Source organism: Coffea arabica, chromosome 4c, assembly GCF_036785885.1.
Source record: "Coffea arabica cultivar ET-39 chromosome 4c, Coffea Arabica ET-39 HiFi, whole genome shotgun sequence".
Classification (NCBI taxonomy): Eukaryota; Viridiplantae; Streptophyta; class Magnoliopsida; order Gentianales; family Rubiaceae; genus Coffea; species Coffea arabica.
The window spans coordinates 11,342,126-11,413,882 of NC_092316.1; the positions used below are offsets into that span (position 1 = coordinate 11,342,126).

The window sequence follows — 71,757 nt, forward strand, 5'->3', positions numbered from 1 at the left end:
CTCTACTCTCAACTTTTTCTTCACCATTTTTCTTCCGTATGAGGGAAAACTTGGCCTTAACCCTCAAGCCAAGGTCTCATTCCCTCTTTCTCCATTTTTCTTTTATATTTAATAAAGTCTCTTCTAAAATATTGTGGGGAGAGTTTTCTCTCTTCTAATGTTTACTAGTGAGAATTTTATTTTTTTTTTCATAGGCTATTTTTGTGAGAGTCTTCTTTTGTTTTTTGTTTTTTTTTTCAGATCTAAGAGTTTTTTAGATCTACGTGTTAGATCTAGAATTTCTTAGATCTTCTCATTAGATCTCAACATCAATTTTGAATTTGAACCACTTAGATAGCAGATTTAAGGGAATTGATATGCATAGATATTTATGGAGTGATTGGTGCAATTGGTCAAATATTATGATTTGTGATTCACATTATAATGTTTCTTATTTTATAACTCTGTTAAATCTATTGATTTTTCAGAGCAAATATATTTGTGATATGTTCTATGTGTTTTTTGCCATTAATGCAACTTTTTTGTTAAATAAATTGTGTTGGACGATTTTTAGCTAATTTATTAATGATATTGGCTTCTTTTTTATTAAAAAAATTTAGTATCATTCATGTATAAATTATACAACCTGTAAATTTGAGTTCAACATTTCACTCGTTCATTTTGTTAGCTAAACATTTTGAAATCTCAACCTACAAACTAGCTGGCCTTAGGTTGTCATTATAGGTTTTAATTAAAGTATGTGGCTGGAGTAATCCATTAGTAATTACAGATTAATGACTTGGAAGTTCCAAGAAATCCAATCAGTAGGATAGCCTATGAAATAAGTGAACAATGCAATTCTCAAAATTAAGGATATGCACCTACAGATTTCCACTGTATCAGCTAACTCCTTTTGTAGAGAAATAGTAGTTCTATTGAACTTTTCCCAATATTATGCTAGCATATGTACATAGAGTCTGCACGGATATATTCTCCACCTAGCATATATAGAAATTTAATGTGCCCCTCCATCTTATCTATAAATTTCTTGTTTTCCTAATCACCAGTAACAAATAAATTTCTTGATTTATCGAAAACATTTTGCTATCTCAACGTTATAAATTTCAAAGAAAATGGCCCGTTGAAGTTGAAAGAAATTAAAATCTCTTGTTTTTACCAATACCCTAGTAGCATAATTTTTTTTGAAAAAAATTATGGAACTTCAATGCATACTAATTAGTATACCTATTTCACATCTAATTTATTATCTGTATGCACACTCTATATTGCCTCCCTTGCATTTAGTAGATTTTTTGGATTTTTAAATTTTTTTAAAGTATAAGTAGGAGGTCTCAAACTTGAAACATCTCACTTATACTATATTTTTTGTCGTATCACCCAATCCATCCCTCCTCACAATTTTTTGGATTTAAGTCCACCTTTTTTTTTGTCAAAAGGATTTAAGTTCACCCTTTTCACCCAAACAAAAAAATTAACTGGACAGAGACCCTCTTAATCAGGCGTTGATTAGATATTTGTTAGGCAAATTATGGTTTGTTTGGATTGTGAATTATTAGAGATATTTTTAGTGTAGCACTTTTTGTGATGTGATGTATGTGAGATAAAAAGGTAATTGAAAAGGTAAAAAAATGTGTTAGAAATTGTAATGATGATGTAAGCAAATATATTTTGACAAATAAACCGCAATCCAAATGCATCTCATGGAAATTCAGGACATGACGCATGAGTACATGAACTTATTCGAAAAATTATACAAAAGTAGAAAAGAATATAACATACAAATCAAACTGACAATTTTATTTTCTCAAGCAAAGGTAAATTGCTTCCATCATTGCATGGCAGCAGATTGTTAATCTTGCTTGTATGACCCTCTATACACAACAGAAAAAACGAATATATAACACTGTAGACCTTTACATGTTAATCTTAACTTTCTGGTGTGTTGCACATGCAAGTGAATGTTGAGCAGGAAGCAGAGGTAGGACCATTGTTACTATTTGACAGATGGAAACTTTTCCTTTAGCAACTGATAGTTGTATTTCATGGTATTGAGACGACAAAACGAAAAGCTACAGAGGGTGAGGTTTGAGGCTGCACCCATCGGGACCAAAAATTTAAGGATCGATATCCGATCTAATGGGGCTCTTAGCTTTTCTTGATTTCTGGTCAGGACAGTTCGATTAATGTACTGTTCTTTCTGTCTTGTTCAGAGAAATGAAAGTGTGGCTTTTTCTGAGTTTTCTTTTGTTTGTGGGGTTTAACAGTTTGCACTACTGAACAAGAACACTATTCTATGGGATCACCAAATATTAATACTTATGTGAACAGCTGGTGCATTCATTAAAATTGACATCTTCCAAAATCATTAGAATGTATTGTGAGTACCAAAAAATCTTGGTTCCATGATGATTACAGGTGTAATAAAGCTACTACTGCATGGTACAAACATTCTGCTGCTTAAAACATTCTAATTTGTTGCAAATCATTAGAGAGTGTACCGAAATTTGAACCGTGTTTTTAATTGGGGGAAGGTTGGATTGAATTTGGTAATAAGGTAGGAAGATTATAAATAAGAGATTTTGAATTCAAATTCTTTTCTGAAAAAAAAAACCCATGTTTTTAACCGAAAATTATTTCCAAATCTTCATGAAATACCAGCCTAGGAAAATTCTACATTTTTCTCCACTTTTGTGAATCCCTCTTGATTCCACAATTCTATTACCTTGCGTTTTGTTTTTTATTAATAAGCTAAAGGGTTAAAGTTGATTGTTTTTCAATCGCAATAAAAGCTTATGCTTTATGCACCATACATACACTATTGCTAGCTTTATTCACTTGCAATTGTACTGGCAGTAGGTTAGGAATACTTTTGGAATTTCCAAATAGTGAGCTTTACAATTCCTCTAACTCAACCTGCTTGTAACAGTTCTGAGGATTCCAGAATATATCAACACATCAATCTTCTGTGGTTTTGTTCTGTAAGACGTGGAAAAGAAGCAAAGAGCTGGTGAAAACTGGCAGGTTGTGAAAGACAGAATTCAGAAAAATGATGTGGTTGTGGTTCTGTTCATGCCCCCACCAGAAATTCTTATGTTACCTCTTGGATTTTGGATTAAATGCTCAGAAGAAGTGACCGAGGATTTGTTTCTTTAGGTTGGATGTTTTCGATGTTCCTTCTACTTGTATCTCCCTTTTTCTGTGTCTTCATCCTCCATTTTTCTAGCTATAGTAGCAATGCCCGCATGAACTTTAATTCCTTTCTTCATCCTCCTTTCTTCTTTCTTTCTTCTTCTTATTATTTAATTCATAGGAATTAGAGGTCCTGCATGCCTTCTCCTCGACTCTTAAGTACCATCCCTCTCTTATTAGAAAAAAAAAATGTTTTTAATTCCTAAGAAGTTTTAAATACATAGGAATTAGAAGTTTTTGTGGACTTACTATGTGTGCTACTATATGCTTTCATATGAAAGGAAATTTTCTTTAGTATGTTTAAATTTGCTCTTAAATTCGGTTAGAGTAAGAAACCTTATGAAGGAACAATTTGGATCAAGAAATACTAGTTTAGATAGGGTATTATTTGAAATATTATTATTTAGAATAATTACTGTAGCACTTTTTGTGATGTGATGTATGTGAGATAAAAAGTTGAGTTGGAAAATATGTTCATGATGCAAGCGAAATATTATTTGAAATAAGTTTTGTATCCAAACACTCCCAGTAGTCTGATCCATTCAACTATTAGTCTAAATCAAATCAAAGTCTGTACATTGGTCGAATTGATCACTAACAATTGTTGTTAATCTGTCCTGTAATTTGACCGAAATCAAATTGGAAAATCAAAAAGTAACTACCTGACACCACAATTTACTATTTGAATAAATTTTTATTTGTTTTTTGTAAGCATTTGAATTGTCCCATCTGTACATTGATAGGTGTCTGAGATCTGGAAGGTTGATTAAAGCTATTTGAGTTTATGATATGTGAATCCTACTTGCAGAATTTGGGTATGGTCAATTCAGGTGGAAGTAGAGAAAAGAAATTTTACTTTCCATAGTCTCACATGAAACCAATCTACATTTCTGTGTTTAAATATTTCTAATTAGCCATTCACAAAAAGTAATCAAAGTGAGCAAGTTCTGTGGTTCTGCAAGAAAATATAGAAACACATTTGTTTAAACTTTTCTAGTTATTGTCAAGTAATAACTATTTGAGCCAATTAAGTTTGATGAGAGAATGCACATTACACAGTGCAATTTACAGTCCAATAAATTGACCTTAGTCACTTGCTACTGTTTCCACACTTGGACCATCAAGTGCAGCAATTGCTAATACTCATGTGTCCCCTCTCGTTTGGAAAGCCATTTTTCCCCAAAAAATTTCTATTTTTTTTGTTAATATATTTTTTAATTACTTTTTCACCTCGTATACATCAAATCGCTACAGTATATTTTTTTTACAAAACTCTAAAAAATAGCAATCCAAATAAAGCTTACCTCAAGAAAATAGGACTATATAGTTTCAATCAAAAGTTGCCTTGGAACAATTTAATTAAGAAATTAAAAGAGCAGCCTGTTAGATAAACCCATAAAAAACCGTCCAACATCGGAAAAAAAATCGATTATTTTTAACTTTTGACTTGTTTTTCTTTTCAATTGATCTGCATAGATTTACTTACTGAACCCTGTTTACCTATGGCTAATCAATAGAACAAGTGAGATACCATACCAAATTATTTCGTCACAAGAGTTTCTGGTTTATGTTTACCCAAGACAATTTTAGATTAGGATAGTCATAACAATTATTATTGTCTTAGTTGACTCTAATTGTGACATAAAACAAAACATCCTTAACATGGTAGATGTTCTCTCAATGGCACAAGAAAATTAATTACTCAACATCGTTGATTCAATTCTACAACTGAGATTGGAGGGAAATGTTTTTGTAGATGTTATATTGCTAGGCTTTTTTTTTTTCTGAGCACAAAATCAATTTTGAACTTTATACATGTGGATTTGGCCTCAAGAACATTAAATTGAAGTATTCAATATTCACATTTTAATTCCTGTCAGCATATGTCTTTTAAGAAGGGCCAAGGATTTTTGGTCTCATTCCAATCATTAAAATTTGCTTTTAAATCATGACTTTTGGTTTCATAACAAAAGATTGATTTTTTTTTTGAATAAATCTTATATACACTGATAGTGTATACGCTTTTACTATTGAATCCATGACACATATATAAAAGTTGGAGTTTAAATTCAAATTTTGTATAGTTATCATTTATCTAATGCTAACAGTGTAATTATTTCTTTTCTTTTCTGCAAAAACTACATCTTATATGAGAGTAAATTTTATATACACATATGTCATATATCTAATGGTGATAGTGTGTACACTGACAGTGTATATAAGATTAATCCCTTATATAATACTATGCAATAAAAAAAAGGTAAACTCCATAGCTGGGCCACTACATAAACAATTTGAAGAATAATCTTGTAGGGAATCGGCAGCCAACACCATTAAAATGATAAATGCTTCGAGAAGAAACTTAGTCAACAAGAAGATTGCTTCACCTTTTAATTCCTTTTCAACTTTCAAAAAAAAATATATTCTTGTTAACAGCAGAATTTTTTGAAGTTAAATGTTTTCTTTTTCTTCGTAGCATATTGGCCACGCTAAATATTCAGTACATATTAACATATCTATCTATATAAGACTTGAGGAATGTCGTATTTTACATCAAATGACATTGACATGTTTCTCCATGAAATACATGAATCACAAGCCATGAAAAGATTATTTTTGACAACACACATTCAAAGAGGTTGTCTAATTTTTATTCTTTTTATTGAACTGAAAAACTTGCATGGCATTGATGGTAAATCTTTTTAGTCAGTATTAGGCATGGATGATGGTAACCATGTTTTTGCTGATGGTTAAATTACAATATACAACAATGTTCTTCTCTTTTTTTTTTCTTTTTTCTTTTTGGGCTTAGATGGGTTTTGCAATAAAAAAGAGTAATTTTGATATCAAAATTGTTGTTTCCTAAGAGTAAAACAAATGTCTTAGGGTTTTAAATATATCAAAATTGTTGTTTCCTAAACGTAATTTTAACATAGGGTTTTTTTTTTCACTGGGAACCCATTAAGAAAAGTCTTAGGTTTAATTTTTTAAAAAACTCTATATTGATACATTTAAAGTGGGAGTCTCGGATTTGATGTAAATATTATTAGTCACTTTTTAAATTTTCATTTTTACCTCATAAAAACTACTTTTTCTTTTAACTAACTAAACACGAGCGAGTTTTCACCATATTCACTCATAATTGTTGTGACTATGAAAATAACTATCATTTTATAGGAATTAGAATTAAAAGAACAAAATATGCTTTAGTAATGAACAATTTATATGAAATTAATTCACATAAAACATAATTTATTTATAAATTACACATATATCAGGTGTACCCCTAGTACTAATTGAATAAAATGGTATAACTATCTAAATGCAAGAATGGACAATCAAGGCGAAATATCTGCATTTACACACTATTTTTAATATAAATTAAAGGATTAATCTTTCGTACGCTAACAGTGCACACACTAGCAGTATGGAACGAATAACAACTATACAAAATATGAATTTGAAATTCAACTTTTGTACATATATCATAAATATATATATTGTCGGTGTATACAAGATTTATTCACACTGACAAGATTTATTCTAAATTAAATGTACTATCTAGTGTCCATCAAGGAATCACTGAAAAGAAATTCTCTGTATGTATATGGTTTTAAAGTGTGTGTGTATCTATATATATAGCACTTAAATAATTGTTTTAACCAAAAATTGGAAAGATACGGCAAGAGACCAGTCGCCGCTAAGCACATGGTCAGATATACCAAAGAAGCCACCCACAGCTTTATCCGCAGACCTTATATGTATTGATGCTCTTCATTCATATGATGATGACCCTTCTTTATACCTTGTGATAGATATGTATGAGTCTATGTACAGAGATTCAGAGGGCACGTTTAATTAATTAGGAAGATCATATCACTTCTTTAATTCGGATGATTTCCAATGATGATGGTCAGCCTTAATGGGGATTTTTCTAAAGAAAAGCTAAAAAAGACAGTGGATGGGTTTGTATAGTACTACTACACTTTATGAATGTAATTTTATATTTTCTCTAAGATTTTGTCAGTTTGATACCGATTTCCTCTGAAGATTTGAGATTCTTATTTAGATGCCAATCAAAGAGTTTAAAAACGTCAAGGAAAAGGGGAAGGGAATAAAGGGTGGCGGGGGCTTGCGTTCGGATTAGATCATCTTATTGTACTGGAATTGTTCTTGGGAAGAATATACATATACAATAGTTTCATATATATAGTTTATAATGACCTGCAACTAATATGCATCCTTAAGCTGTCAATTTGCTACAAGGTATACATATTTGCTTCCATCTATGATCTGTCTAATAACCAGAGGCAAAAAAATGAGGGCATCCCACCAATTTCCACCTTCCACTGTTCATAATTTATCATCTAGATCATTTTGAATGCAGGAAAGTACTTAAATAGATCAATTTATATGGTTAAGATACAAAAAAAAATTAAAAAAAATCAATTTCGTCTACCAATTTCTTGATATTTCATGTTGAAATTGTTGGGCGAATTATAAAATCTGATCTGTTCAAGTCAGAGTTTGCATACAACAATTAATCAAGAAATGCTGTTTAATTAGTATGGAGAAAAATAGTGTGCTTCCTCTGATCATTCCTCTTCTCCCTAGCTTTGTAAGAATGTTTAAAATCAAAATTTTCTTTTGGCAATCATGTTTCTGAAAATCTTTGGCTTTTAGCAGAGCTAGCCATTCCTTTTTACCAAAGCATGAAGACTTTTACGGTAGTTTACTAACATTTAATCCACAAGAAACCACAAGAGCTAGCCATTCACATACACCTTAATTGTCCCATCAGATGTGGAAATTTCTTTTTTGAAAAGTTGTTTATGAGAGGCATGAAAATGAGTTATATGTTCAAAAGAAATTGCTCATTCAAGTGTAGTTAAAAATTTAGCTACCAAAGAGGCGCTATTCAAAATTGGTCAAAGGGTAGTTCAAGGCAGCAAAAATACAAATGCTAGTGATTCAAAACCTTTCCCTAGCAAAAAATTTTATGTCGATCCAAAGTAATTACTTGGAATGCCTAGTAGTTGGTTTGAAACCAGTGAGAAAGTTGTACGTGGATGTCTCTATCGAAGTATAGCATAGCCTTAACTTATACCAACATGCAAGTCACTAGGAGTCACTATGCTCGCCCTATTGTGGTTACCACTAATTAGAATTTAGAAGCATAAAAAAATATAAGATAAATATTAATATATTTAATAAGCATACATATAGCTTTAAAAATAATTACTAATAGAAGTATTGCATATTTAAAAGAATATATGTTGAGTTTTGGTCTGGCTCATGTTGGGCTGTTTTACTGTTGTTCCCGCTTGGACTATTTTACATCAGGCCTATTTATGCCCAGGCCTTAATTTATTGTGTCGGGCAGATGGAGGCTGCGGAACGAGCCTGGGCTCTTGACAATCCTATTATCCCAATTTTAAATCATATTCGCTTCTTTTATTTAAAAAAAAAAAATTAGACACGTAGCTTTCAAGAGTTTCGAGTTAATTTGCTATGATATTAGTTTTAGAGTCTCTTTAAAAAAAATAAACAGAAAAAGAAGTGAAATTTTGCTATAAATTTGTAGTTAGAATATTTTAAAATTATCTTAACACCAAATAATTCAATTCAAATGAAATGAGTCAAAGTAATTATATTTATTTAGCAACATTATTTTGACGATGACAAAGTTTGGGTGAGGATTCTATGTTTGAATTGAAATCTTTCTGGTGTCCAAGCTCCATAGACAAGCCTAGGCTTGGTAACCAAATTCTTGAAAAAAAAAAAAAAAAAAAAAAAAGTGCAGTGAACCAAGAATGGCATTAGGTTCTGTTGTCCCTTTAAAACTTGATATGCACGATCAACCTGCAAAACAAAAGTCAAAGGAAATGAAATAAAGTAATTTTGGCTAGATGAGACGCGGATTAGGTCGCTCTCTTAAGACGATTCGCGCCCCTCTCAGGATTATACCCGGTGTAGAAGGTTGATAGCATGTCGCCTCTGGGATACAATAGCCCAGTCTATGCTGTTGCTTCTACTAAATCTACACAATTTAGAGAAGCTTAAACTCTTCTCAACACCTAACTAATGCCCAATAGAAGTGAGAGGAAGATAGTTTTTGAAATAGCAAGAAAGGTGTATCAAACTTGGTTGATAATGACATCTATTTATAGGCTAAAATTTTAGGAGTATTGGAATACCACCATTAAATGGAATAAATGTGTCATATTTTTCAGTTACAAAATTTGAAAAGTCTAGGTCATTGTATAATAGTCAAAATTTAATAAATAAATTCTTAAAACCTAATCATTACATAGGTTACAAAAACAAGACATAAATCTCATAAGTTACATTTTTAATGGTGATCTTGTAACTGAAAATTCATTTCAAAATTTGTAACTCATTGCATTTGAATTCAAAATAAGCATGTGAATGAATTCAAAATAATAATGATATTTTTATTAAAATATCCAACAGGTTCTTCTATGAGGTCCATTGTGGCAGCATTTCTACTATTTGCCATTGTTCCCTCTCCCATGGTGATGTTGCCATCTGAGGCAGCAAGACCATCTCGTGGTGATTAAAGCCTGATAATTAAGAATTACTAGTAAAATTAAGATAGGGTCTTATTTTTTTTTTTAATCTCGAATTGTTTTTTCTATACCTTCCATTTGATAAATTTCCAAAGTATTAGGCCTATTTTTTTTTTTCACTTAGAGGGTGTCTTAGCCTTTGCCAGACTAATCCCCCTAAGGCCAGCAGAGCCTTACCCAAGGATGCCATCAATTTGATCACAGCGGGGGTCGAATACGGGACCTTACCGTAAAGACGGAGTATTAGGCCTATTTAGATTGCCACTTTTTGGAAAAAAAAATTTCGTTTTCCATAAATATTTCTTCTATATAGTTTTCAATCACTATTTTTCATCACATATACATCACATTCTAAAAAAGTGTTATAATAAATTTTCTCCAAAAACTTTCTAAAAAATGCCATCCGAGTGTACTCTTATTAATTTGCAATAGAGATATCTCGTATTATACTCTTGCATTATTTAATAATATGAAAAAATATACATATCGTACGATTTTAACTTTATTTGTGGCGATAATTGATCTCTTCTATATCATGTTTTTGTACACTAGATGGAGGCTTCTGCTGCCACTGGATTTGTGGTTCAGCCGGTGGTGATCCCGGTGGTAGAGTTAGGACCCCGTGGTAAGGAGTAAGGAGTATAACGGTCAATTTCAACGTAAATTATGCTCTTAGATTTATATAAGAAATATACTATGTATTGTGATCTAAAAAATCAGATCCTTTTCTTCCATTAGAGTTTCATTAATTTTTAATTTGGAATAGGTCCAAAATTTTTGTTAAAGGTAATCAATAAAACATCTTACTTTTTAAGGCGGTGAATGTAGAATAAGGGAGGGATGCACAAAACTTCAAAGGATAATCTACATACAGAAAAGAATTTTCTTAAATTTAAGAGGGACAAAACCACTAAAAGAGACAATTTCATGAAATTCAGGATATACAAATATGGCACAAACTTAAAAATCTTAAAAATTTTCAAGATCATTATATATTTTTATAAAATTTGAGGGTGCAATTGCCCACCCTCAATCTTATGTGGCTCCATTGGGTGGCCTATCTAAGGTGAAATACAAAGCAATTCGCCGTGAGGACACCAAGCATGCAGCCAGCTTCCTTGCCATGATATGTGCAAAAGTTCCTTGCCGTTAAAGTATATATATTATCACCATTAGATTCATGATATATATGTAAAAGTTTAATTTTAAATTTAAATTTTATATATTTATCATTCATCCAACATTGATAGTATATACACTACTGTTAATGTAAGAAAAATTAATCCTAAATATAATTTGGCCAAATGTCAGACGGATACTCTTGCTGGCAGCTCGTACTTAGTTTTGTGTGCCACTCATCCGTTTGAACCTACTATACATAATTAATGCGTTCTTGGCTCAAATTTCGTCTACAAGATAAATGTTCAAATTGTAAGGAAAGAAAATGCCATGTAAATTGGCACAATCAACAACATGTACAGACTTAGATGAATAATACTTAATTATAAATCCTTATCCAAAAAATGCATAATCAGTTTGCAATGAGTGACAAGGTATTCAGGAAGTCTTAAATCGTTCAAAAATAATTATACTGACAACTATTTCTGCTCCTCACTCGTTATAGGTTGGATTGTCCTAATACCAAACTTACAAGAGAAAAACATGATTATGTTCAACACTAACTCCTACTATAAGGCATTAAGTATAAGCCAAATTCAGTTAGCCAAATGTCAGAGAGATACTCTTGATGGCACCATGTATTGTTTTGTGTGCCGCGCAGTTGTTTGAACGGGTTATGTGTTTGGATTGTAAATTATTTGAAATATTTTTACTGTAGCACTTTTTGTGATGTGATGTGATGTATATGAGATAAAAAGTAATTGAGAAAATAAAAATGTGTATTAAAAATTATAATGATAATATAAGCAAATAAATTTGGACAAATAATCTTCTGTCCAAACACACTAGTACAATATGTAATGCTTGAACAATAATATTTTGTGTAAATACATTTTGTCTGGGGAAGGGGTGGGTTAGTGGTTTGAGGAAAAGGAGTGCAAACGAGAAATTTTGAATTTGAATTCTCTCATTTACAATTAAAAAAAACTCTTTTTCATCTTTTGAACTTTCAATTTTATCCCCATAAAAATTAATTTTTATTCTAATCACCTAATCAAATTTTGCCATATATAACTACTCATAGTCACTCTTAAGTATTGCAACTACCGAATTACTATAATCATATAAACCAAAGTTTTTTCATGAGAATTTTATATAATTTTTTTATACGTAACAAACAAAATCTATATAAAATTGATTCATTTTAATTATTCCCTAATTACACACATATTGAGTGTGCCGTTAACAATAGTTTAAATTATAAGGATAGAGAATGCCATGTACTTTGGCACAATTAACATGTAATGACTTATATGAATAACAGTTGATCATAATATCCTTACTCAAAAATGCACAATTAGTTTATTTCAAGAATTCTTACACTGTTTAGAAATAGTTGCACTAACAATTATTTTTACCCCTCACCGTAGTGTTTTGAAAATCGGATCGGACCGGTTGGTTCAACCGGTTGCACCGGAAACAGGCCATGGCACTGGTCCGGTTGTATGTTAGGGTTGACCATGCTAGAAAATCGGTCAAAAATCGGTCCAACCGTGAAACCGTCGAAACCGGATTGAACCATTTTTTCCCGGTTTTCGAGTTTTCCTTTTTTTTTTTTTTTTCGTTTTGCAAAATGTAGTTTTCAAGATTCGAACTCATGACATTTGTAATAGAAGACTAATATAGTAATATTGTTGCACTATCACATTTTATTAATTTTTTTAATAACTTATATATATAAAACAAACACTCATATTTCTTTTTTCCATTTTTCTTACAAAATCCCATCCTTTCACGGCTCTTTCTTTTTAATCTTCAAGTCTCTTTCTCTCTCTCTCTCTCTCTCTCTCTCTCTCTCTCTCTCTCTATATCCTCTTTTCTTTTGTCACTCCTTTTTTAGTCAAACATCTTTATTTTTAATTTATTGATGTTTTCTTACATCTTTTAATTTTATTTTTGTCCATTAAATTAAAAAAGTTAAAAAAGAATTATTTTTCTTTAACCCAAATTATTTAATGCCACAACCACTTACTTTTATCTCTTTTTTTGTTTCTTATCAAGTTTGCATTTCTATTTTCGATTCTCTTGACTTCTTTCGAACTCCAAACTTTCTTTTTTAAATTGCAATCTCTAAATCCCAAAACGTAAATTAAAATTTAAGTTCACAATGTCTAAATTCTCATAGACGTGAATTTTGTATAATTTCAAAATATTGTGATATTTTTGGGTTGGATTTAAGATTTTTTGGTAGATATAATTGAAATTGAAATGAAATTTATTTGTTTTAACTTATAATTCAAAAAATTTATTTTTAAAAATCCAAGTTATTCAAAAATAGTAAACTTTTCATCATGTAAAGTATTAAATTAGTCTATTACATGTCTTATTTTGTGCATATATATATTTATATAAATTATTTTTTAAAAATTTATTGAACCGAAGTTGAACTGATCCGACCGGTTGAATCTCGACCCTTTCACTTCACCGGTTCAATTAACAGTCCGGTTTTTAAAATATTCTTATAGACGGGACTGCCATGGTGCCAAACTTGTACTAGAGAAAAATATGATTTAAGTCCAACATGATTAATCCAAATTCAATTAGCCAATGGTTTCTTTAAATTAAGAAAAGTAACAAATGATTGAAAAAAAAAACCAATGGGTTAAGTTAAAGAACATAAGTGTCCATTAAATCCAATAAATATATAAACTAGAAAAGCATCATCAATAGATGCTAACAAAATTGTGAAGTCATCATCATTACCAAACACCAAATTTTCCATGCAAAACTACTCTCCCTTTCTCAAACATGTGTCACCACCTTAACTCTACGTGTCCATTCTCCCTTCCCTTTAAATCCAGCACCTCACCACGACCGCCACCGCGCCATTTTCACCATCTTTAGCACCTCAAAAAGGGAAAAGCAAAAAACTCCGATTTTTTTCCCATAAGCTACCGTCCACCGCCCTTCATGGCTGAGCACTACCAGCTGCAGCAACGCCCCACAGAGGCCGTCAAAAGCTTCCTTCCTCAGAAGGGTCCATCAACTTCACATGTGTTAGCAGTTGTCACGCTCCTCCCAGTTGCGGGAGTCCTGCTAGGCCTTTCCGGGCTGATTCTCGTCGGAACGGTCATCGGTCTGGCGGTGACAACCCCGCTTTTCGTTATCTTTAGCCCCATTTTGGTCCCAGCTGTATTTGCCCTAGGGCTGGCCCTGGCCGGGTTCTTGACCTCCGGTGCTTTCGGGATCACTGCACTTGCTTCATTGTCGTGGATGCTGAACTACATCCGACTCATGAAGGCGTCTTCCCAGGAGCAAATGGACCTCGCAAAGTGGCGCGTGCAGGACACTGCCGGCCAAGTTGGTCAGAAAGCGAGAGACGTGGGCCAGAGAACTCAAGATGTAGCCAGAGCATGAGCTCCTGAAGTGGGCTTTGTGTCACGAGCTCGGCCCAATTTTGTATTGGGTTTTGATGTTCGTTTTGTTTCTGATCCTTGTTAATCTTGCCTATGGCTTTTATATTTCTCCCTTTTTTTTTCTCTTTTTTTTTCTAGATTAACAAGGGTGAATAAATGCAACTCACATAATTTGGAATAATGTGATTGATTCTCAAATAGAGAGAAATAGCTGGGGTTCACGAGTAGTATGAAATAACTTCATTTTTGATAGAGTGGTTTGTAGGATGAGATTGCAAAATGAAAGTTATACCCTCATATATGCTAATGCTTTGGTGAAGTAGAAGAACTGGGGAGAAAGCAAAATAATTGTGAAAAATGTAATTAACTTTCTTCTTAATTTTGGAAATTTTAAAAATTCTCCACGAAAAGAAACAATTCAGGGCCTTTTTTTTAATTGATGGGAAAAAATTGGAAGAAAACCTAAAAATGAAAAAAAAAATTTGGTAGAAATTGGAAGTCACTTGCAACTGTTACTCATATCTAGGGCTCATATCTAGGGCTGCAAACGAGCTGAATCAAGTCGAGATTTGGCCTAATCCAACCGAGTCTCGACATAATTTCATTGAAATCGAGCTCGACGAGTTGACAATTTCAAATTTGAGTTCGAGATCTAAAAAAATAAAAAATAATTATTTTATTTTTTAAAAAATAAATAAAATAATATTTTTTCTTAATAAATAATAAAATATTAAGGATATATATGTAATTTTACTATTAAAATTAAAAAAATAAAAATATATATACTTAAAATAAAAAAATAAAAAAATATATACTTAAAATAAAAATATATATATATATATATATATATACACTCGAACTCGCGAGCTAACGAGCTTAATATTTTGAACTCGAGTTCGAGCTCGATTTCGACTCGACCAGTTCGAACTCGACTCAAGCTCGATATTGTGTCAGGAACAAGGAAATAGAATGGGACGTCGTTTAATGCAAAGGGTTGTGCGTTTAGGACCTTGGGAGCAATACTACGTCGTTCTAATAACAAGGGCGGTGCTGGTGTGATAGGCAGAGTTAGTTGAGGGCCAATTACATAAATAGCCTTCAGTAACAGATTTTTGGTTATGTTTTTTTAAATGAAAAGAATCTTACTGCCTTCTCTTTCCTGTCTGTTAATTCCCTATCTTTTTCTTCTTTCTCTTTTCTCTCTTCTCAATCTAGTTTCTTCCTTCAGATTCTTTCCCTGAACCAATACAATTCCAAAAATTAACTTACAGGCTTGACATTTGGTATCAGAGCGGTCGATTCTTGGCCGCGAAGGTATCAAAAATGGCAGAGAGCACTCGATTTAGGACGCTGGAGGAGCAACTCAAGAAGCAGGAAAATCGATTGCAAGAACTGGTGGAATCCATGGCTACGATGCAGAATACAAGTTCTGAGGAGTTGCGGCATAAGCTGCAGACGGAGTTGGAGCAGAATAACGCGAAATTGGAGACAGTAGTGGGAAATCTGGACCAGAGGTTCAACAAAATGGAACAGAGGCTCAGTACAGTGTTGAAGTTGCTGATGAAGGAGAAAGGTCTCCCTGACGTCGATGGAGGACTGTCTGATTCAATCCTGCCGACTCCCCCATCGCATCTGAGGTTAACACCCTCAGTTGAAGGGTTTGGGCACCAACAAGAGCACAGAGGTAGGCAATTCACTCCTAATGTGCCCCGGTTGGAGCTGCCCATGTTTAACTTTGGAAACCCTAGGGAGTGGACTCGAAAATGCCAGAAATATTTTTTGAATTATCAGGTAGCAAAGAGTCAAAAAGTAGAGGTCGCAGAGATGTTCTTGGAGGGTAGAGCTGACAATTGGTTTCAAGGAGTGAAACTGGTGAGGCAGGGGTTGTCTTGGGGGGAATTTTGTGAAATTCTGTGTGAAAGATTTTCTGGAAGTAACTCTCGTGACGTGATGGACGAATTTAACAAGCTACAGCAGAGGGGAACGGTTGAGAAATATGAGGAGAAGTTCGAAGAACTAAAAACTTTAATGCTGATGAAAAATCCTAGGCTGGACGAACTTTACTTTGTTTCCAGTTTTATTAGTGGCCTCAAGGAGAAGATTAGACCTATGGTAAAGATGTTTAAGCCCCAGACTTTGATGAAGGCTTTTGAAGTTGCTGAGTTGCAAGAGTGCTCTCTGGAAATCCAGTCGAAACAGAACAGAAATTCAAGGAGGATGGCAGTGGAACCCAAGTTTGGGATGTATAGAAACACTACGAATGATCAAGGTCGCCAAAGCTCATATAGATTGCCTGGCATCACTCCTGGCCCCAGGAAGACTGATGCAGCACACAGGGAATTTAGTAAGATATCAGCGGAGGAAATGCAGTATAGGCGTAAGCACAATCTATGCTACAGGTGTGGGGAGAAGTTTGGAATGGGGTACCAATGTAAGAAAGGGGGTCTAAACTGTGTGAGCATTGAAGAGGAGGAGGATACTGAATTTGAGGACGTGGAAGGGGAACAGGATGAGTTAACAGGAAGGGTTGGGGAACTTGCAGAAGTCTCCTTGAATGCATTATCTGGGGCTATAAGGAGGAAATCCATCCTACTGATAGGGAACCTAGGGAGGTTTCCAATCAAGATTTTAGTAGACACATGCAGTTCTGATAGTTTCATTCACTACAGGATTGTCAATCTTCTGCACCTACCACATCAGCAGTCAGTCCCTTCACTGTGACTCTCGCAGATGGAACTGATATTACCAATGGAGCCACCAGTCCCAGTGTGACATGGTTAATCCAAAACTATCAATTCAAGTTTGACTTGAAGGTAATAGAGTTAAGGGGATGGGATATAATCTTAGGGGTGGACTGGATGTGCCAGTACAGCCCCATTATGTTTGATTTCCATACTCTCAGCGTTGCCCTTAGTGATAGGGGTAGTTTGCTGCACCTCCAGGGATTTGTGAATCAACTTGCTATGGAATTGGTGAGGGGTAGGGATATCAAGACGTTTATACAGGAAACGCACAGAAACTGTGCAGCCATGCATACTGACGAGGCCAGGGAATCAGATGAACACCTTCCAGAGTCTATAGAAGGAATCCTGCAACAGCATTCCCAGGTCTTTTCCACCCCAACAGGCTTACCCCTAGAGAGAGAATTGGACCATCAGATCAACCTTAAACCAGGAGCTGAACCTTTTAAGCTCAAGCCCTACAGGTACCCTCACTCACATAAGGCAGAAATTGAAAAACAAGTTACTGAGATGCTCACCAATGGAATTGTTATACATAGCACCAGTCCATATGCTTCCCCTGTTTTGTTAGTAAAGAAAAAGGATAACTCCTGGAGACTATGCATAGACTACAGGAAGTTGAACGAGCTGACAATAAAAGACAAATTTCCTATTCCCAATATAGATGAGCTGCTGGATGAATTACATGGCACCAGATACATGTCCAAGCTGGATCTCAGAGCTGGTTACCATCAGCTGAGAGTAAAGGCTGTTGACACTCCTAAGACAGCTTTCTAGACACACTACGGCCATTTTGAATTCCTAGTGATGCCTTTTGGACTCACAAACGCCCCAGCTACATTTCAAGCATTGATGAACAGAATATTTCAACCATACCTCAGGAAGTTTGTCCTAGTCTTCTTTGACGACATACTAGTGTACAGCCCAACATTAGAGTTACATGGATAACATTTGCAAATGGTGCTCAGCATTTTAGAAGAACACCATTTGTATTGCAAGAGGTCGAAGTGCTCTTTTGCTCAGTCCTCAATTGAATACTTGGGGCATGTGATTTCAGAGGCAGGAGTGAGTATGGACACAGCTAAGGTGGAGTGTATCAAGTCCTGGCCTGTTCCTAGAACAGTCAAGGAACTGAGAGGTTTTTTGGGATTAACTGGTTACTACAAGAGATTCATTAAAGGCTATGGAATGATCAGCAAACCCCTGACTATGCTGTTGAAAAAGGAAGGCTTTGCATGGAACCATGGAGCTCAAATGGCTTTTGAGGACTTGAAAAGGGCTATGACCACAGCTCCAGTGCTGAGCATGCCTAATTTCGAACTTCTTTTTGTCATAGAGACTGATGCCTGTGGGATAGGCATTGGAGCAGTGTTAATGCAGCAAGGACATCCTATAGCCTTCCTTAGCAAGGCATTATCAGTTCAGAATCTGGGGTTATCAGTCTATGAAAAAGAGCTTTTTGCCTAAGTGCTAGCTGTAACTAAGTGGAGGCACTATCTGGTGGGTCATCATTTTATTATCAGGACAGATCACCAAGCTCTCAAACACTTGATAGAACAAAGGCTTACTCACCCACTCCAGCACAAGTGGCTAACTAAGTTACTTGGTTTAGACTATGAAATACAATATAAAAAGGGTGCAGACAATGGGGTAGCAGACGCCCTTTCCAGGAGAAGGATTGAGGGAAACACTGTTGACTGTGGAGAGGCTGAGCTTCAGACCTGTGCCATCACCTCAGCTCAGCCTAGTTGGATGCAGGAAGTGCTAGAAAGCTACCTGGGAGATGCAGAGGCTCAGCAGAAATTATCTGAGCTATTGCTGGATTCCAATGCAGATCCAGATTATCAGTTAGAGAATGGGGTGCTCAAGTTCAAAGGGCGGCTGTATATAGGATCTGCTAATAACATTAGGACCAAGGTGGTCAGAGCATTGCATGACTCAGCCATTGGGGGGCACTCAAGTCAAAGGGGGTGTCTGCATAGAGTGCAAGCCTTATTTTACTGGCCTGGAATCCGAAGGGATGTCCTCAAATATGTGAGATCTTGTGATGTGTGTCAGAGGAACAAACATGAAAATGTTCCTTATCTTGGGTTACTGCAACCAATTCCTGTACCTCAGCAGGCTTGGTCACACCTTACTATGGATTTTATTGAGCAACTACCTCCATCCCATGGATTTGATACCATTTTGGTGGTGGTGGATAGGTTAACCAAGTTCAGCCACTTCATTCGACTCACTCACCCTTTCTCTGCACAGCAAGTAGCATAACTTTTCCTTGACAACATATACAAGCTGCATGGGCTTCCTGAGACCATTATAACTGACAGGGACAGGATCTTTCTTAGCAAGTTTTGGCAAGAGCTATTTGGTATGGTCGGGGTAAAACTGCACTACAGTTCATCGTATCATCCTCAGTCAGATAGTAAAAGTGAAAGGGTCAATCAGTGTTTGGAAAACTATCTCAAGTGTATGTGCAGTGAGCACCCTTCTCACTAGAGCAGTTGGCTTCCTACAGCTGAGTTATGGTACAACACTAACTTCCATACTAGCTTGCAGGTGACACCATTCGAAGCATTATACGAGTATAAACCAAATCACCTCCCCTTAGGACCTTTTCATGATAGCCTTGTACCTGCTGCTGGTAACATGGTGCAGACTAGGCTCCAAATTCTGTCCCTCATCAAGGAGAACCTGGCCACTGCCCAGAATAGCATGAAGTTGTTTGCTGATAAGCACAGATCTGAACGTGTCTTCCAAGTGGGGGATTGGGTATTTCTCAAGTTGCAACCTTATAGGCAACAATCAGTGGCCTTACGAAGGAATTTGAAGTTGGCTGCCAAATATTTTGGACCTTTCCAGATCCTTGCGAGAGTAGGGGAAGTCGCCTACAGACTAAAGTTGCCAGAGGGAGCTCGAGTTCATCCCGTGTTCCATGTTTCTTTACTTAAAAGGAAAGTGGGAGTTACACAACAGGTGGAGTCCATCTTGCCAGAAGTAGATGCATCGGACCAGTGTTTGCTGAAGCCAGAGAAGATTCTCCAGAGGCGTGTTTTAATGCGAGCTGCCAAACCAATCATCCAGTACCTAGTGAAGTGGAACAACTTACCAGAATCCGAGGCCTCGTGGGAGAATAAAAGCTTCATTGACAGACAATTTCCGGAATTTCAAGTTTGAGGACAAGCTTTGTTTAAAGGGGAGAGATTATCAGGAACAAGGAAATAGAATGGGACGTCGTTTAATGCAAAGGGTTGTGCGTTTAGGACCTTGGGAGCAATACTACGTCGTTCTAATAACAAGGGCGGTGCTGGTGTGATAGGTAGAGTTAGTTGAGGGCCAATTACATAAATAGCCTTCAGTAACAGATTTTTGATTATGTTTTTTTGAATGAAAAGAATCTCGCTGCCTTCTCTCTCCTGTCTGTTAATTCCCTCTCTTTTTCTTCTTTCTCTTTTCTCTCTTCTCAATCTAGTTTCTTCCTTCTGATTCTTTCCCTGAACCAATACAATTCCAGAAATTAACTTGCAGGCCTAACATATTGATCGAGCTTAAGTTGAGTTTGACTCGAGCTGCTCGCGAGCGGCTCGATTCGTTTGCAGCCCTAGTCATATCCTCAATGGTTTTCAGGTTTTATTTATTCTCCCTACCAAAAAAAAAAAAAGAACAACCTTAAAAAAAATTGAAATTCCTACACATCCCAAACAAAACAACTAATTTTCCTTCATCTCCTCCCTAAAATTTCCTCTTATTCCTCAATTTTAACTAAACTCACAATTTATGACTTATATTTTATCCCAAATAAATAAATAAATGTATGGTTAATTCACAATTCCAACCGTGCATTGTAGTTTCAATCTGACCAAAATAGATATTCTATCCAACGAACATAAATAATCAATTCTATTGTTTTAGTATCCACATATTCAGTGTGGAATAAATTTAGTAATTAGTAATAATTCATAAGCAACTCAATATATTTATATACTATTGGGTTTGCTTGGAAGTGTGCTTTTTTGGGGTTTGCATTCGACAAATTTTTTAACAACTTTATCAACATTAACATCCAAAAATACCCAAAAATATTAAAAAAAACACACGCCATCTTCCTCTTCTACTACTATCCTCCCATCTCAACTCACTGGCCACTGCCATCACCGACCCCACCGTTGTCGGCTCTGGCATCGATCGTGCCAGCTAACTTTTCTTTCTTTTTATCCCCACTTTTTATCTTCTTTTCCTCTCTTTTCCCCCAATTCATCACCCCCCCTCTCGACTAGTGGGGGGAGACATGGGAGGTTGGTGAAGGGAGAAAGAAGGCAGTGGCAAGAAAAGGAGGAAAGAAAAGGAGAAGGGAGAGAGGAGGAAGGAAGAAAAGAGAAAGAGGGAGGGGGAGAGAGAAAAAGAAAAAAAAGGGGTGGCTGCAGACAGTAGCGGCGAGAGGCAATAGCCAGCTAGTCAGGAGGAAGAAGAAAGAGCTGATTTGATACAGGGATGTAGAGGAAGAAGAGGAAGGGAGGAGAGAAAGGGAAAAAAAAAAGAAAAGGAAAAAGGAAAAGGAAATGAAAAGTAATAAAAAATAAAATTTTTTATTTTTTTTAAATCCTAAATATACAAAAGTTTTTCTACTGATTCTATAATAAATTACAATAAAATTTTATACAAACACTTAAAAAACATACCTTTGAAGTTGACCCACTATTTCACACATTGCTACGATTTTCAAAATAATATAGAGTTGAAATTATTTTTTTAAGTAAAAATAAATTTTGAACTTTAAATAGGGTTGAAATCCCATAAATTAAAGATTGAGAGGATTCTAACTCCTTGTTCTCTTCTCATTTCGGTATTATTTCCTCATTTCTTAAATCCTATTTTCTCCTATAAAAAAAGTTAAACAAAAAATTCCAAACTTCAAACATCTAAACTTCAGATAGAGTGGTAAATTAGTCACTAGACAGTAAATTTTTTCCAAAAAGGAGAACTAACTTCCAAATTTCAAACCTCTAACAATAGCTTCAGATACAAAGGACAAATTTGTCAGTAATATTTTTTTTCAAGATAACTATGGCTAAATTAAAATAGATAGTCAACACCAAAATAAATAACTAAACAAATAAATTAAATAGATTCATTTTTTATTTTTTTAAGGATTATTTTTTCAAAAAATTGCAAGTTTTTTTAAGTCAAGTAACTTGCTCCAGTTTCTCTCCAAAGAAGTACCAGAAGAAGAAAGAAAGAACACCAACCCAAGACATTCAACAAAAACACAAGCAAAACAACTTTGTCAGATATCAAAAGATCCCATCTTCAATTACCGCCAGGCCACTCATTATTCAGCTGAGAGCTGATTGATCTACTACTCATTTTGTGGTACTGCAACTCAATTCCCTTTTTCTTGAAAAACCAAATTTTAACGAGCCCTTTTCACAGATTTAAGCGAATTTGAAGAAAGATTGAATTTTTATTGTTTTTGTTGCAGGAGGTTGTTGGTTCATCAGCAATGGTGGGCGCCACATCGGCGCTTTTCGTCTTGGACATCAAGGGTCGATGCTTGATCAGCCGGGATTATCGTGGGGACATCTCTGCTGTTCAAGCTGAAAAGTTTTTTGCTAAGCTTCTGGAGAAAGAGGTGATTTATGTGAGGATATTGATATTTTGAGAGGTGAAAATGTGGTAGGATTACTGAATTATGATGTGGCTTCTAATGAGAAAAGGAAGAGGATGATCAATTATGTGGATGCATTAGTATTTAATGATCTAAATGGCAGCTTTTGATTTTGAAACTTTTGGATTTGAAGCATGATTTCTGGAGAATGAACTGGCATTGCTTCTTTTCTGGCTTGAATTTGGATAAAGTAGCATACAGGGAAGTATTTGTACTTTAGTCATTGACTTTAAAACTGGAAAATGCTGCGTTTAATTTTTTAAAAGAGGCCATGATATCTTGATTTAATTAATCAAGTCTTTTCCGGTTTTGGATGGTGGAAAAAATATGGAGGAGTTGAAGGTGAAGGTGAAGTAAAGGTGAGGAAATTATGGAAATAGAATGAGCAAAATTTGAAGGAAAGTGATACGACAATGAGATGAAAATTTTTGAAGTAGCAACTTGAATTGTGAATACGCAATTCTTGAAGAGGCTGCCTTGCTTAAAGTTTAATTGCAAGTTATTTTTAGCTGTGGTTTTGTGTGCATCAGTAGTCAATAGGAGATAAGCCAAACTCTCAACTATTTGAGTTGAGTGGAACTTATCGTGTGACACCAGATGAATATATGAGTGTAATAAGGATGAAAGAAGGCTCAATATAATTGTGGCCATTGTTTGGATTGTTATCTGGTGCAACTGATTAACCAAAATATTTCGTTGTTTATGAAAACCTAATTTCTCCATACTGATTCTTTGCAACTGAACAGCATGTAGAAAATTCATCTGAGTCTCTTTTTTCCATGATCTGAAAGGACAAGAGCTCGGATTGAATCGGTATTGATCCCTGAAGAGGACTCGAACCTCCACGCTCTTTAGCACGATATTTTGAGTCTCGTGTGTCTACCATTTCACCACCAAGGCATGAATCGTATTCCATGAATATGATATCCATCTAGTGTGATGTATAGAATATATGACAAAGGTGGGGTATTTCTATTGATCAGTCATGTCCCGCAAGTAGTTTCCAGTTCATAAACTCTTGATTTGGTGTTATAATGTCATCAGTTAGTTAAACATGACTAAATTCTTTAAACATGGTTAGCCACATGCAATGAAGATGCTAAAATTACTAGAAACTGTAGTTCTACATTAGTAAAGGGAGCAATTCAAGAAGCTAATCAATCTTGTTAGGAACTTTTGCTCCTTTTTTTCCCTTAATCTTCTTGATCTCTCCTTGCCTGGAATGTGATTACTGGATACATATTTGTGGTTACAGCTTTGGCGTTCATTCATTCCTATCTGCTTCCTGGTTTAGTTTTTTGGATAATTAAAGTTGTACTGTATTCGACTGATTATTTGTATTTGTCTGCCCAATGTGGTCTTGATCTTTTATAGGGTGACATAGAGTCTCATGGTCCTGTATGTTATGATGATGGTGTGACCTATATGTTTATTCAACACAACAACGTTTTCTTGATGACGGCGTCAAGGCAAAACTCTAACGCTGCCAGCCTTCTCCTTTTCCTGCATCGTGTAGTTGATGTAAGCGGTCTAGCCGATCATAGTTTTATTTTGTTTTGGATACAATAGGAATCTTAAATGTCTATTTAAACATTTTTTTCTTTTTACCATGGTTGATTCTTGTTGCAGGTTTTCAAGCATTATTTTGAAGAGCTCGAGGAGGAGTCCTTGAGAGATAATTTTGTTGTTGTGGTGAGTGTGAAGAACAAATTTCTTTTTCCCCTACATGATGTTCTATGCCTCACATGAATATGGAACGCCCTAATTGCAGTACGAATTACTTGATGAGATGATGGACTTTGGTTACCCTCAATACACGGAAGCGAAGATTCTTAGTGAGTTTATCAAGACTGATGCATACAGAATGGAGGTCACTCAGCGCCCCCCTATGGCTGTGACAAATGCAGTTTCATGGCGCAGTGAAGGAATAGTGGATAAGAAAAATGAAGTATGCCAAGCTTCTTTTTTGTTTTTTCCTTGTTACTTTGAATTGAATTCCTTAGTGATGAAACTCCTGAATTTATCAGTAAAAGGGCAAAAAAAGAAGAAAAAAAACTAAGCTTCTATTATCATGTTGTATCAGGTATTCCTGGATGTGGTAGAAAGTGTAAATATACTGGTGAACAGCAATGGCCAGATAGTTCGTTCAGAAGTGATTGGGGCTCTGAAAATGAGAACCTATTTGAGGTGCTTGGCTTAACCTTATTTCCTGTTGATGAGTTGTACTTTTCCTTGCATATGGTTCTTTATGCATTACAATGTAGGGTTTCATGGCTAAGAAAACTCCTCATTTAAGTGCACAAAGAAGACTACAAATGACATGGTTTCTTTTTCCTTCTCTCAACAGCCCTGTGTCTGCTAAGTCACAAAAAGATTGGATTCCATGTTTGTTGAAATTAATGAATGATGCAAAAGAAATAAATTAAAGGCCAAAAAGAAGAGATTGAAGCAGATGGACTCTCTTCAGAATTTGATCAACGAAACTTGAAAGATGAAAATGGTTGTATATACTAGGTTTTTCCATGGTAAATAGAGAACTATGATACTGAAATAGGAATATTTATCCCAGGCCACTGTCCAAATAATGATACTTTTCATGATTGAGGTGGTACTTTTTTCTAATGTCATTGTAGCTTCTTTTTGGAAGGTGAAGGCATAGTCAAGTGTTCACTTGGGTTATTGATCTGTAAACTGGAAAAGTTGGTTTAGTTTTTATCATGCTATGGTTGTGGAAGTGAAACTTATCTGGTGACAAGAAAATCATCACTCTGAAGTCAAATATACCAAACCATGAATCAGAGTGTTGGCGGATTGAATCAGAAACTTAATTCTGGCTCTATCAATTAAAATATTTGATAATTTGTGGCATATTGTCGTTAGTCGACATGGATGATGCAGTAGTCATATCATGATACAGTTTTGTGTCAGCCTACCAAGTTTTATTGTAGAATTATCTGCAGAAAAATTAACTCATGCATTTTTGCATTTTGGCAGAGGTTTTTCTGAAAACTATAAGACAGTTATCCTTTGGGCTATTGTGCAATTGGTGATGTCTTTAGCTTTGTTTCTTGGGCTCTAGTTTCTTCTTGTGTCATAGTGATCATTCCATCTTTCTCAAAGTGCCTTGCCTTACTGTCTTTTGATAGTTTCTGACTTCTTTATCACAGTCTAGTTACGTCTAAACTGATTAATATGTAATGCCAGCAACATAAGAACATGATGGTTGAGCGAAAGAATGAATTATTGTGTCAGCTCATTTAGACTAACATGCTGTAGAAAATGTCTGCGTTGTCTGCATCTGGAGGATCTTTCCATATTCACTATTTCTGACATTCTTATGTCGCAAATATCCCATGTCAGTGACACAAATCTTGCACTTATAAGCATTTGGGTCACCTAAAATACATTGGTTCTTAGAGCATCAAATTGTGATATCTTTATACTAGATCCAGGTGGCGGGGGGGGGGGGAGAATAGTGATTGTTGCATCTATATAAGATCCAGTGTATGTGATGGTAGCTAGTTTAGAGTCACTTGGCCTCCATGAATAGGTCAATTAGGCCAGGTCTCATGTAATGCTCCAGAAAAAGGAACATCCTTTTTGAAGTTATGCTTCTTGTAACTGCAGTGCCAATCGAGTTAATTGCTTAGAGTAGAATTCGGCAGACTCTCTTTCTTTTTGAGACTTCAGATACTCTGTCAATATTTCTTGTTAATGAAGAATTGTTTCTTTATTGAGAACCCTAGGGTTAGCTAAATCACCAATATTTTGTAGTTTGGTTTGTTTTCACCTGATAAACAAAGCTTCAACAGGGACCCAAGTAATCATTGTTTTTCTTATGTTTTCACTAGGTTTGTATATATAAACATGTAAACACAGATCATAGGCCAAAAGACTGTATCTTGTGTTAGTTACTTTTTTACTGGAATTCCTTTCTGGTGGATGAAACATGTTCATGAAAGGGGTTTGTTAGCATTTTTATTGGTTGAGTTATCATTTTCTAGCAATGATTTCCTAATGCTGTTAGATTACAATTCATGATTTTTTTTTGCAGTGGCATGCCTGAGTGTAAGCTAGGCCTTAATGACAGAGTTCTTTTGGAAGCTCAGGGTCGTTCTACAAAAGGAAAAGCTATTGATTTAGATGATATCAAATTTCACCAGTAAGCTTCAGTTCCTTTCCCCTTCCCGCCCCCCATGTGAGTGCTTTATAAATGAGACACACTCATGCTATTCTCAGAATGAGAACTTCGTGTTCTCTCAGAATCTTGTGCTTGATCATTTCATGTTTACTGTTAGGTGTGTACGTTTGGCTCGGTTTGAAAATGACCGAACAATATCTTTCATACCACCTGATGGTACATTTGATCTCATGACATATAGACTTAGTACTCAGGTGCGCTTTATATCCTCCACTAGTCTTTTTGTCTCACTAGAATAATGCGTCTGCATAGGGTTTAGTTGGCTCATTGTAGGTGATGCCTAGTTAATTTGTATGGGATGAATACAAGGCATTGAGCATGTAGATTCTCTTGCTTTTGTTTTGGTTTTGGATATTGAGATCCTGAGCTAGCACTTCTGAAAATTTCAGGTAAAACCACTAATTTGGGTGGAAGCTCAAGTTGAAAGGCACTCAAGGAGTAGGGTTGAATTTACCGTAAAGGCCAGGAGCCAATTCAAAGAGCGCAGGTGAATGGTTGTTTGTTTCTGAACTGTGAAAATAGGTTTTGTCTTGCAAAAGTTGCTTTTCACAGATTATGTATTTATACTGGTATTTTTTGCCTTTATTGGTACTTGATTTGGTTCCTAGGCATGCTATTTTTGTATCCCTAAGTGTGAGTCCTTCAGCATTATGTAGTAGAGGTGTCACAGAGCTCAAGACCACATCCATATATTTTTTATAACATGTTGACATCATCATTTTTGTTGTTATAATTGGCTGACGTTGCATTTCAATTCATGAAGCGTTATCTATTTCATCTGTGGACCCTCCACATCATGAGAGCAATACAATTATTCAATCCTAGATACTGTTTGGTGAGGCCAAGAGGAAAAACCAGGCATGGCCGCCCTCATAAGGCCTTGGTGGGACTGAGTGTATTGTAGCCTTAGCCTTTTGCATGTACATAAGCAATTGTTGTCATTCTATAAGTCTGTCACAATATGGTTGAAGCACAGCTATCTTGACGTTCTCTATTGTTTGAGAAACCTATGCAAAATAAATTTATAGTTTTACTTTAAAATCTTTTCAAAGAAATTTTAAGTTTGACTTTCAGAAATCTGTGCAAAGACTTAATAGTTTTACTGTTACATCTCCATCATGGTTCAGCACTGCAACAAATGTGGAAATCGAGTTGCCTTTGCCATCTGATGCAATGAATCCCAATGTACGAACCTCAATGGGATCTGCTACTTATGCACCAGAGAAAGATGCGTTATTATGGAAAATTAAATCTTTTCCTGGTAATAAGGTATGAGTTTCATGGAAGAGCTCCGTACTTTGCTGTCATTCCTTGTCAAGCAATCTTTTACCTTCAATTTTGACGTTCATAGGAGTATCTCCTAAGGGCTGAGTTTCGGCTTCCTAGTATAAGTTCTGAAGATGCAGCTCCTGACAGAAAAGCTCCTATTCGTCTGAAGTTTGAGATTCCATATTTTACTGTCTCTGGTATTCAGGTATGAGAAGTTGGTTGGCATTTGTCTCAATGAAGTCAGAATTTAGTCTCATTTGGTGCAGGGATATTATATTAAGTGTTCCCTACATGCTTATGGCTAAAACATTTTTGTTGAGGATCATATGGTTTCTCTGTAAATGTTCAAAACCAGTCCTTCCATTTGACTAGATAAGAATGAATTTTAGTGTTATTCCTATGACTAACCAAAAAAATGTGAGAATATTGTACTTCTTTGTTACACGGCTCTAACCAAAATGTATCCAACGTTTAAAAAGAAAGGCATTAAAAGATCAGTTACATTATCCTTTGGTGCATGTGCACAATCAGTTATACATGTTAATAAATATCAGTGACACTTGTTGGTGGAAAGAGGCCATTTTCCAAGAGTAGCTCTGAGTAGAGTTTGACTAGAATGACTTTGGTCCTATTCCTCATTTTAATTACTTGAAGTTTATTTATTTTTATGCGTAGGTGTAAGTCCAGTCATGGGAAAACTATGGAAGGAAAAGTGGGGGGAAAAATTGCAGCTGTTGCTTAAGTGCCTCTCCCCTCTCTTCTCTGTAAAACCAACTATTGCTGTAAACCACCCAACTATTGTTTGAAATATTTGCCATGGAAGATTTCTGCTAGTGGAAGACAGAAGGCAGGGGAAAGGGGCTGCTGTAGCACATGAGAATGGAGATGGTGAGGTGTGTGCAGAGGGCAGGCTGAAAGGTCTGAGGAAGTTTGATGTGGGTGTGGGTAGTCCCTAGGCATAAAACGGTGCAATCGGCTAAGGCTAGCAGGGGCAAGTTTTTTGGGGAAAGAGACCTATTTTTGGTGTAGGGAGGTTGAGGTGGGTTTTAGTCTAGGCCCTCTAGGTTGTAGTAGTTAGCGATTTGGCAAAATGGGTTTAGTATGTGAGGAAGCTTCTGGGAGCTACTAGGTACCTGGAGATGAAGGATTTCAGGTCTGGGGTTGGGTTCTGGCAGACCCAAGTTTTTTCTGTCCGGTTGCCACAACTTTATGAACTGGATCCAACTGGCTAGCAGTGAAGTTATGCTCTTTTAGCTTTATTGGGTTATTGAGATTTAAAGTGATTTAGTGCCGAAACTTTAAGATGGTAATATAAGGTGGTCCTGCAGCTTTCTTGGTTGTGATGCTAATTGCTGCCAAGTTCTTTACAGTTTCAGATAGACCCTGGGTAGTAGATTTATCTCTTACAGTTATTTTGTTTGTTAGACTATGCAAGAGAAAATAGAAAAAAAAGAGGGGGGAGGGGTGGTTTGTTCTGGAATTCTTCATTTCATCACAATTCATATGTGAAATTTGGGATAGGGAGGAAGATTCTCTAATGGAACTAAAAACTCAAAACATGCATGCTTTCATGGTTTCTGTCTCATGGACAGGTTCCATGTTCCTGTCTCATGGACAGGATATATATTTTGCCTTTGCTGAATTAAGTTGAAAAGCTTCTATATGCCCCCTACCGTTTTTAGTATTTTTGTAATTTTGGATTTGTGATAACGATCAACCAAACTTGTTTGTGCATTGAACAGGTTCGATATCTTAAGATCATTGAGAAAAGTGGATATCAGGCACTTCCATGGGTTAGATACATAACAATGGCTGGTGAATATGAACTAAGGCTTATCTGAAAGCAGCCTGCAGTTGCTGTGGATTCTGATGACTTTGTAGCAAGCTATCAGTAAGTGTATTATCCAAAGTCATTACTCGATGCTTCATTCATGAGGGCCTTTGAGCATTTTTGTGAGTTCTTTTATGAAGTTGCGTATGGTAGAATCAGTACTGAACCTCTTATTAAGCTTGTTCATAGTTGCATCAGATTGCTTCTAGCAGGATGTTTTCATTAGGGGCTTATGCTTGTTCATTCTCAACATTGTCAAATTCTGCCATGCAAATTAACGCTACATCACTGGTTTTATATATTCAATTCTTCAGATTTCCTTCTCAGGGTTTGCATCTATAGCCTTTACCTATCTGGGATTGACTTTGCTGTTCCTGTTATAGTTTTGTTTTATTTTGTTCTGTACTTTTCTCCCCGCCTTGGCAACTGAGGACGACAACAAAGTCGGCAAAGCCATATTAGCACACAACCAGATCACAGAAATGAAAGTAAACATCACCAAAACCTAGTACTGCTCATCTTTTGGAATACGTTCTAATGTATGTAGTTCTACTTCCATATATGCTAATACATATATATTCAGAATACGCCCATGAGCTTGCATACATGCACACATTGACCTAAAAATTAAAAAACGATCCTTCCAAAATAAAATGACAATACCGAAAAGATTATATGATAGGTTAAATGAAGAAAATGACTAAGATCCTTATCATTCTAGTTCTTTACAAACACGTATGTCTAAAATACTAAACCCTTTTCCCTTCTATATGACAAAGTTACCCTACCTATGATGGTTCTCAAGAGTTGATCATAGATAATCTATCTGTAAACCGATCAAATATTTCATCTCGGGCCATCATGCTGATCCTCACATACTCTGGACCAACTCCAAAATGCTTGCCTCCCCTCGTCAAAATCTTGTGGCAACGTAGGAAGCTCTCACAATCCTCTATGTCCCTTTCACATTTTAACCATGCAAAAGCTGAAGGAGAGGGGGGAAAAGGAATAGTCGGAAGCATCAAGAGGATTAATTACGAGATGATAAACAGAAAAATCCAGTATGGCTATTATCATTATATTGAGATTACCTGGTTGTGGCTTGAAATGATGACCGCTGAAACGACAGGTACCAGAAGGAAAGCTGGGTAAACTGAAAAGATCACTTCTATGCACAGCAGCTCTAAGCTGTGCCCACCTCAGTGCCATGAGATTATACCCAAATTCAAAGAAATTATTGCTTCGTTTAGATTCAGGACCATGTTCAATGCTATCAGCCACATGATTTAGAATCTTTGCTGCACGTATCTGTGAATCCTTTGACACACCAATGGTGTTTAACTCTATATACTTAGTCATCCTTTTAGCAACTTCTTCATCTTTGACCAGAGCCCAACTGAAAATTAAGTGAAAATTGATAAAGCAGCTGATTTCCTCCTAGTATGCATCTATAAGGATGACAATGCAATAAATTGTCTGCTGCTCAATCATGTATCTGTGAATGCACTACTTCTTCAGGTAAATTAACTGATCATAATGCAGAATTATAGGATAATAGGCCTACAGAACGAAAGGTAGAAAAAAGAAGGGGGGTTGTGAGACTGCAATTGTCTCGTTATCAAAGGAATTTACCCTAGGCGTGTACCAGCATGGCCGGTGCTTTTGGAGAATGTGAACAGCATGATATCATGGTCCGCAGGGAAAGAAATAGGAGTGTATTGTGGCCAGTAGTAAGCCAGGTCATGGACTAAAATTCCTTGTTTGCGGTTAACAACGGCTACTCGTGATGCTCCATCTGGATTGTTAGGAGAGGTTACAAGCTCAATATAGGGTTCATCTTTGCTGAATTTGTAAGCATCACCAGCCCATTTGTAGAGTCCAGACTTCAAAAAATCGGTCATCAGCGGGTACGACTGCAATTCGGTGATAGATTGGACATATATGAGCTTCCACATACTGTTTTTTAGGGGAGACAGTTAAGTAATATTGACATAGATGAGCTTCCACAGACAATTTTTTATGAGATATGGTTAAATAATATCTCTATCCATAGACTAAGCCTGCAACTTGCTACAATAGTTTGACAAGCATCATTGTTAAGACTACATAATTCAAAGATTACCAAATTCCCTTTACCATGAACCTTTATTTTGCAGCCAGCAACTTGTTGACTAGGGATCATTATATCTGCTAAGGATTGTTGTTCCCATGGATAAACAAACTTTCATTCTTCCTGTGCTTATGTGTTCCATAATTTAGGAGAGTGGAAAGATATCTAGACAAAAAAGTTTTAGAATAAATCTTCCTCATCCTATAATGCATTTAACACTTTAAAAATTCTCAAATTGTTATCCAGGAGATTTATCAGAATGTGGATATTTGAAGGAGCAGATGATCATGTGAATTTCCTGAGGCAATTGAGCATGAATCCTGAAAGTTACCCTGGTTAATTGCAAATTGAGAGTTTTGCCCTTTGAAATTACAAATGGGATGTAGACCAAAAATTGTAAATTAGGAAAAGAATTGTGTCTGATGCAAGTTTATCTAAAAACAGAGTTGGGGAGAAGTTAAGCACAAGAAACCATCCTAACATACAAGTGACGAAAGACGAGAGCATGAAGCCAGAGGTGATCAATGGACAGAGGGCCGGCCATAAATCAAGAGGTCTGGAAATGAGTAATGACTAATTGAAGGTTTCCACTTTCCAAAAAAAGAAAAGAAGTATTAACAGATAATTGCTGTGAACATCTTGGCACCACATTAAAACATTTAATGGAAAAATAATGAAAAGTCAGATACAAATCAACTGAGATTATAGAATAAAGCAAGAAGATAGATTATCAAATTGTGAAGTTTTTGGGTTGAATTTGTTAGTTTGCTTTGGATTCAAGAACAAGAATGCCAGCTTTTGTCAATCACATAAACGTCCCTTACTTTGGCTTATTGAACAACAAATGAGTCAAACCTTAAAATCTACAAACTCACAGAATAAAATGGAGCAGCTGACACCACACTCATCGGTTCTGAAGCATTTTCCGGACAGAGAGCATATAATACAGCTTGATAGAGTTGCGTGGAACCTGTCCCAACCACAATATGACGCCCTTCTGTTACAGCATTCCCAACCTGCTTGTGCAACCTAACAATGGCATTCGCAAATGCAGACTCCAGAAACCAGCAAATGTTTCGGACATCAGAAAAATAACTTATCAGTTGCCAGCCCGAGATCACAACAGTGGTTCTGTCCCCCATCTGCTGCCAATACCTCTCATACATTGTCGGATCACCGCTGCATAGGATTACAAACATAATTAACAATTCCTGCATTATACCATTCATAGTTACCCCACATTGTTAGAACTTTCAAATGAGTCTGAATATTTAAAATTTTTAACCGATATTCTTGATTCCTGCACCGTCCTCAGTAGACCCAGACAACAGATGGTCCATCCAGGTTCTTGCCTACTAAAAGTATACAATGAGCATATTTGAGTACCATTATGCCTTGGAATCATATGCATGAGGCCGCCTATAAAATAAACAAAATGGGCTGTAGCAGGGATTTGAAACACATTTCAGTGGCTGAAATGAATGAAGGGTCAGGCTCTGCATGCAAAATTGCTACTTAAATAAACAAAATATACATGAATCAGACTCGTAATTGGAAAAAAAAGAAGGGAAAAAAAAATAGCAAGTTTTCACTGTGGTCCTCATCAATGCAACGATTCAAATATGGAATGGAAGGTGGGTATGGAAGCCAACTCCAGTGGGTCCAATCTCCACTTAAAGGATCAAAATCATTGATTGAATGAAAGGTTAGCATCAGGACCAAAATTCATTCTCCACATTGAATGTTGAGGACCGAATAATGGTCCAATCTTGACAAGCACTACACGTTTTAGGTTCCTAGTTCTCATGCATTAAACTTGCAATGGACCTAATTTGACTTTAAAATTTTCTTTAAATGCTAAGCTACACCCACCTAAACTCTTTAGATCCCAGCTTTGCTATGGTGTAAAAGGGGATTTTTTATAAAAAATAAATTTTATATACACTGACAGTGTATATACTGTCACCGTTGAATTCATGACACATGTGCAAAAATTAAATTTTAAATTCAAATTTTGCATAGTTATCATTCATCCAATGCTGACAGTGTATATAATGTCAAAATTAATCCTTTTATAAAGTGAAGTACAAACTATTTAGACCCCCAACTTTAGTCTTACAGACCCCTTCAAAAGACAAAAAGCATGCATGAAGCAAATGCACAAGGCCAAGAAAATGACCCACAAAAACAAAAAAATTGTACCTCCAATTTAATGTAGCCTAAATAAAGTGACTTTATGCTTAACATGGTGGCACTGGAATCCAAATCAACCCAAAAATGAAAGCTAATGAAGAGTTTTGAGTAGTTTGAGGTCCGCTAAGAAGTTAGTACTAGTGAGCACAAGATTGATGGTGCTGGTCAATGCAAGAAGCAAAGGACCACCACCACCACCACCATCCATGGTGGCATGCTTGTATCTTGATGCCAGTAGATTCTTTGGGAACAGAAAGCATAAGGGAAGGAAGAAGCAAAGCAAATTGTCGAAGTACAAAGACAGCAAGCTTTCTTACAACGTATCATAACACGCACCATTGGATTTCACATTTTTGATTTTACAGCCATCAAAGACTTGTCTTTGTCTCCCAAAGTGACAAAACGTGAATCACTGACTCTGGCAATTATGGCACCTGAGTGAATCCTAGCAAATATCGGACGCCTTTAATACTAGTAATAGAAAACTTCATGGGACATCTGCTAGAGCTACAAAAGTTGACCCACTCCAACAAAATGAAAATAAAAAAGTAGGAAAAAATAGTTAATAGTAGTAAAACTCAATTACAAAGCAGAACCGCCAAAATAATACTACTAGGAAATCTTGATGGGATATCTTTCTAGTGATGCTAGATGGTATGTAAAAAAACCAATTTCTCTTAGTAAAAGAAATCCGAAGGATCCTCTGAATGAAATTTTATGACTCCTCCCACTGACCTTTAAGATATTCTAATACTGAACTCGATCCCCAATGGAGAAGGGAAAAAAAAGGTGAAGAAGAATAGTAAGACTGAAGAGAGAGACCAGAGCCAGCACACTGAGCCATTGACCGACCAAAACTAAAAAGGCCAAACATACAGAGCTGGGCCTTGGTCAAATCTTTTCTTCTCGTCTCCTCCATTTACCCGCCCCCATCCCGCCCCACAAGCAAAAGAAAAATCAAATAAAGCACAGGAAAACAGCAAAACCAAATGAATTTTGCAGCAGAAGAGGTGCAGATGCATTGCAAAAAGGACGATGGATTGATGGATAAGTTGTACTCAAACAAAAGAAAAATGAAAACCAAGTTGGAATTTTGGGAAAATAATTGCTACCACTTACTGATCAAGATTGATAATACTCCCATCATCTTGAGCTGCTGGTGCTGCTGTACTAGTTGGTAAAAAGGATGAATACGACACCGTTTTAGAGCCTGCAGCATCCTTGACCTTCTTTACATGCTTTTCCTCTCTTGAAACCTCCATGACTCTCGAGATCAAACCAACATTTAAGGCCAAAGAGATCACCAGCAAATGCTTTAGTGACATCATTTTCAACATATTCTGCTGACCCGTCATCTTCTTAACGAAAAACTGCAATTCTTCCTTTCCAGACAAAAGTATAGCCTTCAAGATGTGATTGTGATGAGTGAATGAGCTAAAGCTGAGCTGGATCAAGAGCGTAAAGACTGAGACTTTAAAAGTAGACTTTCAAGATTCAAGTGACAAGTGTAGGGTGGAAAGAGAGATCCTTTTTGGTGCTTTGGTGCTTCACAGCTCTACTTTTCTCTGTTGCAGAAGTTCAATAACTCCCTGGAGACAAATTCCTGTCAAGTACTGATATTTTCTGCAAAAAGCAACAAAAAGGGAAAAATGCTAAAGATTCAGTCAGGCTGGAATATTCTTCACTCATGATTTCTTGCACTAGTACTTGGTTTTTACTCCATTTAGGCCTAAATTGGGTTCCAGGAATTTGAATATCGAACAAAACAAGAAATCAAAAAAATCCCAAAAATCATTTTTTGTTCTATATATCTTCTCTAGAAAGATAGAAAACAAGATGATAGGTGCAAACCTGAATAGAGAAAATGAGCTTGAGGTGTTCAGATCATCTGGAGAAAAGGGATGAATAAAAGTGCATTAAACAGAACGCTCAAAAGTGGGCTCAATAAACTTTGTCAAGATAGTAAAAAGAAATAGGATATTTTGCCTGAAAAATAGCTTCTCTCAGATTAGATACTTCTATCTATTTCGCCCGAAAGAAAGAAGATGTTCAGTTGAACTGCGCTTCCTTTCTCCCTTGATCTCTTCGCTTAGGTGTGCATTTATATACTACCACTACTCATCGCACTGAAGAGTAAGAGAACGGGTACTACTCCCTCTAATATACTACTAAAGTATTTATAGAAGTGCGAGAAAGAAAGGGGATGGCCTTGCTTTGGATTTGCTGATTCTTTGCTGGCGTAGCGTTGCGTCTTCGATGGAAGAGAAAAAAGCTGCTTCTTTTATTCTTTCGGTTCCTATTCCTCTCCAGTGTTGCATTTTTATATATCTGTGTGTGTATATATATATATATAGATTGGGATTAGAATTAAAGTTTGAATAGGAGATTATTTGAAATAATATTTTGAAAATATAATGTAACACTTTTACGATGTAATGTATGTAAGATAAAATGGTAATTAAAAAGATAAAAAATTGCTAAAAAATGTGTTTGTGATATAATAAAATATGTTTTACAAATAAAACCCAAGCCAAACACATTGTAAGGGGAAAAGAGAGATTTTTTTATATTCTTATTTATATGTTAAACAACATTAAAATAAATTCTGAATTGCTTTTGTTGGAGTAGTGACACTAAGTCCCTATAACTCCAAACATATTTTAATTCAAAAATTTCTTCAATATTTTGGAATTCTTTTAACATTAGTTTACATCTACACTTGTTGTAACACTGTTATGATGTGATAGTATATAAGATAAAATAGTAATCGGATAACATGTTTAAAAAACATTTCAAAAAGTTGTTTCGAAATGTTTTTCTTGTTAAACTAATTATGTACATGTGAATGTACAACACAACGGGAATCTAAATACACTTACCTCTAACCATTGTTATCAAGTATAAGTTGATCTTTTCTTGTTTCTTTGACTCCTTCTTATCTATTCTAACAAAAACAAAATATGTAGAAGAAATAAAAGTAGAAAGAGAATTTAGAGTAAGGATCTTCTAACCTATATCTAATCCAAAAGTGTACAATTGATGGAATACCATAGACTATTTATAGGTTAGACTAGGGACCCTTATTAGCAAATACAAAAATTCCTAAGGTTTTCTTCCATCAAGGAAATCTTGTCAAAATTCATAACTGAGGATAATATTTTCTGACTAATTGATTGATTTGATTGATTAATTGATTGAATAAAATATTAATTAACAAAAATATCAATCAATCATTAACAAATGAGAGATAATAATTAATTATTGACAAAATGTCAATCAATTAATCAGAATATCAATCACCAGTCATTGTCTAATGAGAGATGTTAATTAATTATGATATGAATTACTTTAAAATTAATCATGTGGGTCGTAATTGCCTCAAAAGAGGCAAGTCTTACATTCTCCCACTTGACCCACATGAAATAATCAGATAACTTATGAGTGACTAACTACCTAAAAAATGGCTATAAACCTTGTTTGTCACTCACCAAATTCAGCAGTTATGTAACAGTTGTTTAATTAAAAAATAATAATACACGAATCATGGCGGTTATGCTCTCGTGACAAACACTTTCATCCATGTATTATAATGTATTATACTTCCTAATCAAGTGCTTTAAAAAAACTTTATGAATAACTTCATATAAGTTATTCAGGGTCCAAGTTTATGGATCACATGATCCTTACTTTATACATGAACAACAATATGCACAAAATCATGTAAATATAAATATTTCGAGTGTCTAGACAATAACAATAGTTTGAAAATAATAACAAAATACTAAATGAATTACTGAGTTCCATGTGAGTTATTTGATCATTAACAATTCAGCCGGCAACCTTTAGTTGTTTGACCAACAATAATAATTCCTTACTATTCAATAGCTACCTTTTGCTTTTCAAATAACTATTGAATATCTTATGTCGACTTGCCTATTTTGACTCCTACTCTTTCATGTATTCATAATGAAAGGGTATAGTCAATTCAAATATCTATAATGGCCACAATACAATATCGACAAACTTTATGCCAAACAGTAGCTGCCTGTGGTATAACTTCATAGCATCTATACCTCATAGCATCCTTGGTGAATTTATATATTCATTCTAATGCATGATGTGAACATTATGCAATTTTTCACTATTATTACTCAAAAGTAATCAAAGAACTCTTGCATAAAGGTCTTAAGATAGATTAACTATCTTTTACATTCTATATTGTGAATATCAATGATAGTAGGGTTTCACAAATATCATGATTGAGAAAAACTCTCATAGTATTACTCCCACTAACCTTAATGTATATTAATTTACTAGAAAAAATTCTTCTAAGATCAAATAAAGAATACATTAATATATTATTAGGAAGAAATAATTTAAATTGCATTCTCTACAAATGTATTATGGTGACACATATGTACACTTAATTATCAAGAGTCACGTTAAGAACATTTGTTTTCATATTTAATGTAACTCTAATAGTGAGTTACTAGTGTCATAATTACCCTAAATAAAATATCTCAAATTTGGTAGAGATTTTGTGGTAATTTGTGACATTATTCCTGAATATGGAGATTTCTCCATTTGTTCCTTATGAAAACATTACCCAATTCATCCTTAAACTCTTGCAGGTATACAACATAATAATCAGAGAACTTCAAATTTCTATAGAGAACACTTTGTCTCCCACTGGATAACTCAATCAGTAGGTTCAAAGTGGATTTATCTTTATGCGTTTATTTGACAAGAAGTTTTTTAATTAATTGCCTATCTAAAATAATTAAATAATTATTTTGAGAAAAACTATCAATTTTTCATATACAAAAAAGTCAAATATGAATTCTTACCATTTCAAAACTCCATTCTAGAGTCAAAACACTCCCACTTACTTCATGTTCTTAAGAAATTTAAATCTCCAGTTCTAAAAATTCCTGAAGTGTAAAGGAATCTAAATTTCTTGAAGTAAGATAGCCTTGTTTCCTTTGTACAGCTTCTTTATGTGTAGGTTGATTACCCTCACAAAATCGAACATAATAATTTAAACTTAATTTCCATCCACGCCATAATCAAAGTGGTATTTAAATAACATTGAAAAAAATTGTTTAAGTATATATTTCAATTTCAAGGCATTACTCACAAGATATAAAGATTGTCAAAATGCTATATCGGCAATTATCTCATTATTTCCTTAATGTACATCTTTTGGATGTAACTGATCAAGCATTGTTTTTACTCATTAGCAATGCTTCATAATTAAGGAATTTATAAAAATGAGCACATATAGGATAGTCCCCTAATTTTGTATGCTTTCATTTTATTTTCTATTTCTCAAATTTCAAATTTTCTTTCTCGTTTGAACACTTACAAAGGTATCAAATATTGATCCTTTATCAAATAAAAAATGAACTTTATATTTGATGAATGGTTACCTAATAATGAGATAAATATCTCTCACCAATCAAAAAGAATAGAAAATAATTCACAAAAGTTTAGTGTTATAATGAAACTCTTATAGCATCCATAATGGTTGAATAATCTGCTTTACTTATGTAGTCTACCTGAAATATTATAGTCAATAAATCTAAATTCTTTAAAGATTTATGATTTGTCAACTCTTTATTTCCTTATAAAGATATATCTCAATCTCTTATGCCAAAATGTAAGGAGTTTCCCCAGTGATAAACATACTTGCTGCCAATATAATTATTGCGATCAAGTGAAGTATATTACTCAATTCAATGGATGGTATTGACAACTTTAGAATTAATAACTTCAAAATCTACTACTGGATAATGAGGTTCATAATCATACCTAATAGTAATTAATTTGAAAATAGAAATTTTAAAGTAATAAGAAAATAATGTTTTAGAAAAAAAAATAAATTTTCTTGAAATGAGCAATAATACATCACTTATCTTTATGTGAACATTTTTTAGTTTCTATAAAGAAACTTTTATTCATTTTTCATATAATTAGAAACTTATTCTACTGGCAACATAAATTGACAGTTTTAGCCAATTCACCAAATAAATTACAATTTATAACACTCAACAATTGAGATTTTTTTTGTTGAGTTACTTTCTTTCAAGGTAGAGTATCAAATATCATTCTCTTACAAACAACGCTGGTCTTTATTGTTGTTTGACTCAATGAGAACAAAGGACCTGTTTGGAAGTGTAGTTTTTTAGCAAGTTTGTATAAAACTAGTTTTTTAACAACTTTTGCTACAGGAACCCCAAAAAACTTCTCAAAATTTTTTACATACACACTTCAAAAATCTAATACACAAAAAATTTCCTTTCAATTTTTCTTCTTTTTCCTCTTTCACCCAACCCACCACGCCAGCCATCACCTCCACCACCTCTCCCGGCGCTGGCCACTAATTCCGGCTCCGGTCACCTCAAAATTTTTTTTTCTGTCCCTCTCCCTCAACTCCTCTCTTCCCCTCCCCTCTCCCTCTCCCGCCACCCTCTCCCTCCAGCTAGTTGCGATCTAGTCGCACGACCAGATTGCAAAGGGAGAGGGGGAGGGTGGCGGGGGAGGGGAGAAGGGGGAGAGAAAAAGCTTAAAAAAAAATCCATGACCGATCTTTCTCTGGCGTCGAAGTGCGAGGGGGAGAGGAGAGGGAGAAAGGAGGAAAGGGGTGGCGGTGGAGGAAGAGAGAGGGGTGGCGGGCAGAGGAGGGTGGCAGGGGAGGAAAGGGATGGTGGGTAGAGGGGGTTGGCGGGCCGAGGAAGGCGGCGGGCAGAGGGGGGAGGAAAGGGATGGTGGGCAAAGGGGGTGGCGGGGGAGAGGGGAGGAAAATGGTGGCGAGGGAGGGAGGGGGAGAGAGGAGAAAAGCAAAAAAAAAAAAAAAAAAGTTTGGGCAGGGGGAAAGGGAAAGAAGGAAGGAAAAAAAGAAAAAGAAAGAAAGAAAAAGAAAAAGAAAAAAAAGTTTTTTCATCTTACAAAAGTTTTTCTACAATTTCTACAGTGATCTACAGTAAAGTTTTATACAAACACCCAAAAAACTTACCTTCCAAATAGGCCCAAAATTACCTTTCTTTCCATTTCTTCTTTCATGAAGGTTAAGTTTCTCTTATTTCTTAACCTTTTTATCTTTTTTTAATACACATGGTTAAAACAAGTAATTAACCATATATCTTTATATGTATTATAAAAAGTTTGAATGGTTAAGAGATTCTGTATGAAAGAATCAAGAATGAAATGCTATAGAAATAACTCAATCTCAATTTGATGGAACTTTAATTGATGATACAGCAAAATTCTCAACTCTAAGAAATTAGCTAAAATACACTTCAATAGTTAAATGTTACAAAAGAAAGCCTTCTAATGGTGCTAGTTAAAACTTGCAACAACTTTTTTATGGATTTCATGCAAGATTTAACTATAAATAATTAGGGTTTGAAACCTATTTTATATGAATATGAGACAAAATGAGTAAATTATTAAATTGCACCCAATTCTCATACTCAACCTCTATATTAGCAAATATATACACACTATGAGAATGGTTTGTTCATTCTCATGAAAGTCATTCTCATGAAAGTGCTAATTTAAAACTTGCACCAAAAACAAAAAAGAATGAATTTAAAAATCAAGCTGATAAGAACCATAAAATCATTGGAATGAAACACTGAATTAACAATCAAGAACTATATCATAAAAAAGTTATAAAATTTGTACCTTGATTTTGAATCAACCTTATGTCAATTCAAATAGTAAATTCAAACTTTTCTATGGACAAATGTTGCAAACATGCATAGAATTTATTTTACTTAATCATAAAACTAGTAATCTAGAATAATGAATTAAAGAAATAATTCGTACCTATGGACATAGAAATATCTCTTAATTAACTGTTTAATTTACCATCTGATGTCAATTAATTTCATCAAAATAATTACCTCCCTATGGGACTGGATAACTATCTCAATGAATTAATTGCAACTTGATATAGATGTCATTTTTTAAATTTCTTTAATCACTCAACAATATGTGAAAAAGAAATGCAAAATTTCTCCAAACACCAATATACTTAAGATACTGTGGCTACTCCTAAGTATACAGCGTTATAAGAAAAAATGTCAACTAGTCAATATGTTGACTAAAAATTCACCATTTTAATCGCCAAACTGTATGTGATGAAAAACTTTTCTCATCAAATATTTGGGATGCTGTAGCTACTCTCAAATATATAATGTAAGAGTGAAATTCTTAACATGGCATCTTGTTCTTTGTCAATGGTAAAAAAACTTTATATTGACTGAATTTCATTGAATTCTCTTTTCCTTTTTTAATCACTTAATCTTATGTGATTAAAATTATTTACACCGTATATTTGAGATGATGTGGTTAGTCTCAAACATAAAGTGTGCTAGACTTTATAAAGATATCAAAATAGTAAAAAAATCTGTATTTTGATAAAGAATTTCATAATTTCCTTTTTTTTTAACCACCAGCCTTTATATGATTAAAATTCTTCATGCATCAAATAATTGAGATGCAAGACACACTTCATAAAGGAAATTCTCTGAAATTTAAATATAATCAACCACACTAATGTTGACATTATAATATGAGATAAATGAACATAAGTATAGTGCACAAAATACTACAAAATTCCAAATAACAACAAGAACGTGGAGACAAACTCATATTGAAATCATACCTTCAGATATTTATCTCATAATAAGGTAGCAGAAATTCAATAAACCTGCAGATCCATTCATATAAGTTAACCAATTATCTTGCATAGATTGATATGATATTGATCATTTGATTGTTGTATATAACAACTCTTTATATATTTCTTGAATTGTTATATTGTATTGATAACAACAATCAATACATGTAACCCTTACAATCACAAATATGTAAGTCCAAAAAACATTCAAATTACTTGTAGTCATACCAAATTATTGGAGGAAATTTGGATGAATTGTATAACCAAATAAGATATCATATGAATGATACATATACATAGGATTAGTCAATAAATCTCAATTATTGAGAAAATGGACCATAAATCCCATGGCAAATTAAATTCGATTCGTTCAAACTTGATACGAATCTCTAAAATTTTTATCAAATTGTCAATAAACCATGAAATTATAAGCTGAACAACATGGTTAGAGGTTGGCTCTAATACCACATGTTAAACTAACTGTGTACATGTGAATGTACTACGCAATGGAAATCTAAATACACTTATCTTTAACCATTGTTGTCAAGTACAAGTTGATCTCTTCTTGTGTCGTTGACTCCTTCCTGTCTATTCTAATAAAAATAAAATATGTAGAAAAAGGAAAAGCAGAATTTAGAGTAAGAATCTTCTAGCCTATGCCTAACCCAAAAGTGTATAATTGATGGAATACCACAGACTATTTAAAAGCTAGGCTAGGGACCCTTATTAGCAAATACAAAAATCCATAAGGTTTTCTTCCATCAAGGAAATCTTGTCAAAATTCATAATTGAAGATAATATCTTCTGACTAATTGATTGATTTGATTGATTAATTGATTGAATAAGATATCAATTAATAAAGATATTAATCAATCATTAACAAATGAGAGATACTAATTAATTATTGACAAAATGTCAATCAATTAATCAGAATATTAATCACCAATCATTATCTAATGGGAGATGCTAATTAATTATTGACAAAATATCAATCAATTAATTATGATATCAATCACTTTAGAATCAATCATGTGAGTCATAATTGCCTCAAAAGAGCCAAGTCTTACATTTCCGGCTATGATTTGTTAATACAATTGTGGATGTGATAAAAAGGAATAGTGATGCATAATTGAAATTCCATATGGCTGCAAATTAACGTGAACATAATGCTTGAAACATGGAAAAACATTAGGTACCAAAATACATCGTACCCAGTATATTTTAGTTAATTGGGCCTTGTTTGCATATATTGTTCTTAATGGAGTTTAGGAGTTCCGATTGTATATTTTCCACTAGTTTATTAATCATCTAATGTGTCTGCTTTAGTTCTCCTTTTGTTTTTCCCTTCTGATATATTGCCTTATTTCGTTTGTCCCATTTCTTTTTCCTTCCTTTTTTTCGAACACAATCAACGTTTTCACTTTTGCTTCTGAAATTTCACTATTTTAAATTAAATTTTATTCAAATAGGAATAGAAAAAAGTGATACATTTTCCATTCACAAAGGGGCATAATTTAGACCTAAAATGAACAAGATTCTATTAACTAATTTCTAGGTCTAATTGATATGGTTTTTACTAATGAGTAATATTAATGATATCTATTTTAATGTGCTATATATAATAATTTGAATTTCTTTACGACTCATAATTTTATTAATTTACATTAATTAATGTTTAGCTATGTAATGGAAAAAATAAGCACTTATTTTTATGTACTTGAAATTGTCCTTTATCTATTTCTTGTTGTAGTGTTTTGCTTTTTCCATCGTCTTTACTCTCCTTTCCAAATTTAGAGTGGGAGGCAGATCAATATTGTCAATTTGCTTTTGATTCTTAACATCCCACTGGGCTTGATTCCATTTGTGGGCACAAAAAGAATAAATAAAAATAAAAGGACACAGACGAATCTCACATTTCTTGTTTATCTAGAAAAAGAGCACTGGACTTGATTCCATTTGTGAGCACAAAAAGAATAAATAAAATTAAAAGGACACAAACGAATCTCACATTTCTTGTTTATCCAGAAAAAAAGCATTTTTTCTGTAAAAAGTCTGAGCAGGTTTCGTGTTAACAAAATATGTCATTTTAATTTTACCCTTATTATTAAGGGCAAAATGGTCACTGTATAGTTATAATTTGTGATTTTTTGCAGAAAAAATTTTACATTTTTTTATGAACATATTTTTCGATCACCTTTTTATCTCACATACATCAAATTGTTAGAGTTCATTTTTCTACAAAAATTCCTAAAAATAGCAATACAAACGTTAATGCAGTTGGTTTGATTTGATTTCTCCATGTTTATCTAAATCTTCATATTTATCTAATGGTATTTGAAACACTTTAAAACTACTATATATCTGCTACAACACTTCTCCCTTCACCATTGGTAAATAATCATGATTTCATTTTAGTTGAGTAATCCTAATTTTTTTTTTCATTTCACAAATTTTTATGATTTTTTCTCTTTTCATGTTTACACATTGTTCATATTTCTTAGAGTATCATATCTTTCTGAAAGTGCGCACACATCGAGTGTGCCCCGATCACTAATTTTGTTATAGTGCTTTTGCGTTTGCATTAACTTATAAAAATATTTTTAGTTTGATTTGTTCTCCTTTGTTTTTCGTAGAAGTTACTTTTATTCCATGCTGTTTTGCTTGTTTCGTCTTCTTTGCTTTCCCAATATAGCACTATAAGTGCCAATATAGTTGATTGACGCACATTGAATGTTGAATCCCACATTTTTTGAACTCTTAAAATTAAATTACAGAAAGGGTCTTCTTTTGTAGTGGTATTGTGTTAGCTTTAATATCCTTTCTTTTCTTGATTCTTTTGTTTGTCCTATCTTTCTTGTTGTATAAAGTGGTATTCCCACTACTTTCTTTTTTCTCTCTCAAAAGCCAAAATAGGAAAACCAAAAAAGTACTTTCATTTCATTGATTTATCAAGAACAGTGTTGTATCTGCACGTGCCGGAATCATACTTACATGGCTTTTTTTCCCCATACTTTATGACTTATTACTAAATAAAGGCTGTGAAAATATTCTTTCGTATTATTTGGTGGACGATTGCGTGATAGTCTATCTTGGAAAAGAAAGGCTGTGAAAATATTCTTTCGTATTATAAAGGCTGTTTTTTTTTAGTGAAAATTAGCGGTTTCGAACTCGAGACCTCTCATTTACGTTCTTTTTTATCTCTGTGTACCCGACCCAACCCATCTCTCCCTCAAGTAGACTATCTTAGTTACTCTGCAAAAGAAATATTACTCCACAAAATTTTATGAGGAGCAATACTCAATCGCATAAACTATTTATGTAGATATAATTTCCTGCCAATGCATGTATTTAGCTTGTGCTATATTCATGGGCAAAGCAAACCACCCCTTGCCACCCCTCAACTCCTAGAAAATTAACCTTTGCCCTCGGGAAAATCGGTAGAAACCTTTTTCTTTATAGTAAAGTTTAGATATGTATAAAGTTTGCCCCACAAAATATAAAGTTCTAATATTTTTTTATGGTTACAATATGCTTGAAGAAAATTTTGTGACAACTATCACTGTTCTATTAAGGGATCATGAACGAGAGGGAATACCAAATTCTTGATCCTAAGCGACAATTTTAATGGCAGTTAAATCTCAGGAGTATTTGTTAAATGCTTTGACATTCAAGGGGGTTGAATGTAGTTTGGTCAAATAGTGGAGTAGATTTTGCAATTTGTTCAAACTAAAAGTGGAGATAAGTTAGCTTGTGAACTAATACTACTTAATGATGACTAATCATGGGCTAAGTAGATAGATTAACACTCCCAGTAATAAGTAGAGGTTATTATATTCAAGTTGACCATTCAACCAAAATGAGATGTAACTTGCGATATAAAGGTATAGTTAGTGCACGAATGGTCAATATCATCTATATGGGATATTGGAGATTGACCAAAGCATGATTATGATTAGCACCACTTAATGTTAATCTGATAATTAATTTAATAATTAGAGCATGTTTTAAAGTCAACCTTTGTTTCTAATCTACTAAAGAGTGTATATTCTGCATCTAATCGCCCATAGTGTACTCCTATTTCATAAGAAAACATTAGTGAATCTCACAATTCAAAGATAACAGTAAAACTCCACATGGAATATTGTTGGTTGACTTCGACCACAATCGAAGTCTTAAAATGATTATACATTCTTGGTCAAACCTTGCTTTCGGTGTAAAGATTTTAAAAAAACCCTTAAATTTTCAATGCATGATACTACAACATCTCAATGTGTAACATATGACTAATTATCTCACCTAGTTATGATCTAAAAATTAAAATATTTTTTAAATTATTTTTTAATCTAACATACATTATATCGTTATAATATATTTTATTACGAAAACTCCCATTCTTAAGCAAGAGAAAGTGACTGCTGCATTTTTCAACATACGCAAGTATTTATAAATTGCTTACCAACGAGGGACTATTAACAGTGGAACTAAAGCTCGAACTTCTCTTAGACAAAGATGAATGAGCCTTGCTAGCTAAATCAACCCCCATTGTTGGGCTAATATGTTAAAACTCCCCAGGATCATTTTGGAACTTTGAAAGTGTTAAAACACTTCTTTCCGTTGTTATGGTTATAATATTACAAGAGTAAATCTTACATATACTGACAGTGTATACACTATCACGGTTGGATATATGACACGTATACAAAATTTGAATTTTTAATTCAAATTCGGATTATGTATCATGCATCTGGTGAAAGTGTATACGCTTTCAATGTATAAAAGATTAATCCATACTATTATAGACAAACCAACTCAAGGCTTCAAATAAGTTTGCAACAAGATATAAAGCTGTAGAGACAAAATGCAAATTCAGGGTAGTCTTGTGTTCAATGCAGTTGGGGTCCTCTATGCCACTATTTGATATCAAATTCAGTGTCAATTCCACTTATCACGTGATGGTAGAAGAAATTTAAATAAATAACACATGACAAATTAAGTAAATATGACACTTGACATAAATATAGAAGTAACACTGAATTGCCACTGGAAAAGTGGCACTGAGGATCCCGTGTACTGTTCAATATCTTTTTCTTTGGTGAATCATCCCCTTTTCGGGCGGTTAACAATTTCAATACTTTCATTTACCAATTGAGAAATTGGATGACATAATAGCAGCTGAGAAAAAAGGTAATTATCATCTAAGCCGCTTCAACCTTTAAAAACTTGGTAAAAAGTCTAGATGACCAAAAATGTTTCGTAAGATAATCTACCTAGGAAAAATGGAGCAGTAACATATTTTACAACGCATCTGAATTATGTTGGACAGAAAAGGATTAAACATAAACTTTTCTTGTCCATATAAGTCCATGCAAAATCAAATTGACATAGGGCCCACAAAATCAGCAACGCAAAAGCGTTGAAATGCTAATACTCTGAAGCATCTTGTATGGTTTTATATTCTTTAAATAATGGAAAGTCAATTGACAAGTAAAAAGGTCATTTTCGTAGAAATCTGGGGCAAAAAATGTCATGCCTCCACCTTACTTTAGTAGATTCACATGACAGGAAAATCATGCAGAAGATTTGCGAAATGGAAATAAGAATATTTATTATTCAAAAGAAGGGCAAAACTTTTGAGAAATTTGTGAAATGGAATATAAGTTACTATTCATCAATCGTAAATAACAGGCAAAAAACAAATTAACCTTTATGTATCCATACTAGCATACTTATATGCACATCGCACGTATAACCATATGGCCAAAACTTGGGTAGACCTGATTTTATAAAATTCAATGGCCCAAATTGTGATACATCTTTTGATAAGATGGTGCGGCATAATCTAAACCACTAGATTTTTAAAAACTTGATCTACCCAAATGTGAGCCAACCGATATATATATAAGAAGTGAATATTTGATCATACATATGTGCATATATAGCAATTCAAAAATACACATCAAATATATCGCATAATTTATCAATGCTCATATTTACATTTAGTACACTCGTTGATCCACATATGCTTATGTGTGCATATTTGTATTTATATATATAAATAAGAGGTTTCGAATTCGAATCCTTTCACTTATACTAAAAAAATACTCCATCCGTCCCACTTTGATAGAACTGTTTCTTTTTTCACACAGTTTAAGAAAAAGTAGTTAATTTTGTTGGAAAAGTAAATTTAAATTGCTATTTTCCTAAAATACCCTCACATTAAATATGGTACAACTTTATGGGAATTTGAATTGATGGTAAAAAAAGAATTAACTCTCATTAAATGGGGTAAGTTTATAGCAACAACTACTTACATATGTGAATGTATATTAGATTTTATCAAAGTGCACACATTTTTATCCTTTAAGGTGAACATTATTGTTCACCCAAGTGCACATTTGCTGTAACAGTAACCTACTAATTTAGTAATAAATTTATTAGTTATTTTGTTCCATGGCCTGTAACCCGGACGCCATTTACAATTTTTCCAAAGTTACACAAGGCTTATGAATATTGAATTTTCCTATTCCTAGTTTCCAAATTTGACCAAAATCTTTCATTGGAACTACATAATGAAACTTTAGAGCTCTGAGTAACTCCAAAACTGCCCTTTTAAGTTTCTAGAAATTTGTACTCATAATATTTTGCAAATGATAAAATTTTTTCACAGTCCATTCCTATAAGTTGATGTATTCTTTTGTCTTTCTTCAACATTCTTGTTATTTTATATTATACTTTGGATGTTTGATAGCTCAGTCATGTTTTTTCAATACTTTTTTAAGCGTTTGAGAAATTTGGATAATAAAACAATAGTTGAAAACAAATATTATCACGTAATTGTTTTCAACGCAGGACAAAGAAAACGTTAAAATATTTTACAACTCCAACATTTTGATGCAGATATGCCCAGTTAGATTTGGACCCATTTGAATTTATTTGGAACTTTCCATATTTCCACGGCCGATAAATTTAAACTGAAAGGGATTTAACACAAACTTGTTTTGTCCATATATTCTACACAGATCCAAATTGAAATCAGGTCCACAAAATCAGCAATGCAGAAGCATTAAAAGTTTGGAATATTTTCATGGTTTTGTACATTTTAAATTATCGAAAGTCAAGTGACAAGTGGGGAAAATTTTTCCAAGAAAAGTGAGGTCTCGTATCACTTTTACTTTAGTAGATTCATGTGGCTTGAAGATCTTTCATAGGCATTGCACAGTCAATCAATTCTGATGGTGAATGGTTTGTTTGGATGGGCATGGTTTTGGAAAATGTTTTTGTTAAAAAAATTTCTACATAATTTTTAGGGATAATTTCAGAAACCTCCCCTAATGTTTCTGACAATTTCACTTAGCTCTTCTAAGGTTTGAAAAATTACACTTATCTCCCTTGATTTGATAGTTTTAGTAACAAAATCTTAAAATAATATTGATTCGGTCAAATTTTTAAATGAATACCCTAAAATGCCTTTGTGTAATGAGTTTTAATTTATTCTTCTGTACAATTATAAGATTATCAAGTATAATTATAAGAAAAATGTGCCAAAATGTTCATGTCCATACCTGCTAGTATTTGATAAACAACAATATTAATAATAATTTATCACTATGATAGGATACTTTTGATGGTATTTATTATGGATTAAATTTATAAGATAGAAGAGAAGGTGTTGAAATAATTCATTTAAAGTTTATGAATTTTTCGAATAGTGGGATTATTATAATTTAGTAGTGATTTTGGACCATTTATTTTTGATTTATTGTTAATTTTAAAACCAAAAAAAAAAAAGATCAACAAAAACATTGGATTACATATAATTTAACTCATCAAAAAAATTACTAGTTTGACATTTGGTTACAATTAAAAATAGAGGTAATAGTGGCAGTTCTATAGTTTTATTGGTAAAAAATTTAAAAAAAAGGAATAAAAAGAAAAAAATAATTTTAAAAGTCATTCTAAATATAACAAGGAAATTTCATTAAAATATTTAAGGGTAGTATTGTCATTTTAAATGATAAGGGAGGTATGTGTAATTTTTAAAAGCTCAAGGGAGCTAAATGAAATTGTTAAAAACCTCAAGGGAGGTTTCTGAAATTATCCCTAATTTTTAGAATCCCAACGGGCTGAATATCTGGCGGTGTTTTGCAAGCCATAAAAATTTATCACATTTTATCTCTATATTACACACATGAAAGAAAATTTTGTTAAGTATTTTTGTCTTTTATGTTATTTGAATTATTACTTTTGATGTTTGATAGCTCAGTCATGTTAATCTATGGCAGAAGAATGCTACTGGTAACTGCTAAATAAATTGAAAACTTGCTATTTCTCCATTCAAGACTGGCGTCATTATCTGTGGCCTATGAGCCTAAAATCAAAGTGGTCCAATTTGGGAAAACATAACATTGCAAAGTCTTCTGCCAAGGGCGTTGAAGCTATGCATGTGTTGATTTATAGCAATTAAAAGGAAAGATGAGAAGGATATGGTCCTTCTGAAAATTGTCCACAACTTCATTAATCAATTACTCTCATTGGAGTTGGCTTGATCCCTATCAAATTGCCAAACTTCCACATAAATCCGTTTGAAAATGGTCATAAATCTTTTTTTTTTTTAATGGCAATCCAATTCACGGCAGAGGACACAACCCTTTTCAAAAGACTTTCCGAACGAAGAATTTAACTTCTCTCTGACTCTTCGGTTCTTCAACTTCTTTCTTCTTTTTTTCCCTCATTTAAAAGATCTTCCCTGAGGGAAGGAGACCATGGCCATGGATTTCGTTTTAATTTTCTAATAAAGTCTCTTCTAAATTTTTTTAGTCTACTGCTCCTATGGATTTTTAGTGAGAATTTTCTGTTCATCTAGGGATTTCTATGGAGCGGGTGGAGGGGGGGGGGAGGGGAGGACTAGGGGGTGGAATCCCTAGATGAACAGGGATTTCTATGGAGGGGATATACCAGATGTAGATGTACTATTTATACAGCATTGATCACCCTCCTGGCTCCTGGTCAATGTGATGTATTTGTAGCTTACTCCATTTGAATTATCCCCAAAACAAAACTGGATAACATTAAAAGAAAAAAATGAAAATACTACTCGATATGATATACGAGTGAATACGATACAAACAAAGATAAAGATAATTTAATTTCTTGATTTTAGAAATTTTTACATTTGTATCCATCACTTAAGTATAACGTGATTGTTAACTACCTTTTTTTGTAGGTGAACTCACAAAAGAATATGGTAACCTTTATAAAAAAAAAAAAATGACATATTTAAAGGGCAATATTCTTTGTTCCTCCCTCACTTTTTTTCAACAGCCTGAATCAGACTTTTGTTGTTTTATAAACCTAATCCCAGAATTAACCTCAAAAGCCGGCAACTCTTGAGGCAATTCCAGGGACTTATATCCCAACCCAAACCCAACCCCAACCCCGATGTGGGACAAATGTACCTATAGGGGGGACCTGCTGCTAAGTGGGATACTACCACCCAATACCCTTTCAACCCTGAGGCAATTTGTCTTTTTTCAACAGCCTGAATCAGACTTTTGTTGTTTTATAAACCTAATCCCAGAATTAACCTCAAAAGCCGGCAACTCTTGAGGCAATTCCAGGGACTTATATCCCAACCCAAACCCAACTTTGTTCCTCCCTCACTTGTACCTAAGATTTCTAGGGAGATTCAAACTCTCTGAACCATACTTCCCCAAAAAAATCTCTGAACATATGACAAATCAGCATGTACCACCATTGATATTTCCTTTTCTGCTTTTTACCTTTCATTTTCGTTTCTCCAGTAACAGCCTCCCTTTCTGATTTTGGGTTGAGGACAATTTGCTCAAGTCTCCCCACCCACCGCCGTACTCTTTATAGGTATACAGCATTTGAGTATATCTAGTCATTCAAAATTTGTCGCGCAATCTTATCAATTCAAATATTGAAGATATCACAAAATTTGAATTACTAAATTCACAAGATCGGATCTACCCAAGTTTTTGCCATACAACCGTATTTTCTAGCCAGTTTTTCTCTGAAATGCACCATTGCTACTCTTAAAATCCTAATTAATTTAGGCAAAATCTATAATTTTAGCTCCCTAACAATTTTAAGTCATGGTGGCTACGGACACTATTGCCGTGATTATAACCTCTTCACCAAATCTTTGGAGGGTTTTCTGGAAAATATGTCGAAGAAATATGGAGAATAGTAAAGGAAGAGGAAAGCCACAACTTAGAAAGCCCATTTAACGTAGCAGTCTAAGCTCATATGGGCTACATGATATGAGACCAAATCCATTGAATTTAGAATTCTAGACAGCATTGACTAAAGCCCATGTCGGCACAGCAGATCTAATCGTAATAGAAAGCAACTTCTTGGTGAATTTGAAAAAACACATTCGGATCCGGAGTACAACAAAGGCAGTCGATCAACTATCTGAATCTTAAACTATTAAAACTGGAGGAAAAACGACATGCTCATGTAAAGAAAGAAAAACACCGTTGGATCCATTGGGCATTGGTTTAATAGCTAGAAGAGTCCCTTTAAAACTCACCCGTGCACTAAGTTGAGGATTCAAATCCCATCTAGTGCATCACACAAGAAGTACAGTGCTTTTGTTTTTAAAAAATTCTGAGAGTGCAATAGTATACTCATCTATTAGTTCACCCCTCAACTCTCGTACAAGTCTCTTTAGACTTACATCTTTTAGACTAAGAGTAAGTGTAGGAGTAGGAATAGGAATAGATTAAATAGTTTTTTTTTTTTTTTTTGGTTAGCAACGATACATTTGTATAACCTACTCTATCCTAATCTAGGGGAAGGGGAGTCTAAAGAGGCTGTTGTAGGGGCTAGTAGGTATACAGATCCAACTAGATCAAGGGAGTGCTATGGCACAATTCTTAAATTTTTTTCGCTGCAGCCCAAGAAGGGACTTAAGTCCCTCCCTGGTGGCCACTGAGCCATTGGCCCAGTGGTTGATTAAATAGTTGCTATTACTGAAAAAAAAGATGTAAAGAAAGAAAAGATTTTGTGCACGTCTTTATTGACCTCTGTACTATTAGTGCATACATAATTACACGCATGTGTACACGGATTAATTCGACAAATTGATTTAAAGAATTGGCCAACCACCTAATCCAAAAATGGATTCAAGGAGTCACTTGACTTGGAAGGCCATAGCTAGATTAAAAATTACACTTTATTAATTTATTTGGGGTGTAAACTTTAATTTGTTAATTCATATAGTTAAATTAATGTAAAATTTACAATTATCCTGAAGTTGTAGAAGTTTACACTAATTTAATAAGAATTATACAAATCGATTTGAATTGAACAGAACTTGGTGAGGCCTCGGATCTGTGTGAAAAATAGGAGTAGCCTGACCTAAAGCGACTGGGGGGGGGGGGGGGCTGAAACCGAGGCTGTTAGGTGAGAAGCTACTAAAGATCAGGGAAATCGAATTGGGATAGGATACTGAAGCAAAGATGTGGCGGAGAATGATCAATGGAAGATGGAAGCTGGAGAGATGGCAAAATCCGTAGCCTGAAAGGTGAAATCTTCAAATTGAGTTAAAGGCAGCTAAAGCAAACCATATTTTATACAAAAGTAAGGGCCGTTATAAAAAATAGCCGAGGTTTTTTCTTTTTTTCTTTTCCAGTTCTAAAACAATCCCACTATGGATTTTTTTTTTTTTAATTAAAGTGGGAGATTTCAAATTCGAATCCCATTATAGACTTGGTTATCTTTTTTTTTTTTTCTTTTTTTTCCCGACAAATTGGAATATCTGATATGTTGCTAGACGAAACTCGCTAACATTTAGCTCTAAATGATTTTTCAAGTCTAACTTATAAAGTTGTCTAAGGTGAACCTTATTGAGTTTCCCTAAATTTTTGACAAAAGCCTCAAGTTTGTAGACGGTAGATACATATATATTTCTACTTTTATTAGAGAAGTAAGAAGTTCTGGAGGATATATTCGGATATAGTCTTCCTTTACTTGGGGTAGAAATACAATTTTAGGATTTTAGGGGTCCCATGAGGCCCATTAGGTATTCCTTCAAAGCAAGGACGGAGCTAGAAGGTTGACTAGAGCCGCTGTCCCTCAAGTCTTACAAATTGATGATTTTCTCCCCTAATCTTTTGAACTTTTAATAATATCCTTTATACGTAAAAAATTTAAAAACTTTCTAACTTACTCCAAAGTTTATATATGAATCATACAAAACCCGTGTCCAGCTACTCCTGTGCACCTAACATATATAGGCGGTGATTGCCTAGATCTTTCCCTCTAACAAACTGGTTTTGTCTGCATGCATGGGTAGTTATACCTTTAACCGCTTTCCCCGCCCCTATTCCAACTAACCTAAATGAATTACAGTATTAATCCTCAAACTCTTGACTGCTTACAATATTTCCCCCCAAACTCTTGCCTACTTACAATTTAGTCCCTGTGATCCATAACATCTTCCTCTTTTGCCTTCAATACCCAGAACATTTCTCTCTTGCCATATTAAATCTGATCTCAATCTTATTATTAGAATATTAATCCAATAGAGATCAAAGTAATTAAACACTGTTCATCTGAAGTATACCATATTTATTGTCAAGTAAGTGCCACTTGTTGTATTGATCTCACTGAACAAGGAGGACATACCGAATCTCAGAGCACCATCTGGTACTGAACCCTCAGGTTTTTTTTTTTTGGATAATCTTATGAAACGTTTTATTCTTTTGTCAGAGAATCAATTTTTGTGTATTAGGTCCTCACCCTAGTCTAACACTATTTGTGATACAATTTTTTTATTAAAAAAAGAAAATGTTGTACCCATCTAAAATAGTGAATAAAAAAAGGTTAAAAATTTGTACCAACACAATTAAAATGTAATATCTGTCTAACAATAGTTTGAAATATGATAGAATCTGTATATCATTCAAGAACTATCTTTTTTCGAAAGATAGATCCTTAAAAAATAATAGAAATTTATATTAGAAAATGAATAAAAATGAATGTAATTGAATGTTGTTAAAAAGAAATACTTACAAATATTATACATTCGATTTGATAATCTTGCATGGAGATGCGAACACTCTTCACACCAATCAACTTTTAGTACGAAAGCCAAAATTGGTGATTTAATTAATTCTGTTGAATTTTGTAGAGTGCATACTACAAATGAAAATGCACGATTTTTGCATGAATTGATTCGTTGATTGAACAACATAACACTATTTTCCTGAGAATTAAGTACGTACGAAATTCAAAATTAGTGTATTTTTTTACATAGTTTATAAATAGTATTATAAAAAATAAATATATATCAAGAAATTCTACCTTCCTTTGTAATTTTCTGAGATAAGAAGTATCACAACCAAATACGAATCGTACATATCTGTCTTATAGATTAAAATGCATGTTACCATTGGAATCTCTGATTTGTATGTTAACATTGTACCTGTTTGACAAATAAAATGTTATATACAATACAGAAAAATATGTTGAAATTAAAAGTACATGAAATTAATTATCTAACAATAGCGTCGATCACGTCATTACAATGCAGACCAAAGTGACAAAGAATCGGATAATGACAATCTTTTTGTGATAAGAAACATTAACTCTTTTGGCCTAAAGGTACGGAAACTGTCATTATGACAATATCAAATACTATACATAGTTATCGAACTCAAGGAATCCAAACTAAGTCGCAAACAACCTGAAGATGTAAATTTTCTATCGTAAGAAATTTCTCATATCAAATTCCATCATTTTTGTATCTGGAGGGAACTTGTTTCCATCAAAAATCAAATACCAATACTTGTGCCATAGAGAAAAAGATGACATAAAAACAGTGATGAACAACTATTGCTCTGACCATAAAATAATTTTTTATGCTTACTGTTGCGTAATAAGTTGTTATTGAATTACGAGAAAATAAGTCTAAAACGATGAACTATTACCTAACATTTCACTTCTGTTTAAAGACGAAAGACAATAATAGCAATAATCAATTGAAAATATTACATTATTGGGAATAATATTTAAAAACAATGAAAATGCAAATGTTTAAAGAATAAACAGTACCAGAATTTCTAATTTGATGCGAACGACGTTTTAATTGGTGTAGTTGGGATTTTGTCCTTCGAATTTGATATGAGATTCCTCTTTCGTCAGCGCAAAGTTGCTGAAACTCTTCGAACTGTTGTGTGGAATCGTTGCGGTGCATGTTTCGTTTTCTAACAAATGGTTCATCCTTTGTAATCTTGCGAGTTTGAAATTTAGTTGTTGTTGAAATGCTTATAGGTAGGCATGTTCCATAGTAAAATTAGGTTAAAGGTTAAGATGAATACCATAAAAAAGTTGAAGGAGATAAAAAGTTCTTGGGGAAAATGCAAGAAAGTTCTCTTAATTGGGGTGAGCACGCAAGAAAGTTGAATGAGCATGCTATGTTTTGGAGGACTTTTAATTGGAGTGGAATTCTTAAATTGAAAGACTCTTAATTGGAGTGAAAAAAGTGGGGGAAAGGTAGGGAAAACGTGAGCACGATTATAGGATTTTTAGGAGCGGTTATAGAATTAGTTAAGAGATAAATTTTTCTTAAATTAGAGTATTCTTAATTTAGATCATAACAATGGAGGAATCTTTGAAACATGATTGTAATTTGCAAAGCTCATTTGCAAGGGTGGTTATAGGATTAGTTTAGTGATAAATATTTCTTAATTATAAAAATGTAAAATTGTATTAAAATAGCATACGAATGAGCATTTGTCTTTAATTAAGGAGTAAAAAAGATTTAAAGTATAAATAACAAACTATAAACGGTTTATGAAGTAAATAGTGGGAAAGTTTTAAATTTTAAATTTGACTGGTGATAGGGTTAGTTATAACCCACTACTTTTTATGTATTAAAATAAATACAAAAATCTAGAAAAAAGAATGAGAAGTTTGGAAGCCATTGAGAGACTTTCTCCTAAAAACCCACTCTGCAATACATATAGATATAGATGTGTTGCATCCCGCGTTACACTGGTTAGTGTAAATGTTTCAATATGTGGTGTATCTTTCTATTCTTACACATTTATGCGATCTATTTTGTTATACCAAATATTGATTTACATCAATCTAATAGAAAAATAGATTAAATGGTGCAAGACTTGCACCAACTTGAGGAGTGTAACAAAAGTGTAACATTCACTTGTGTTCTGAAGGGTCTGGAGCCATAATTTGTCTATACAATCGGTCGTCACGAGCATGCCATCATGGGTTAGTTACTATTTGAACGGCCAAAAGCTCTTCAATGTTTAATTTTTACCCTAAAAAGGGGGCATATAACTGCATAGATAAATCATAGTTGCATTTCTCAATTTTACCCAAAAAAAAAAAATCATAGTTGCACTTAAAGGTCAAACGTGCAAAGGTAGCATTGTGCCACTATGCATGGCGCATGTGTGTGGATACGGACTCAATATAATTGTGTTTGGTACGGTTTCGTCCTGTCATTATATGTGTTTAAATTTTTGATACATAAATATATCATAATATCGTACTGAATATATGTTAAATATTTTATTTATGTACACTACTTTTATGTCGAATACAATAATATAATGTAATTATAAAATACAGTAATTAGACTGAGCCATACCTGACCTCAGCTACACTAGCCCTCTCCCAGTGCGTGGCACACGAGAAACCTTAAGGAATGAAAATTCCATATGTTGGCATCAAAGATCAATAAAATTCATGCCACTAATGGATGGAGGCAGCATGACGAGGTGAAACAGTAGCGTTTGGCATGCCGCATGTCTCGAAGTGACGATTCTCCATGTGACCTGAAAACACAATTCAAATCTTACACGAAACAGTAGCGTTAGGCATGCCGCATGTCTCGGAGTGACAATTCTCCACGTGACCTGAAAATACAATTCAAATTTAACACGAAATTAGCGAGTATGTATTTACTTTTTACGTGTTCAGATTAAAATCATATTAGACTCAAATAATCCGCCAAGCAAATAGGTCCAAATTAGGTCAAACACCGTTGATCCATTTGACTCATCTGACGTGTCTAACGTGTAAGTTTGTAATTTAATTTGATAAATTGAAGGCATAAGGTAAATAAAAAGAAAACTAACCAAGATTATAAATTAGTATTATGAGAATTGGATCATGAATATTATGCAAAAGTTAGATATTTTATTTGTGAAAGTGTCATGGTTTTGTTTTTGTTCATGATTTTTTTTTTGTTCAAAAGGGAAAACCAAAAAATTACTACAAGTATCATATACGAAATCTAGGTTTGAGTTGTAATTTTCTATATTCTTATGGAAACTCCATCATAGAAAAATCCACCATACTACCAAGGTAAGAATAAAAAAAGAAAATAAAATAAAAGAAAGTTAAGCAAATACGTTATTCAGATTTGATTCGAATAACCTGTGAAATTAGAGAGTCGTTTTCAGGTAAAAAATTTAAGGACGAATTAGATACATCTCAAAATTATTACTCTATGTTGTTACAATATTGTTGCAACAATACCGAAGCTATAAATTATAAGTAAAACTTGTGCTATGTAGATTGAAGAGATACCTTCGCACATCGGCCAACTATTTACTAGAACTTAATTTTCCTAATTAAAAACTAGAAGTTATTGCATTAATTTCCCCTAAAAAGTGAGTCATAATTATATGGACCTCCCCAAGTCATTATGATGGGGACCTCTATTTTCTGCCAAAGCCAAGATCACATTTTAAAAACTAATCCAAATGCTCGATTAGCAAGAAATCTGTTGGAGTTGGAAGTCATTAACATGAAATTAAATAGGAAAAATTGGATAAAATCACTTAAAAAGCATTAGGGCCGTCCTTGTAATTCTGCCAAACCTGATGGGTTGTCAATGGAATTGATTACCCCTTTATTATTATTTTTTTTAAGAACAAATGCTCGCCGCAACAAGCGGCATACGCCTATTTTTGGAGGGTGCTTTCATTCAAAAAAGCCCCTACAATTTTCAGTTTAAGATTTTTTTTTTAAGGAATCTGAGATTAATTTGTCATAATAATGTGTTGGGGAGAATGGGTTGATCCCCGCCGCTTAGCCTGCTAGACTAACGTGGACAATTACCCCTTTATTTTAATGGAAGGCGGCTAAAGAAAGCCATATTTTAATTTAAGTAAGGTAAAGGTGGTTAAAAGAAACAATTTCTAAGTTGACTCTTCAAATTAAGTCCCACATTATGAGCCAAGATCTTAGGAAAATCATTAGAAACAGAGAATTCAAGCAGTAAAGTAGCAATTGTTGTTTTTTTTTTTTTTTTTTTACCTTTTGACAAAATCTATGTGAAAAAGTCAATGTAAGATACCCTCATCCCAAAAAACAGATATGCAATCTGGAAAATTTTAGTGGTTAGAGAAGAATAGGCTCAAAGGGAGGGTAAATTACTGGAAAGGCTGCTAGGCTTGTTTCTTGGCAATCTAGAACTCACAAATATGTGAATTTAATAATATTCAACAATATTCTTTTGATGAAACACAAATATCCCTATTTAAATATCCTAAACTACTCACAAAAATGTAGAAAATTCAAACTTTATTTTAAAATCTTTTCATAGCACTACTGCCTTTTTTTTTTTTTTTTTTTTGGGGTCAAAGTAGTACTTGCTTGTTTGAATGGTAGAAGAAGTGTACAATTTGGTTTCCTAAAGGGAAAATAACCATTTTAATCCTTTAACTTTTTATTTATATTGATTTAGTCCCTTAACTTTGTTTTAGCCTAATTTGGTCCTTTAGCTTAAATTTTGTATCCAATTAAATCCTTTTCCTGTGGCACCACCAATTAAAACATTTTTTGTCCAAATGTTTAAGGGTAACATAGGAAGTACAAGTGAAGCTCAATATTAAAATGAAAAAAAAATAGTTTTTCCATAACTTTGGAGAAGAAAAAGTAAATTTACTATTGAATCAAGGAGAAAAGTAGAAAGTTCTTGCAAAAACAAAACCTAGCAACAATTCGGTCATCTTCTTCGTAAGCTCACAAAAAAACTTAGACAGATGAACTCAGAAGCACCTCCCCTTTACATTCTTCATCAAACTCCCATTAATCATTCATCACTCAAGAATAATTACACATTCTTTTTCTGTTTCTAAACCTAATGGAGTCTCACAAACTCTCCAGCTCCACCACCATTCTTGGGCTTCTATAGTTGTAAAGGTTCACCACCACCTCCTCCATCACAGCCGCTCGCCTCAACCACCTCCATCTCCAGTGAAGCCGTTGGAGATGCTGCAAATTCTATAACTATCCCTTGTTACCTGCAAGTTCTACTACATTTTCATTAAAGTAACTTGATTAAAATAAAAATGTATTAGATAAAGGAAAAATAACCGGGGAAAAGAAAAACTACTTAAATAAGAGAGAGAGAGAGAGAGAGAGAGATTCTAATAAGAAATGAAAGTGACAAACAACAATGATCTAGAATTGGGATTCGAATAATTTTGGGTTCTTCCAATGACTTAATCCCTGTTGTTGTCGCTGCATTTGGCTTTGTATGAGTAGTTATTGTGCTCTTTGGAGTTTGGAAACATCACATGGTGGGGATTGGCACTGATGGTAGGAGTGTCCCAGTATTAGTGCTTCAAGAGGACCATGAATGATGTACTTGGAGTTATTACAAAAAAGGATGCCATTATATGCAAATTCAATAGAGCTGATATCACCACAATTGTAGTAGAAGATGTGACAGTGAGCTAGTAGAAGTCGAGGAAGAAGTATAGGAGGCTTGAATAGTCAAATAGGGGGCTTGCATTGAAGGTTTTAGAGCAAGGATAGGGAAGAGCTGAGGCGATGGTGGTCGACTAGGAGTGGATGCTGCTTTAGACTGGTACTCAATATTAGATCTTCCTCCATAATTAAACGAAAAGCTTGTTTTTCTCCTTTAACTGACTAAAACATTATTATTTTCTTCATTTCAATATTGGCCTTGACTTGTAGTCCCAATATCACCCCAAGTGGACAGTGACTTTAGTGTTGGAAATGTTTCAATTGGTGGTGCCACCATAAAAAGGATTTAATTGGATACAAAATTTAAATTAAAGGACTAAAGTAGGCTACAACAAAGTTAAGGGATTAGATTGACATAAGTATAAAGTTGAAGGATTAAAATGGCCATTTTCCCTTTCCTAAATTGAAAGCCTAAGAGTACTATAAAGACTAGAGACGTTTGAACCATGAAAAGTGAGTTCCACCTGAAATCAGTTTATTGGTTTATCTGAATCACTTCCAACTCTCTTCATAGCAGTTCTTATTTGAATAGTACAAGAAGTAGACAATTTTGAGTTCCTAAATTCAAACTTGATTACGACTATAAAGATAAAGCTTAGTAGTTGTTAGTTACTGTAGTCATACGAGGGTGCAGAAAACCATGATGTCGCCGCCGCGGCCACCGCCAATTGAATTGACAAAGGAACAGCTCTTGGATGGTCCGCTTAAAGCATTTGGATTTGAGCTTGATCTCATCTCGCCGGAAAAAGTTACTGGGCACCTTGTGGTCACTCCCAATTGCTGTCAGGTTAATTAACTTTGTGTTCTCTCATGTTTTAGTCTAATGATTTCTTGGTTTGTGGGTTTTTTTTAGTGGAAAAGAATGTGTAAATTGAAATGGGCTTGTACTAATTTTCTCAACAACTAATGGGAAATGAATGAGCAGCCATTTAAGGTGTTGCATGGAGGGGTGTCAGCATTAATAGCGGAGGGGTTGGGAAGCATCGGAGCTTATACGGCCTCCGGCAGGCGGAGGGTGGCCGGAATACAACTGAGTATTAACCACCACAAGAGTGCTCAAGTAGGTGATCTTTTGTTTGCTGAGGCAACTCCTCTCAGTACTGGCAAAATTATTCAGGTACTACTATTACTAGTCCTCAACTACTTTTCTTGCCACAAGATCGATAGTGATTTCCAATGTGGTCTCTTGTTTTTTCTTTCTATTTTACCACTTGAAAAACAAAGCCAGTAATTAGGCTTGGCTTTCTTGTGTTTTCATTATATGTTTGTTTGTTCCCTTTTATTAACCACAAATCAGAATTATAAGTTTGTTTCAAGAGAAGTCATTATCATCTGGACCTTGCTGATAAGTCCTACTCATATTGTCACAACTCTCCTTTTCCGGTCAACTTGTAGAGTATTTTAAGGTTAATCTTATTTTTTCCAGATTTTTATTGAAGAATTTCAAGTTTTGCAGCAGATAGTAGTGTACTTTTTGGTAGATTTTTTTAATTTTGTTAGAGAAATTTCTCTAAAAAATAAAGTAAATCTATAGTGAAATGTTGGGGGAGCGCATATTGAACTTGTAGAGGATGTATTTAAACATGGTCTTGCACTCTTGCTATATGTAAACTACAAAAATCGTAGTCTTTTTGGGTGCCCATGAGGCCCATTTGGGACCCATTGTAGGTCCAAATCCCCCTTAAGGACTACAATGTGTGTTCTGCAAAGGAAGGCCAAGGTTAGAGGGGAAGAAAATAAGTGGCTAAGTGAATTGACTTCAGCCAAGTAAGTACTTAGTAAGTAATTAATCTTATTTAATGATTAGTCATAGACCAAATTTGCCACTTAAAATTCAGTTTAAAACTCTAGCTTGAACTTCTTTTGCAAAGTGAAACATACGATGTCTAATGGAAGTTGTGCTGGACTATTACAAAGGTAGGTGCTACTTTAAGGATGATATTACACTTTCAGAGCTCTTAACTATTCTCTGTTCTTCAGTAAATGTAGCCTTGCGATAACCAGTAACTCCAGCAAATTTCTCTCCATCTAAAGCTTACTCTTGATTCTTGCAAGCAGCGGCTTCAAATTTATGCATAGTTGTAATCGACAATGATGAAGGATGGTATTAAGTTGTACCATTTCTGCTAATACTTTGATGTATTAGTAGTTTTACCCTGAGATATGTCTATGAACAAAAACTGTTGTGCATGTGAGCGTGCGCATGTCTGTGATGATTGTTTCATTAAAATTACCTAGTGGGAGAGTAATATCTGATGAGAATTAAGTACGGATGAACATTGAAAGGGAAAGATATATTGTTCTTGCTTCTGTTTGCATTATATAGGCTTATAGTATTTTACTCCAGTGGCTGTACAATCCATGACAGATTCTATGTAAACTTTTTACATTGCTTCAAAGTAACTTCTTAAAGACTCCACTTCTCGCGGAAAAAAAAAAACTTAAAGACTGTACATCATCTCTCCTTCCCTGTTATATCTTTCCTGTTCCTCTTGCTTTGTTGAATCTTGTGATTGTACTCGGTGGTAACAGAAATTGACAGGATTTAGAGGCCTTTAGTAGACATATAAAGACTGCTACAGAGGCTACGTCTTTTGCCCCTTTCAGATAATTGAAACTTGAAAGATTGTGTGAAGTTTTAGACATCATCATGTCACCTCTTTACAGGAATCAATCCGACAAGTTAGTCTCTTATTTTGACCAAAGTAATGCATACAGCTTGCCTTGTAGTACTAATGATGGTTCCTCTTATCATCCATTTTTTGTTGATTAAATTTGTGAGCTTCCATAGATCTTCTGATCGCAATAAGCTGCTTACAAGTACCTGGTATTTTTGAAGAACATCTTGATTAACTCCTCTAAGTGTAGTTTGTTTGTTTGGCATTAGGTGGTAATCTACATGAGTTCTCACCTGCTAGAATGCAAATCACTTTTGAGTGTTCTGTTACTTTAGGATAAGATTTGAGCAGAATTTGACTTAATCAGTTAACAAACTACATCCTGTTACATCTAAACATTCATACTATAACAGTTCACAAATAGATATCAATGCAACATCTTAGAAACTCGACCTCTCCCTCCCCACTAAACCTCAATCCTCTTCCTTTTGCTTTATTGAATCTTGCAACTCTTCTTTTTGGTAACAGAAACTGACATGATTTAAATGCCTTTACTAAATAGATACATGCATGGGACTGCCAGCGCAATGTCTTCCTCCTTTCAGATAGTTGAAAGATAGCATCTGAAATGTTCTGCAATCGTCAAATTACCTCTCTGTAGGAATCAATTGTGCATCTCTGTGTCTTGTTTACAAAGGAGTAATGCTTAGAACTTGCCTTGCGGCGCTAATGAATGGCTCATGTTGTCTGCAACATTTTATGAATTGTTTTTGTGTGTTGCCGTAGAAAATTCAAAATCCTGCGGATAAGTACCTTATTATGTCTGAAGAACTCCTTGATTGTCTCTTAACCATAGTTTGTCAGTAGGTAATAATCTGCATGAGTTCTCACTTGCTAGAACGAATTACTTTAGTGTTCTGTTATTCTAGGATGAGACTTGAGCAGGATTGAATCACACACTTAACAAGATTCACCCTATACTCTCTAAACATGCATACTGCAACAAATATGAAAAGCAAAACCTTATTGTGGTATTGGGTGCAGGTCTGGGAAGTGCATTTGTGGAAAACTAGTTCCTCAAGCTCAGAGAATAGGTCCTTGATGGCATCATCCAAGCTTACACTTGTATGCAACCTTGCAGAAAATACCAAAGATGCTCAAAAGTATGTCAAGCATGCCAAGTTGTGACTCTTTTGTGGTCATACTTTCTAGAATCAATTATCAACAATGCATAAGTATTGGAATTATGTAGAGTTATGCAAAACCTTTTCTCTTTTTTTTCGGGTATTTTGCATAATACAAAGTGATGGTCCTTTACACGTAGTTCAGTTTGTCCCGAAATATTTGTCAAATAAGTACCACTAAATGTATGGTATTGAGCTCTCTCATTTATTGGATAATTTTACGAGAAATTATGCTTTTACACTAGCATTGCTTCTTATTTTATTAAAACAAGTCTACTTTTTGACCATGTAAATACTGTTTCCAGACTGGACGATGCATCATCTTCTAAGGAACTTGATTTCTAAGTATCCCAATCCCCTTATCAAACTAGAAGAAGTGGTGATGCTGTAACCTGCCAGGACTAGGAAAGATTGTGTGCCTCGGTGGAACTTAAAATTAAAAGGTACATGTGTGTAGCTTTAGAGGTAAAATAATGAGGTGCATAGCTTAAATTAAATTAATGGTGTATGACAAGATATACACAAAAATCTAGTCAAACCTGCTTTGATCGTCCTGAATGATAGGAAATATATGTATTTGGATACAAGATTATTTAAAATATTATTCAAAATAATGATAGTGGTAATATTATGATATAAGATATCTGAGATAAGAAGTTGATCGAAAAACATGATACAAACAAAATAGTGTTTAGAAGAATTTGGTGTCTTGTTTAAAGGCAATGGTACTAGCAATTGCCAAGGATAATAATTTACATTTAGACTTATTTGTCTCTTGTAAACATGGTTCAAAGTCGCGGTCGCGACCTGGACCGTTCCACATCGGTCTCAGCATATCGGTTGTGGTCTCAGTGAGACGCAAATTTTTGAAATATTTAATATTCTAAAAATTATAAAAAATATGATAAACAAAAATAATTAAAAATTAGTAAAAATAATAAAAATTTGAATTGACTTTGGATGATTCGGAGTGATTCGATCGTTTCAACCCTTCATGGTGACGTCTCAGCGAGTCGAGTATCTCGAAATCGTATCATTCCAGTATCGTATCGAAAGGGTCCGAGACAGTGACGACTCTGCCGAGACTTTGAACTATGCTTGAAAATGGCTCATCAGTTGAAAGCGCAAGGTATTGCCGGCCTTTGAATTAGATACAACTCTTTCTTGTTCTGTTTGCCATTGGACTCTTAACTAGAATTATACATTTGACTGAATAATCCTAGAATTTCATTCCATGCTAATAGCTCAAAGCCATATATGATGGCACATTTCATTTGATTGCATTAGCTAGAAGGAGAACCATTTGATTGCATTAGTATCAGAGAGATTTTAAATGATCCTGCAGCACCATTTGGCTTTGAGATTGAACATGTGTCGCCTCATAAAATCTTTGGCCGCCTTCAAGCCACGCCCATTTGTTGTTAGGTTCACTGCAAATTCAGTTAAATTTGATGTTAGCCATTTTTCTTGATGCAAAACAGGATCATGATTAGAACTGTTGAATCTGTGCTTCTTGTCTTTTGCTTCATTGGGATAATATTCATCAGGAATCTAGACTGTGATAGAAAAGGTAAGGAAAATGTTTCTAAAAACAATCAAAAAATTAGTGGGCGGTTGACTATTTTGTTCCCTTTACTTTTCTTGTTTTTTTTTGTTGGGGGGGGGGGGGAGGTTAACATTTTTTTTTGTACGCTCCATACTTTTATTGATAAACTATTGAGTTTACACAAAGAGTGGGGGCTCCCCATACCAATTTACATCATAAATTGAACGGTAATCCAACTCTATTGTTATTTACAAAAGAATGGGATCCAATGCAACAAGGGAAACTCCTAATTCCAAGCATAGCTCCAGATTTTGCTGAAGCCTAGGCATAGGTCTCCATCCTAGCACAATGCTGCAAGTCTCTCTAATTACTGGAAATGGATCAGTATGACCGTCTCTGAGCAGTTAATGGCCATGATTTGGCCAAAAATTTTGTGCGGTTCAGATAATAAGTTGTACATCGATTTTCACATCGTGTGTGGAACCCACAAAATTTTATACTAAAGTTACACGTTGTGCAAATAAAATTACACCGTGTGTAACTAAAGTTACACGCGGTTAAAAATGACCAAAATAATGACCAAAATCGTTGGGGACGATTTGTCCCTAATTACTTGATTGCTGACAACAGAGGGAGAAATTTGAAGGCCACTAAATATCTTCTTTGTTCCTACCTCTCCAGACAGCATAAAGTGTAGCAACAGAAGCTACACGTTTCACACAAGAAGCAAACATCCCTTGAGAGCCATAGTTGACCATCCATTGTATCTCCTCACTCTAGCCTTAGGATCTCTATTTATCTGGCATTTCCTCAGAACACACGACCAAACAGAGGCTGTAAAAGGACAGAGAAAGAACAAGTGTTCAATGGATTCATAGTAGCAGAACTATATGATTTTAAACTCGGACTAGATCGGCTGGTCTGACCAGTCAAATTGGGAGCCAATCAAGTGTTCAGTCCGAGTTATTCTAAAAAATTGGATAGATAAAAACTCGGTCAAACTAAGCCAAAAATCAGATTTGACTAGGTTTGACCGGAAAAACCGGAGAACCGGTTTGGTGTTAAAGTTTTTTTTTAAGGTCAAAGTATTTTCAATATTATGTTTTGACCTCTAGATTGTTAAAAATTATTAATATATCTCAAATATTTTATATTTTATAAATGATGTCCTAAAGTTTGGTGTTATTTTTCAATCAAGTCCATAATTTTAATTCTAAACGTATTAATATTCATTGAATAATATAAATTGCTACTTAATCGTTCTAATTTCTTTTTATTTTCTTGCTAAATATATTTGAAACATCAAATATATATGAATATATCTTCATTAATATTAACATGCATTTAGGTATTTTACATACCATATTTTAATTTTTAAATAATTTTTATTTATAACGTCATTCGATTCAACTCCGATCGAATCCATTGACCCCTAACCCCTGAACTCGATCGAGTCGATACCCTGTCTGAGCCTAGAAACATAATAGCAAAACACAGAGTGCAGTAGGGGTCTATTGTCACCCCCATGCTAGTAGTCTATCCTTAGTTGATAACCTATTTTGACACGGCAACCACAGAATAAAAGAAAAATGAAAAATGAAAGAAAAATGGAAAAGTAATTTTGGATCATATGTGTTTAGATTTTTTTGAAGAAAAATTATATTGTAGAAACAATATACTATATCGATGTTTGGATTGTAAGAACCCGTTTAAAAAACGTAAATTTGAGAATATATACTGCTGAAAAATATGCTGTAGCAATGAGAAAAAAGTTCGAATTTCTTCTACAACCGTTTAAAGTATTGCATGGGGACGCGGGGCTGGAGCGGTTGTCAGAACAACTGCTCCGGAAGGTGTAACACCATTTGCACATGGTGTAACATCATCTGTACAAGGTGTAACAATAGAACAACAGCGAGTAACAATAGAACAATATTTTTGTGGGTCCCACACGACGTGAAAATCGAGTTACAAGACGTGATATGAGCCGTACAAATTTTTGAGGTCTCATCCAGGCCGTGAACTGCCTGGGACGGTTGTCAGAGACAAACGTCCAGGCCCCTGGACTGACAACCGTCTAGGCCCCTCGTCCATTGCATGGAGGGTTGTCAGCATTGATAGCCGAGGGACTGGGGAGCCTGGGAGCCTACTTAGCCAACGGGAGACGGAGGATTGCAGGAATTCAACTCAGCATTAGCCATCTCAATAGTGCACAGATTGGTGACTTGGTTCATGCTGAGGCAACCTCTATCAGTGTTGGCAAAACTATTCAGGTACTTTGCTACCATTTTTTTTTCCTTGACTTGATGCACCAAATATAATTTACATTTTGTCACAATTATTCTTAGGTATTAACTTGTTACACTTGATGTCCTTTTCATGATTACTACGAAATTAAAGATGTTAATTGTAATTATAAATTACTTGGTGCAGGTATGGGAAGTGATGTTCTGGAAGGCTAGTTCCTAAAACTCTTAAGAACAAAGCTTTGATAGCATCATCAAGAGTTACAATTATGTGCAAAGTTTCAGAAAATGCTAAAGATGGTGATGTAACTCTTAAGCTTGCAAAATTATGAGTTGTACTTGCCTTGAACCAACAATAAAACCAGATATTATGCCAATTTATGCACATGCAGTTTGCACATTTTATTTTCTTTGTATGTAGTAGAATTGACTAAAGTTGGTACTTAACTAAAGTGAAAACCTACCTCAAAAACTATTTTTTGAAATAGATATTGAATATTGAAGATGGTCAAGCATACCGAGTAAGATTGCCTTAAAATTCTCGCTTGAGGTGAACTCTATCTTACTATATAACATACGAGTTATATTCATGTCTGTCTTACCATGTAATTAATATATGAGTTATATTCATGTTTGTTGATATTTGTCTGGAACTAGTTTGAACTCAAACAATTTTATTGAAATCAAAGCTAAAACTAAGCAAGCTCGAACTCAATTAGAGGCTTCAATACACTTCCAATCGTAAACAGTAGGCTAGATTTCGAAACCATTGCTCTATCCGGTGGTCAACGGTGGGGTGCAGTTCATTTATTTATTTTTACACTAAGTCAAGACTATTCAAAAATTTGGGAGAGCCCAATCGAGGGGTTAAAGCCTAAAGGGGAAGAAATCTATCTCTTGGCCAATGGCCATAGAAGTGTACTACTCGGCCCTTTATATTTTTTAACCCAAAGGGATTCAAAAGTTTCTCCTTTACATGAACTAGGCAGAATTTGAACTCTACCCTAACCTAGTGCGCAGCAGAACCTATGAGACTCTTTCTAATTCTAGCCAACCTACCTGAAGCGAGTTTGTTAGTAATTTATTTTTTGTCGTGATTCTTATTAATTAGCAGAAAAATGGAGCTTCATCAGATGATGCAGCAAGGCCACAGGTCAATTTCGGTTGTCTAGTTTTGCCGTTATAAAATTTAGTTAGGTACTGCAAATAGAAGAGTCCTGCCTTTTTGTTTCACCTAGGCCTATCAATCGGGCCTAATCAGCCGGACTTTCATAAGTTTCAGGTTCATAAATGTGAATCTCATATTCAACTCACATAATATTCGGATTGTGAGCCTTAATCGGGCATAGCCCAAGCTCACTTAGTGCTCCTTAATTTTCTTAATATAATTACTATAACTATTAAGTTGTAAAACTAATTTAACATTTACAAAACTATAATATTAAAACCAAATATGAACAAATAATAGTTCTTAAAAAGTATATAAACCAAAACTTTTTCAACAATATTTATATTTAATTCGTTCAAAATGCATGAAAAATAGTAATGAAACATGCGATAATAAGCCAATACATCTTTAAAAGTTGAAACTTTTTTTATAATCTTGTGATTTGAATCCAAACATGTTTGATGATTTGTGTTTGTAGATCAAAAAGAAATCAAACAATATTATGCTAGCACAAAAATTTATTCAACCAATAAGAAAAGTTAGAGATTCAGTGGTGCATTATTAATATTGGCTATCAAGAAAGATCATGGAAGAGTCTATAGATATATTTTTATATTTTGTAATATATATATCAATAAGAAAAGTTAGAGATTCAATTGTGCATTACTAATATTGGCTCTCAAGAAAGATCATGGAAGAGTCTTTAGATATATTTTTATATTTTGTAATATATATATATATATTTAGTATTTAATAATAATATATTAGACATATAATTATTCATAATATAAAAATATAAATATTACATATATATAGATAATTAAAGGGCCGGGCTTATATCGGATTTGAGCTTAATAGGGCTCAAGCTTGGCTCATATTTAATTCGGACTTAATTTTTAGGCTCAAACTTAGACCGGCTCACAAAAATATCGGATTCATCGGGCTTTTTGTAGGACCGAACAAGCCGAGTTCGGGCTGGTCCAGCCCCATTGACAGTCCTAGTTTCACCTTCTTCCTTATTCCTTCTTTATATGCCCTATAAATTTCATAGAGTTCATACCGAGCGATGTGAATAAAGATGCCACGTAAATTTTAATTGGCAGAAAAATGCTAGAAGCATCACTTAGTTCAAATGGAGAGAGAAGTGAGAATTAATTAGAATGCGTATCTATGTCTTTTGTTTTGGTCTTCACCAGAATGATGGGAATTTC

General features: G+C 34.3%; 5 protein-coding genes across 9 annotated transcripts; 4 read left to right on the top strand and 1 right to left on the bottom strand.

The window, feature by feature from the left end:
• The first annotated feature begins 13,764 nt into the window (after positions 1-13,764).
• Positions 13,765-14,495, top strand: LOC113740352 (oleosin H2). Its single transcript, XM_027267956.2, has one exon. It carries the CDS (start codon positions 13,869-13,871, stop codon positions 14,313-14,315), a length of 447 nt encoding a protein of 148 aa, XP_027123757.1. The 5' UTR covers positions 13,765-13,868; the 3' UTR covers positions 14,316-14,495.
• A 1,142-nt stretch (positions 14,496-15,637) lies between these two features.
• Positions 15,638-17,832, top strand: LOC113738959 (uncharacterized). The gene is made up of 2 exons (XM_027266220.1): positions 15,638-16,858; positions 16,984-17,832. The coding sequence occupies exons 1-2, from the start codon at positions 15,638-15,640 to the stop codon at positions 17,830-17,832; spliced, it is 2,070 nt and encodes a 689-aa protein (XP_027122021.1).
• Positions 17,833-22,217: 4,385 nt separating this feature from the next.
• Positions 22,218-32,820, top strand: LOC113740184 (AP-1 complex subunit mu-2-like). Of its 4 annotated transcripts, none has more exons than XR_003460406.2 (13): positions 22,218-22,422; positions 22,532-22,681; positions 24,092-24,238; positions 24,347-24,409; positions 24,489-24,665; positions 24,801-24,904; positions 26,772-26,879; positions 27,016-27,112; positions 27,308-27,405; positions 28,046-28,187; positions 28,270-28,392; positions 29,930-30,078; positions 32,375-32,820. XR_003460406.2 is itself a non-coding variant. In XM_027267714.2 (12 exons), the coding sequence occupies exons 2-12, from the start codon at positions 22,553-22,555 to the stop codon at positions 30,026-30,028; spliced, it is 1,287 nt and encodes a 428-aa protein (XP_027123515.2). In that variant the 5' UTR covers positions 22,219-22,422; positions 22,532-22,552; the 3' UTR covers positions 30,029-30,344. The 4 variants fall into 4 exon arrangements, 2 of the variants coding, with proteins under 2 accessions (XP_027123515.2, XP_027123516.2); XR_011813073.1 differs by lacking the exon at positions 32,375-32,820 and adding an exon at positions 31,561-32,173; XM_027267714.2 differs by lacking the exon at positions 32,375-32,820 and having other exon boundaries at positions 22,219-22,422; positions 29,930-30,344.
• LOC113740183 (tryptophan aminotransferase-related protein 2) lies at positions 30,668-36,617 on the bottom strand. 2 transcript variants are annotated; one of them, XM_072046021.1, is made up of 7 exons: positions 36,308-36,617; positions 36,173-36,209; positions 35,441-35,944; positions 33,004-33,307; positions 31,651-31,931; positions 31,110-31,414; positions 30,668-31,003 (listed from the first exon to the last, which is right to left on the bottom strand). In XM_072046021.1, the coding sequence occupies exons 3-7, from the start codon at positions 35,674-35,676 to the stop codon at positions 30,819-30,821; spliced, it is 1,311 nt and encodes a 436-aa protein (XP_071902122.1). In that variant the 5' UTR covers positions 35,677-35,944; positions 36,173-36,209; positions 36,308-36,617; the 3' UTR covers positions 30,668-30,818. The 2 variants fall into 2 exon arrangements, with proteins under 2 accessions (XP_071902122.1, XP_027123512.1); XM_027267711.2 differs by having other exon boundaries at positions 36,173-36,617.
• A 25,623-nt stretch (positions 36,618-62,240) lies between these two features.
• LOC113739465 (1,4-dihydroxy-2-naphthoyl-CoA thioesterase 1-like) lies at positions 62,241-65,830 on the top strand. Its single transcript, XM_027266687.2, has 3 exons — positions 62,241-62,571; positions 62,710-62,901; positions 65,447-65,830. Exons 1-3 carry the CDS (start codon positions 62,425-62,427, stop codon positions 65,588-65,590), a joined length of 483 nt encoding a protein of 160 aa, XP_027122488.1. The 5' UTR covers positions 62,241-62,424; the 3' UTR covers positions 65,591-65,830.
• Positions 65,831-71,757: the final 5,927 nt, after the last annotated feature.

What these genes read in the sequence shown, in the direction of transcription:
- LOC113740352 (XM_027267956.2), top strand. Translation starts at nt 13,869, where the DNA reads ATGGCTGAGCACTACCAGCTGCAGCAACGCCCCACAGAGGCCGTCAAA.
- LOC113738959 (XM_027266220.1), top strand. Translation starts at nt 15,638, where the DNA reads ATGGCAGAGAGCACTCGATTTAGGACGCTGGAGGAGCAACTCAAGAAG. An exon ending in GGGTTGGGGAACTTGCAGAA is followed by an intron (nt 16,859 to 16,983) that starts GTCTCCTTGAAT and finishes CATTCACTACAG; the next exon opens with GATTGTCAATCTTCTGCACC.
- LOC113740184 (XM_027267714.2), top strand. Translation starts at nt 22,553, where the DNA reads ATGGTGGGCGCCACATCGGCGCTTTTCGTCTTGGACATCAAGGGTCGA. An exon ending in CTAAGCTTCTGGAGAAAGAG is followed by an intron (nt 22,682 to 24,091) that starts GTGATTTATGTG and finishes GATCTTTTATAG; the next exon opens with GGTGACATAGAGTCTCATGG. An exon ending in TCCTGCATCGTGTAGTTGAT is followed by an intron (nt 24,239 to 24,346) that starts GTAAGCGGTCTA and finishes TTCTTGTTGCAG; the next exon opens with GTTTTCAAGCATTATTTTGA.
- LOC113740183 (XM_072046021.1), bottom strand. Translation starts at nt 35,676, where the DNA reads ATGACGGGTCAGCAGAATATGTTGAAAATGATGTCACTAAAGCATTTG. An exon ending in AGTATTATCAATCTTGATCA is followed by an intron (nt 33,308 to 35,440) that starts GTAAGTGGTAGC and finishes AATCCTATGCAG; the next exon opens with CGGTGATCCGACAATGTATG. An exon ending in CAGCTGCTCCATTTTATTCT is followed by an intron (nt 31,932 to 33,003) that starts GTGAGTTTGTAG and finishes ACCGAATTGCAG; the next exon opens with TCGTACCCGCTGATGACCGA.
- LOC113739465 (XM_027266687.2), top strand. Translation starts at nt 62,425, where the DNA reads ATGATGTCGCCGCCGCGGCCACCGCCAATTGAATTGACAAAGGAACAG. An exon ending in TCACTCCCAATTGCTGTCAG is followed by an intron (nt 62,572 to 62,709) that starts GTTAATTAACTT and finishes ATGAATGAGCAG; the next exon opens with CCATTTAAGGTGTTGCATGG. An exon ending in GTACTGGCAAAATTATTCAG is followed by an intron (nt 62,902 to 65,446) that starts GTACTACTATTA and finishes TATTGGGTGCAG; the next exon opens with GTCTGGGAAGTGCATTTGTG.